We start from the raw sequence: 72,089 nt of genomic DNA, 5'->3' as shown, positions 1-72,089 counted from the left end.
GAGTAATACTCCATTGTGTATATGTACCACAGCTTTCTTATCCATTCATCTGCTGATGGACATCTAAGTTGCTTCCATGTCCTGGCTATTATAAACAGTGCTGCGATGAACATTGGGGTACACGTGTCTCTTTCCCTTCTGGTTTCCTCAGTGTGTATGCCCAGCAGTGGGATTGCTGGATCATAAGGCAGTTCTATTTCCAGTTTTTTAAGGAATCTCCACACTGTTCTCCATAGTGGCTGTACTAGTTTGCATTCCCACCAACAGTGTAAGAGGGTTCCTTTTTCTCTACACCCTCTCCAGCATTTATTATTTGTAGACTTTTGGATCGCAGCCATTCTGACTGGTGTGAAATGGTACCTCATAGTGGTTTTGATTTGCATTTCTCTGATAATGAGTGATGTTGAGCATCTTTTCATGTGTTTGTTAGCCATCTGTATGTCTTCTTTGGAGAAATGTCTATTTAGATCTTTGGCCCATTTTTTGATTGGGTCATTTATTTTTCTGGAGTTGAGCTGTAGGAGTTGCTTGTATATTTTTGAGATTAGTTGTTTGTCGGTTGCTTCATTTGCTATTATTTTCTCCCATTCTGAAGACTGTCTTTTCACCTTGCTAATAGTTTCCTTTGATGTGCAGAAGCTTTTAAGTTTAATTAGGTCCCATTTGTTTATTTTTACTTTTATTTCCAATATTCTGGGAGGTGGATCATAGAGGATCCTGCTGTGATGTATGTCAGAGAGTGTTTTGCCTATGTTCTCCTCGAGGAGTTTTATAGTTTCTGGTCTTACGTTGAGATCTTTAATCCATTTTGAGTTTATTTTTGTATATGGTGTTAGAAAGTGTTCTAGTTTCATTCTTTTACAAGTGGTTGACCAGATTTCCCAGCACCACTTGTTAAAGAGATTGTCTTTAATCCATTGTATATTCTTGCCTCCTTTGTCAAAGATAAGTGCGTGGATTTATCTCTGGGCTTTCTATTTTGTTCCATTGATCTATATTTCTGTCTTTGTGCCAGTACCATACTGTCTTGATAACTGTGGCTTTGTAGTAGAGCCTGAAGTCAGGCAGGTTGATTCCTCCAGTTCCATTTTTCTTTCTCAAGATCACTTTGGCTATTCGAGGTTTTTTTGTATTTCCATACAAATTGTGAAATTATTTGTTCTAGCTCTGTGAAGAATACTGTTGGTAGCTTGATAGGGATTGCATTGAATCTATAAATTGCTTTGGGTAGTATACTCATTTTCACTATATTGATTCTTCCAATCCATGAACATGGTATATTTCTCCATCTATTAGTGTCCTCTTTGATTTCTTTCACCAGTGTTTTATAGTTTTCTATATATAGGTCTTTAGTTTCTTTAGGTAGATATATTCCTAAATATTTTATTCTTTTCGTTGCAATGGTGAATGGAATTGTTTCCTTAATTTCTCTTTCTGTTTTCTCATTATTAGTGTATAGGAATGCAAGGAATTTCTGTGTGTTGATTTTATATCCTGCAACTTTACTATAATCATTGATTAGTTCTAGTAATTTTCTGGTGGAGTCTTTAGGGTTTTCTATGTAGAGGATCATGTCATCTGCAAATAGTGAGAGTTTTACTTCTTCTTTTCCAATTTGGATTCCTTTTATTTCTTTTTCTGCTCTGATTGCTGTGGCCAAGACTTCCAAAACTATGTTGAATAGTAATGGTGAAAGTGGGCACCCTTGTCTTGTTCCTGACTTTAGAGGAAATGCTTTCAATTTTTCACCATTGAGGATAATGTTTGCTGTGGGTTTGTCATATATAGCTTTTATTATGTTGAGGTATGTTCCTTCTATTCCTGCTTTCTGGAGAGTTTTTATCATAAATGGGTGTTGAATTTTGTCAAAGGCTTTCTCTGCATCTATTGAGATAATCATATGGTTTTTGTTTTTCAATTTGTTAATGTGGTGTATTACATTGATTGATTTGTGGATATTGAAGAATCCTTGCATCCCTGGGATAAAGCCCACTTGGTCATGGTGTATGATCTTTTTAATGTGTTGTTGGGTTCTGATTGCTAGAATTTTGTTAAGGATTTTTGCATCTATGTTCATCAGTGATATTGGCCTGTAGTTTTCTTTTTTTGTGGCATCTTTGTCAGGTTTTGGTATTAAGGTGATGGTGGCCTCATAGAATGAGTTTGGAAGTTTACCTTCCTCTGCAATTTTCTGGAAGAGTTTGAGCAGGATAGGTGTTAGCTCTTCTCTAAATTTTTGGTAGAATTCAGCTGTGAAGCCGTCTGGACCTGGGCTTTTGTTTGCTGGAAGATTTTTGATTACAGTTTCAATTTCCGTGCTTGTGATGGGTCTGTTAAGGTTTTCTATTTCTTCCTGGTCGAGTTTTGGAAAGTTGTACTTTTCTAAGAATTTGTCCATTTCTTCCTCGTTGTCCATTTTATTGGCATATAATTGTTGATAATAGTCTCTTATGATCCTTTGTATTTCTGTGTTGTCTGTTGTGATCTCTCCATTTTCGTTTCTAATTTTATTGATTTGATTTTTCTCCCTTTGTTTCTTGATGAGTCTGGCTAATGGTTTGTCAATTTGATTTATCCTTTCAAAGAACCAGCTTTTGGCTTTGTTGATTTTTGCTATGGTCTCTTTTGTTTCTTTTGCATTTATTTCTGCTCTAATTTTTAAGATTTCTTTCCTTCTACTAACCCTGGGGTTCTTCATTTCTTCCTTTTCTAGTTGCTTTAGGTGTAGAGTTAGGTTATTTATTTGACTTTTTTCTTGTTTCTTGAGGTGTGCCTGTATTGCTATGAACTTTCCCCTTAGGACTGCTTTTACCTTGTCCCACAGGTTTTGGGTTGTTGTGTTTTCATTTTCATTCGTTTCTATGCAAATTTTGATTTCTTTTTTGATTTCTTCTGTGATTTGTTGGTTATTCAGCAGCGTGTTGTTCAGCCTCCATATGTTGGAATTTTTAATAGTTTTTCTCCTGTAATTGAGATCTAATCTTACTGCATTGTGGTCAGAAAAGATGCTTGGAATAATTTCTATTTTTTTGAATTTACCAAGGCTAGCTTTATGGCCCAGGATGTGATCTATCCTGGAGAAGGTTCCATGTGCGCTTGAGAAAAAGGTGAAATTCATTGTTTTGGGATGACATGTCCTATAGATACCAATTAGGTCTAACTGGTCTATTGTATCGTTTAAAGTTTGTGTTTCCTTGTTAATTTTCTGTTTAGTTGATCTATCCATAGGTGTGAGTGGGGTATTAAAGTCTCCCACTATTATTGTGTTATTGTTAATTTCTCTTTTCATACTTGTTAGCATTTGTCTTACATACTGCGGTGCTCCTGTGTTGGGTGCATATATATTTATAATTGTTATATCTTCTTCTTGGATTGATCCTTTGATCATTATGTAGTGACCTTCTTTGTCTCTTTTCACAGCCTTTGTTTTAAAGTCTATTTTATCTGATATGAGTATTGCTACTCCTGCTTTCTTTTGGCCCCTATTTTCATGGAAAATCTTTTTCCAGCCCTTCACTTTCAGTCTGTATGTGTCCCCTGTTTTGAGGTGGGTCTCCTGTAGACAACATATGTAGGGGTCTTGTTTTTGTATCCATTCAGCCAGTCTTTGTCTTTTGGTTGGGGCATTCAACCCATTTACGTTTAAGGTAATTACTGATAAGTATGATCCCGTTGCCATTTACTTTATTGTTTGGGGTTCGAATTTATACACCATTTTTGTGTTTCCTGTCTAGAGAATATCCTTTAGTATTTGTTGGAGAGCTGATTTGGTGGTGCAGAATTCTCTCAGCTTTTGCTTGTCTGAGAAGCTTTTGATTTCTCCTTCATACTTGGATGAAATCCTTGCTGGGTACAATAATCTGGGCTGTAGGTTATTTTCTTTCATCATTTTAAGTATGTCTTGCCATTCCCTCCTGGCTTGAAGAGTTTCTATTGAAAGATCAGCTGTTATCCTTATGGGAATTCCCTTGTGTGTTATTTGTTGTTTTTCCCTTGCTGCTTTTAATATTTGTTCTTTGTGTTTGATCTTTGTTAATTTGATTAATATGTGTCTTGGGGTGTTTCGCCTTGGGTTTATCCTGTTTGGGATTCTCTGGGTTTCTTGGACTTGGGTGATTATTTCCTTCCCCAGTTTAGGGAAGTTTTCAACTATTATCTCCTCAAGTATTTTCTCATGGTCTTTCTTTTTGTCTTCTTCTTCTGGAACCCCTATGATTCGAATGTTGTAGCGTTTAATATTGTCCTGGAGGTCTCTGAGATTGTCCTCATTTCTTTTAATTCGTTTTTCTTTTATCCTCTCTGATTCATTTATTTCTACCATTCTATCTTCTAATTCACTAATCCTATCTTCTGCCTCTGTTATTCTACTATTTGTTGCCTCCAGAGTGTTTTTAATTTCATTTATTGCATTATTCATTACATATTGACTCTTTTTTATTTCTTCTAGATCCTTGTTAAACCTTTCTTGCATCTTCTCAATCCTTGTCTCCAAGCTATTTATCTGTGATTCCATTTTAATTTCAAGATTTTGGATCAATTTCACTATCATTATTCAGAATTCTTTATCAGGTAGATTCCCTATCTCTTCCTCTTTTGTTTGATTTGGTGGGCATTTATCCTGTTCCTTTATCTGCTGGCTATTCCTCTGTCTCTTCATCTTGTTTAAATTGAGTTTGGGGTGTCCTTTCTGTATTCTGGCAGTTTGTGGAGTTCTCTTTATTGTGGCTTTTCCTCGTTGTGTGTGGGTTTGTACAGGTGGCTTGTCAAGATTTCCTGGTTAGGGAAGCTTGTGTCGGTGTTCTGATGGGTGGAGCTGTATTTCTTCTCTTTGTTTAGTCGCGCTGTGGGGAGGGAGGGAAGGATGCTGCAAACAAATAACACTGGCGTGCGCTCGCAGTGCCTCAGCCACACTGGGTCTGCCCCCGCTCACGGCGCGTGTAGCCTCCCTGCCCACACTGCTCGGGCTCTAGGTTGTTCTGCCGGGAACAATCCGAGGCTGGCCCTGGGTTGCATGTACCTCCCAGGTCCAAGCCGCTCAGGTTCAGGCACTCGGGTAGTCCTCAGAGGCGCAGACTCATTTGGGCCTGAGTTTTGTGCTCTTCCCAGGTCCGAGCAGCTCAAGTGATGAGGTGTTTGGCGAGCGCCAATGCTGCGACTTATCGCCTCCCCGCCACTCGGTTATCTGGGTGTAAAACCGGCGCACCTTCTCAGGCAGATGTTAACCGTCCAGACCCCCAAGAAGTTTTAGTTAGCAAAGAAGCCTGCTTACAGTTTTATAGATAATGTCTCTCTGAGGCTGCGATTGCCCCCTTCCGGCTCTGGCTGCCTGTCACCAGAGGGGGAAGGTCTGTAGCCAGCTATCTCTGTTCAGTCCTTTGTTCCATGCGTGGGCCTGGCGGTCTTAGGTTAGGGCTGGCTTTTCGCGTGGTAGATATCCCACAGTCTGGTTTGCTAGCCCAAATTATTTCGCTCAGATAGTGCTCAGGGTATTCAGGCCAGATTCTTACTCTAAGCGATGCAGCCTGCGCTGCGCCTCCCTGCCCAGCCCCCGCTTGCTAATGGCGCGTGCAGGCGTCTGCGCTGCTTCTCCGCTGGGGGAGTTACCGTAGGACTCGCAATCTTCGAGTTTTAATTGTTTATTTATTTTTTCTTCCTGTTATGTTGCCCTCTGTGCTTCCAAAGCTCGGCACAGATTCGGCAGTGAGAAGGTTTCCTAGTGTTTGGAAACTTCTCTCTTTTTAAGACTCCCTTCCCAGGACGGAACTCCATCCCTCCCTCTTTTTGTCTCTTTTTTTGTCTTTTATATTTTTTCCCTACCTCCTTTTGAAGAGTTGGATTGCTTTTCTGGGTGCCTGATGTCCTCTGCCGGCATTCAGAAGTTGTTTTGTGGAACTTACTCGACGTTTAAATGCTCTTTTGATGAATTTGTGGGAGAGAAAGTGTTCTCCCCGTCCTACTCCTCCGCCATCTTCGAGTCTTACTTTTTGAATCTATTTCCTTTTCTCATTGTGTCATTGCTCAGTTTGCTGCCACAGGCAGTGCTGATGCTAATTCTTTCTCCTCCATTTAATAACACAGAGCAATCTCTATTAACCCTAACCAGCTACTCTGCTGCTGGCAGGCTGTACACTGTTGTGTCAGAGTGATACAGGCAGCATCCTTTTACACCACCTCCAAATCTGTGCCAATCTCTCCTTCTGGGAATCTCCATAAGAAACAGTTTAAAGATCTTATTTCTCCCTTGTAGGAGAAAGAGGTCCAAAATAAAGTGCTTGTTCCATAATCTTGGGAAAGAGGATTCTTTGTAACCAAGTCAGAAATCCAGAAGCTCTTCTAACTCAGAAGGTTCGGTGGGCTGGGTGGATGGATGGGTAGGTAGAAGGAAGAGAAGAAGGAAAGAAGAGAGACCTCAGGAAGCAAGTCTGCTCATCACGGGGCTTCAATCATTGAAGCACAGCCCTATATATATTTTTTCAGTGCTTCTCTAATGGGCTCACTGACTATCACACCTAAAGCAGTCTGCACTGCTAAGGTACATGTTCACAATATAATTCAACAAAGATCACACTCTCTTTTTGTGTGATATCTTTTTGATATGTTCTCTTATTAGACAGATTTTTTTTTAATTTATTTTAGTAATATCTTGGTAAGGCTGGGAGTGTGGAGTAATTTGAATCCTCTCAGAAATGAGGTCCATGGACCATTACTACACACTTTGCAATGTACAATTTACTTTCCTCTGGCTCAGATGGTAAAGAATCTGCCTGCAAAGTGGAAGACCTGGGTTTGATTGCTGGGTTGGGAAAATCCCCTGGAGAAGGAAATGGCAACCAACTCCAGAATTTATGCCTGGAGAATCCCATGGACAGAGAAGCCTGGTGGGCTACAGTCCATGGGGTCGCAAAGAATCAGACACGACTGAGCGACTAAGCGCGGCACAACCAACAGTGCATCGTTTTATACATATAACAGGCTCAGTAATTAAACATGTCATATGCTCTTCCACATTCTCTTTTCCAAGTAAGATGATCATTTTTTCTGAATCCAAATTTATAAAACATCATGAAAAAACAATTAAGATGTTGTCTGTCTTGTAAAATCAGGCTCATTTTTCTATGTTTACTGAAGAGCTTTACTTCACATGATGTGTGTACCATCTGAAATCATACATAGGATTTATCGCCACTCCTAATTCAATTTAGATAGTTTCTAAAATAATTTCCATATCTTTAATGAGTTTTGTAAATCACCTCTGAGAACACACAGACTAACACTCTTTGTGATGCTACTAGAAGAGAGATACTCATAAAAAGAAGCTATGCTAATGAGGGAATTGTACTGGAATTTTTCACTGTATGTGTTCCATTATTTTAATCAAGTGACAGAGTCTCCATACTTGTTGGACAATACAACAGCAACACCTGAAGAAAAATGAAGACTGTGACAGTTAACAAATTACAAAATATTATGTATGTTAACACGAGCAATATTTTCAGGGCTGAAAATAAATCCTCAACGCTGTAAGAGAAAAGGTTTGTATTGTTATTCACAGCAGTGAAGCATATAATTATAACAGACCCAGAAATCCAGTCAACATAATCACTGTCTCTTAGTTGTCTAGGGTTAAAAAAATAAGAGAAAAAAAAAAAACTACAACGACATTAGAAAACATTTTTGTTCAGAGAGTTATTAATCAGAAAAAATGTCCTCCAAGGAAAGAAAGAAAAAAAAGTTCCTACTAAAAGTGGAATAATTTTTCTATTAATTATCCCCATTGAGACTTCCTCAGTGACACAGAAAAATGTACATCTTCATATGCCAGATAATTATAATGTCCCCAAGAATGAGACATTAGGAGCTTTAGTCTATATGTGTTCTGGTTTCTAGGCATCAGAACTATTTTGCAAAGAGTTTTCACTTTGTCTTTAAGAAATGATAAAAGATACAGATGTTAAAGAAGTAAGTGTAATGATATCAGAAAAATAACTTCCAAAGTGTGAATAGTCCTTAATAATTCTGATATAAGAAAGGTACTTGAGTTTAGATTTGTCCATACTACTTACTATGTGACATCACATCAAACTGTAGCAAATTACTGAGCATATTTTATGCTACCTTTCTTAAGATACTGAATTCTTTTTCTAACCTTCTTCAAATAGGTAAATTTAAGTTTAGAATATGAAAAGTTCTTAAATGTATTCAAAACATAAACACTATCAAAAAACCTTAAGATTAATGAGAACTGGAAAATTCGACTCCTATAACTTATAAACTCCAAATTAAAATTTTGATACAAAGAATCAGTGAGGGGGTTATATTGAAACATTAAACCTGTGAATATGCAAACAAACGTTTACCTTCTATCTTCTTGGTAAACTCATCTTAGATGTACCACAAGAAGAGTCAATATTCTATGTGTGCACAAACAGAAATTAGGATGAATCAAGTATCAAAAAGTTCTTTAGGGCTGTTTTGAAACAGACACCTCAGTAGATTTATTATTTTTATTAATCTACATTATTAATATATTTTGGTGGTAGTTTAGTCAGGCTTCTCTGGTAGCTCAGTCGGTAAAGAATCTGCCTGCAATCCAGGAGACCCTGGTTCAATCCCTGGGTCAGGAAAATCCCCTGGAGAAGGAAATGGCAACACACTACAATTTTCTCGCCTGGAAAATCCTATGGACAGAGGAGCCTGGCAGGCTACTGTTTATGGGGTCGCAAGAGTTGGACATGACTTAGTGACTAAACTACCACCATCTAGTATCAAAGAAGCTCTTTAAGACTCTTTTGAAACAAAGATACCTCAGTAAATTTTTTATTAAACTTCAGTGTTCACCTTTTGCTGCTGCTGCTGCTAAAGTCGCTTCAGTCGTGTCCAACTCTGTGCGACCCCATAGACGGCAGCCCACCAGGCTCCCTTGTCCCTGGGATTCTCCAGGCAAAACACTGGAGAGGGTTGTCATTTCCTTCGCCAATGCATGAAAGTGAAAAGTGAAAGTGAAGTCACTCAGTCATGTCTGACTCTTAGCGACCCCATGGACTGCAGCCTACCAGGCTCCTCCATCCATGGGATTTTCCAGGCAAGAGTACTGGAGTGGGGTGCCATTGCCTTCTCCAAAACTTCAATGTTAATATATTTTAAATAACTTCCTAAATGTATATTTTAGTTGTAGTTCCTGGGAAAGTATATATTCATGAATAGAGAGATGTGGTATATGAAAGGGAAAAATAGAATTTGTATATACAAAAATGTTTTGGGGAATCAGAAGAAAAGCAGCTCTCTGAATTAGCAGAGCTTCCCTTGTAGCTCAGCTGGTAAAGAATCTGCCTGCAATGCAGGAGACCCTGGTTCAAATCCTGGGTCAGGAAGATCCCCTGGAGAAGGGATAGGCTACCCCTCTAGTATTCTTCAGCTTCCCTGCTGGCTCAGATGGTAAAGAATCCACCTGCAATGTGGGAGGCCTGGGTTCAATTCCTGGGTTGGGAAGATCCCCTAGAGGAGGGCATGGCAACTCACTTCAGTATTCTTATCTGGAGAATGCCCTTGGACAAGGAACCTGGAAGGCCATAGTTCATGTGGTCACAAAGAGTTGGACATGACTGAGCAGTTAAGCACACAACACACAGGGAAAGCTCCTACGAATCTATTAGCCACCCTCTTCTCTCATCTACAGGTTTCCAATCTATTTATTTTTAAAAAACTTTGACTGATTTGACTATATCAAGTCTTTTCCTAACCCTGGGTTTATGGGACAAGTACATTACAAAATTTCTGACAGAGAGATGTTCTAGAACAAATTAAACCCATCAGTATCTTCATGTGTTAAAAGACAATTATATATCTTATCAGGTACTTTCTAGCAACTTAGTTACTATTTACACAATGGAGAATTAACTAGAATTAAGTAAACAGTAAGAGAAGATACAAAGTTATCAGTTAATTCTGGTGATATAGGTTCATCCCCTACTAGAGAACAGGGTGTTCTGTATAGAAATATTCAGGATATTGAATATTAAATATCCCATTCTAGTCAGTATTTTATTGAATATTAAACATACCTTCTATTCAATTGTTATCAGTGTTTATAGTAGACACATTCATAAAAATTAGATTGATTTGCTAGGTATGTGCCAATGATTTATCCCTCTGAAACCTGTACACTTTTAATCTCCTGATTTTATGCATATTTTATTTATCTTTTTCATTACCTGAGCTATGCCTATGCAGTCTGACACAGGACCTGGTCTTGAAATCTAGTCTCTATCATGGTCCCAAGTGGTCACTGCCTCTTGATATTGACATGCTTGTGCAATTTCCCCCTGCAGGATGAGTAGTAGGATTAGTTTGTGTGGTCAATAGCATACAGCTGAAGTGAAGTTATGCTACTTTCAAGACCAGAGCATTTGTCGTTAGCATGTTCTTCTTCACACATAATTTGCAACATTGTGCAGCTATACAGAGAGGTTCACGTGGTGAGGAACAGAAGTCTCTAGCCAACAGTCATCAAGAAAACAAGCTTGGCAACAACAATGCCAATAGCCTTGTAAGTGAACTTGGGAATTTTTTCTCTATCTTCAATAGATCCAACAACTTAATTACAAACTTATGGAAGACCCTGAATCTATATTGCAAATGATCATCACCATAGCATTAGCTTACACCTCCATCGTGTCCAATAATTAGCATTTCATTTTTGTGGTGAGAATGCTTAAGATTGATTCTCTTACCATCTTTTATATATATATAAACCCTGATGGCTCAGCTGGTAAAGAAATCTGCCTGCAATGTGGAAGACCTGGGTTCGATCCCTCGGTTGGGAAGATCCCCTGGAGAAGGGAACGGTTACCCACTGCAGTATTCTGGCCTGGAGAATTCCATGGACTGTAGAGTCGGACACCACACACATAGACACACACGCACACACAGTATTTCCCTGTGGCTTTTCCAGTGGCTCAGTGGTAAAGAATCTACCTGCAACGCAGGAGTTGCAGGAAATGTGGGTTTGATCCCTGGGTGGGAAAGATCCCCTGAAGGAAGGTATGGCAACCCACTCCAGTTTTCTTGCCTGGAGAATTCTATGGACAGAGGAGCCTGATAGGCTACAGTCCACAGGGTCTCAAAGAGTTGGACGTGACTGAAGTGACTTAGCATGCATGCACGCACATTATTGTTAACTAGAGTCCTCATGATCTATATTAGATCTCCAGAACTTATTCATCCTATAACTGAAAGTTTATGCTCTTTGACAATATCTCACCATTTCCCCTATGCTTCAGGCCCTGGTAAATATCATTCTACTTTCTGTTTCTATGACTTTTGTTTTTTTTAGATTTACATATAAATGATATCATACATTATTTGTCACTCTCTGCTTGACTTATTTTACTTAGCATAATGCCCTCAAGATGCCCTTCTTTCTCATGGCCAAACAATATGCCATTGTATATTGATAGCACATCTTCTTTATCAATTCATCCATTGATGGGCATCCATATCTTGGCTATTGTAAATAATAGCAAGGAACATAAGGGTAAATATATATATTTGGTATCCTGTTTTCATGTCCTTTATATATACAACCAGAGGTCAAATTGCTGGATATTATGGTACCTCTGTACTGTTTTTAAGGAACCTCCATACTGTTTTCCACAGCGGCCATACAAACTTACATTTCCACCAACAGTCTACAAAGGTTCCCTTTTCTCCATGTCTTTGCCGACAATTGGTATCTCTTGTCATTTTGACGGTAGCCGTTCTAACAGATGTGAAGTCATATATCATGGTGGTTTTGATTTTCATTTCCCTGGTGACTGCCTGAGAAAGAATGGCATTAACTCTTCTTTAAATGTTTAAGAGAATTCACCAGTGAAACCATCTTGTCCTGGTATTTTCTTTGTTGGGAGATCTCTGATTACTGATTACTCTGATTGTTGATTACTGATTCAACACTCTTATTATTGGTCTAGATTTTGGTCTATATATTGGTCTTATTATTGTTTAGATTTTTCTATTTCTTCATGATTCAGTCTTCACAGTTTCTAAGATTGTATCCATTTCTTCCAGGTTAGTTGATGGTTGGCACTGAGACTGGGTTCTGTTATATCATTGTGTCTATATATTGGATTGGCCAAAAAGTTCATTTGGGTTTTCCTGTAAGATGTTATGGGAAAACCTGAACAAACTTTTTGGCAAGCCCAATATTTCTGACCGAATATGAAACACTATCCTGGAAATGTGTCTGAGCCTGTCTTTAGAAGTTTAGTTTCTTCATGAAATCAAAAGAAATCATCTTTCCTGGATGTGGATGAAATTCGAGTCATGGTAGAAAAACTATTATCCTAGAACTTGACAACTGACGATTTCAGGTGCAGTAACCCTTAAATTACAAATCAAGTTTTTGTGACAGCTAGACATTGGTTCTACTATCCTGAAGCTAAATATCAGTTATTCCTTAAAAGGAAACTAATATCTGATTCCTCATATTTATTCAGAACATATGTGAGCATTCATATTAAATGATAATATGAACGACCCCATGGACTGCAGCCTCCCAGGCTCCTCTGTCCATGGGATTTTCCAGGCAAGAGTACTGGAGTGGGTTGCCATTTCCTTCTCCAGGAGATCTTCCCGACTCAGGGATTGAACCTGGGTCTCCTGCATTGCAGGTGGATGCTTTACCCTCTAAGCCACCAGGGAAACTTCCTATTAAATGATAAAAGTGCCATTTATCTTGGGTTTTCTCTGCACAGCTGAGGAGATAGGGCAACTAAATGCTCACTTGGTTCTTTAATTTAGCTTTAAAAGAAGTAAACTTTATTGCTTATAAATCCCTTAAACCATAAAGTATATTCTGTGCTATTCTTTCCCAAGGTTGAAATAATTATTTTTAAAAGAATAAAAATTCATTTTAAAAGGCCAAGTAATTAGGAAAAGAAAATTATATACAAGATGGCATTGGGGTGGGGTGGCAAAATGAAGTGTGTTGGAGAACGGAAAGCCAGGATTACAAGTAGAACTTCAGGACTGGTGGAGGCTGCAATGTGTTGAGACTGTAACTTTGGGAGTAAAACACAGAGGGAGTCTCCATGTACAGTTGATAATGTTGATTCCGAATGGTGGTTCAGAGCCTGAAGTATTATCAGCATTTTGCCCATCATACTAGTCTAAGGAAGGCTTGTGCTGGCAGTCATTATTGGCAGGTAAAGAGAGAAAGTGAAGTCGCTCAGTAGTGTCTGACTCTTTGCAACACCATGGACTATAGCATACAAGGCTCCTCCATCCATGGAATTTTCAGGGCAGGAGTACTGGAGTGGGTTGCCGTTTCCTTCTGCAGAGGAGTTTCCTGACCCAGGGACTGAACCCGGGTCTCCTGCATTGCAAGCAGATGCTTTTACCGTCTGAGCTCTATTGAGGGGTAGGTTCAACATTAAAAGACTGAGGAAGAAGTCACATTGATCTTAACACTTAAGTACAGCCACCATTCTTAACTTTATAGTGCAAAACAAATATGGTTGGTATTTTTATCTATGAAATAAATTTCATTAATGTATCCACTAATGTGCTCATTAGCTCTATCTCCACCAGGTTTCTCTTTAAGAAAGCACTATACCAATAAGTTTGAGAGTGACTTAGAGGTCTTACCTAAATGCCCATTGACAGATGTATGGATAAAGAAAATGAGGTACATATATACAATGGAATATGAGCCATAGAAAAGAATGAAATAGTTCCAATTATAGCAATGTGGATGGACCTAAGGATTATCACATTAAGTGAAGTAAACCTTACAGAGAAAGGCAAATACCATATGATACTGCTTATATGTGGAATCTTAAAAGAAAACAAAAAAGATACAGTGAATTTTTAATTTCTTTTTACAAAACAGAAATAGACCCACTGAAAACAAACTTATGTTTGCCAAAGGAGAAGGGCGGTGGTGGCAGATATAAATTAGGAGGTTGGGATTAGCATATATACACTATTATGTATAAAATAAACAACAAGGACCTACTGTATAGCACAGAGAACTATACTCAACATTCGGTAATAACCTATAAGGGAAAAGAATCTGAAAAAAGAAAAATATATATATACATATATGTATACATATACATACGGTGTGATTATACAGTGATAATCAGTGTATAATCAATTATACAGTGATACATACAGTGTTATGTATATGCATACATATGTGTATATTTATATATACATATAGCCGAATCACAGCTGTATACCTGAAACTAACAGGAGGTTGTAAATAAACCATACTTCAATAATACATAAATGAAATAAACAAAGTAAAAACAAAAAAAAATGCATGATATGGAGTAAAACTTTAAGATAAATAAAGTTGTTTAAAAATGTGAGAGTGTGATTTAGACATTTTACTTGCTTTTGTATTAATATATTAAAAAAAAAATCATCTTCTAACATTAGGATCATTACCACTAACCATCACATTTCTCAAGATCCACCTCACTAATAAACTGATACAAAAGTTGTAAATCTTTAACATACAAGACAGACAGTCCCGTTGGAAGAGCTACCAAAGAGGTGGCTCATTACCAAGGAGCAAAAGAAGACCCAAATAATTGATTGCTATGATAACAAAAGCAGAGGGACATCAGCAGGCAAATTAACATCTTGCAAAGTTAAAACAGAAATGTTTAAATGTTTCATCTTGAGTGCCCTGGTAGGATCACTGCAGTGTGTACAAATACTACTTTTTTCCAAATATTTTTGGTAGAAAGGGACTTTCTACATAGTTAGAAACAAAGGATTCAAACAAAGGAGGGAGCATTGAGCAGGTAGCTAAAGGATGAATTTACTAAGGACATTAGAATAAAACTGGTCATGATGCCCAGTGCCTGGGAGAAGGTCTGGAACATAGCAGGAACCAATAAACACATAAGAAGTCTCAGAATTTTAAAACTGGACAGGACTATTAGAATTCCTAATAGCAGTCAATTCATTTAAAATCTAGAGAAACTAAGCTTTAAGACTTTTTTTTCCTCAGAGACTTAGAAAGGTAATTATAACATAGTTCAAAACTTAGAATGTGGACTCAGTGAACATGAGTAAATTATTTAAATTCTATGAGCCTCATTTCTTCAACAGTAACAAACAGCTACTTTAAGTTCTACATGTAAATAAAGAGCTAACAACATGTCTGCATAGGGAGCATTCAATAAATGACAGTTGCAGTGTAGATACACAAAGTTGCTAACAGACCAGAGGATAGAATTTATGTCTCCCACATCCATCAGTATTAATCAATCTGTTTACAAATTCTAACTGAACTATTACTGATTGAGCTTTCATGCATGTTGAATGTCAATTTCATATATGTTATTCTTAATATAATATCATGCTTCTTTCAGAACTGGTGCATAATATTGAATGTTACTACAACCAGTTCATTTTTTCCAGCAATAGTCCTTCTATTACAATTTCAGAACACTCCAATTTATCAATGTTAAAGATAATTTCCTCCCCTCATAAAATATTAACATCCTTTTCTGTGTGACTAAGAATTGTCTTCAAGCAACTTCTTCCTGTCATTAATTAAAATAATGAGTAGTGTAATATTAAAAGTGTAATTCTCTGACAAACACTCAAGTGTTTGCTGAGAAGTCCCTTTCTACCAAAAAACATCTGGAAAATAATATGGTAAATTAAAAAGCTGATACTTTAATATACTGCAGGGTAATCCCCAAGCCCACATAGGCAAAGTGCCAAGTTGGCAAAGCTCTTATGCCTGGCATGGTGCCCTCGCTTCCTCATTTTTCTTTTTTTAATGTGTTACATGAGGATTTTACTCAGCCCTTCTCTATTTTCACTGTTTTACTTATCAGACAAGAAAATGACAACAAACACATGCCAACCCAGGTTACCTTTTCTGCTTGCAATGGACAGTGTCTCCCTCAGACACAGCTATCATAAATATTTTAGGTACTCCAATAGACTGGGGAACAGCCATAGTTAGTAAAAGCAGTTGCATGACTCCTGCCCTGGCAGTAAAAGTAAACTGCTCCTTCTCATTGGTTTTATGTCCTCTGCTAGATGCATTTTAATGGGCATTCAGGTCCCCTTCCACGAGGCTATAGCCCTTTCCTTAGTTTTTCTTCTGTCTCAATTTTATGTTTTCAGGGTGTTAAATAGTATATTAAGAGCCTGAAGCTTTAAAAATCAGTCATCCAACACTTTGTGAAATGTCTTATTTGATTTGTCCAGGACTTTACTGTTCTGATTCCCAACCATATGATGTTTTATACTTTGTAAAAGATGTTGGTATTCCTAACAACTTTGATTCTCAGATGTACACCATGAGGGATTACTTTCCCCACTTCTTTTATGAAAACTGGAGCTCAGAAAGCTAAGTGATTCTTCCCCAAACCAAGAAACAGTTCATACAAATGTACAGATTAAAATGTAAAACTTGCAATAAGATAATCATTCCACATATTAGTTACATATAAGTAGAGAAACAAATAACTGAATTCAGATCTTGGGATCCCACATCTAGAGATCTTTCTGTGGCAGTACCTTGTATCAGAAAATCGAGGTAGGTGAAAGGTACATAGTATATGAAAACAGCATATGGAAATATTTTCATATCATATTCAACTATTTCCCACTCACCAAGTCTCAGGTAAGTATCATTGAAGTAATTTTCAGGTAAGTATCATTTATCATTGAATGACAAAATTATTTTTATCTGATAGAAATAAAAAAAGTCTTCAATAGTATCTTACCCAAGACTTGATGGGTGAGAAATAGCCGGATATGAGTCTTCCATATGCCATTTTCATTGTCTTCTCCAAAACTCCCCACAGTGTTTATTTTTTCTTATGGTGGAACTTTTCCATTGCAGTTTGAGTCTCAGATAATTTTTGAAAGTTTGATGTCAGAAACCATAACCTCATTTCCCCCCCCCCACATACTGCAGTAAAATCTTTTCAAACTACTGGGTTGGCCAATAAATTTGTTCTGATTTTTTCATAAGATGTAACAGAAAAACCCAAACAACTTTTTGCCCAACTCAATGATTTTGTTAACAATAAGAGGCAAAATTCTGTACAGAAAACTCCAACAGTGGGAGAGGAAACAGAAGTTGGATCAATCACAGTCTGTGCTTCTGCCAATGGCTGGCCATCTGGTTGACTTTCTTCCCTCCTCCTGTCATGAATCACAACAAAACAAAACACTACAATTGTAATGATTTTCTAGGGTCCACAAGATCAGTTCGGAATGCCTCAGCAAGGCCATCAGGCTCTCTTCTGTCCTTTAGCCACATTTTCAGTCCTTTCCTCCAGTCCCACCAACTCATACATTAGACCTGCCCAACCATACTGTTGAACCTCCTTGGTACTTTGAACAAAGTATCCCAGTTCTCTATGTCTTCAGTAAAATTCTCCAGGGAACTTTATTTGTATTGCAGAAGGCTTATGAGAGTGTGTTTTCTGGAACAAAAGGAAGAGAGTAAAAGAAACAGAACCAGCTAGTGGAAGAAGCTGAACGCAAAGGCTACAGTGTTCGAAACAGACACCTTAGCTAATCTCAGTCAACACTTCCCTGAATTAAGGCAAAGTACCTCAGACTTTGTACCTCAACTGACTTGTCACTGAATGTAGTCTGACTCTGAGAAGGGGTGGAACCTTGAGCAAGGCATCTTTCTGTGGCTTAAAGTAAGCCAAAGAAAAAGGTTCAGGTGTGACCTATTAACAGTCAACATTCTAGGCAGGGGGAAGAATGAATATCTCAGTTCTAAAAAGGAGTCTGGGTGGAGCACCATGGTGTTCACATTGGCCTATGAGGCCATTCTATACTCTTTTTGGAGATGAATCCTAGTTATATTTTAGAATGAAGGCCAAGCAACCTTTCCACTGGGAATCATTCTGTAATCACTCATTAGAGTTATTCTCACCATCATTGTTCCATTATATCATGTTATGCCTCTAGATAATATGTTTCACAAGTCCCACTAATCTATGAGTTGTGTGAAGATTGACCTTATATCTTATTTATTACTCTCTCTCCAGCACCCAGCACAGCACCAGACTAGAACAATTAATAAATACTGAGTTAAAAACCCACATTGAGCCAACAGCATGCAGGGTACTCTCCTGAATGCCTTGTTCCTTTCAGTCTTGATGATGTAGAGGAAATTAAGTCATATACATGTATAACTAGAGAAGATTTGCTGATGTTCTGCCCTGAGGTTCTTACATGAAACATTTTATTGAGGAAGAATTTGTATCATTTATAGCCCAAGGAGGAAATGAAGTAAAGCCAGAGAGACAGTTGCGATAAAAATTGCACATTACTCAATATTAGAAAAGCTAAATTCCAGCCCAGATATTGCCAGGTACTAGTTGGGAGAACTTAGATGATACTGGCTTTCTGTTTACTATGATTTCCTAAAAAATAGTTGTGTGTGACTTCATCAGAGAATAACTGAGCTAAAAGGAAATTTGCAGAACTTTTCATCCTTATCCCTACAATACCAGTAAAGTGAAAAAAGGTTAAGGATGCTTTGCAAAGAAATACCTTTTTAGAAAACAAAATTTTAGTTATTTACAGATGAAGTAGAGGTGTGCATCTATTTAAAGCAAAAGTAAATGAGAAAAAGAGATAATAGCCAAAGATCAATGAGTCTCAAAAACTTTAGGCATATTTCCTAAGTAAGTTCAATATGTACATGGACATAAACAAATATTCTAATACTTTAAAATTCATCCTTTTTCTTCTAATACTATCTCCTGGAAACCTCATCATATTCTTACTTTATTTGTCTCTGCCAGACAAGGCAAAATCTATAGAAAGATGTACCAGCCCATATTAGATTTGATCTCAAGAGATTTTGCTGTCAACCAAAGCTGTTTTTCCAGTAATCATGTGTGGATGTGAGAGCTGGACCATAAAAAAGACTGAGCACTGAAGAATTGATGCTTTTGAATTATGGTGCTAGAAGATTCTTGAGAGTTCCTTGGACAGCAAGGAGATCAAGTCAGTCAATTCTAAAGGCAATCAACCCTGAATATTCATTGGAAGGACTTATGCTGAAGCTGAGATTCCAATCCTTTGGCCACCTGATGCAAAGAGCTGACTTACTGGAAAAGACTCTGATGGTGCAAAAAAGCAGAGGGCAGCAGAGGATGAGATAGTTAGACAGAATCACCGACTCACTGGATGCGAACTAGAGCAAATTCCAGGAGATAGTGGAAGACAGGGAGGCCTGGCATCCTGCAGTCCATGGGGTCACAAAGAGTCAGACACGACTTAGTGAGTGAACAACAGCAACAAAAGTCTTTTAAATAATGATTAAAATATTATATTTTAATCACCAATTACTATTCTTGAATATGTTTTTTTCTTGAAGAGATACATGTCCATGGCTCTAGAATTTTACCCATGGAAACTGTGAAGCTTTTATTTCTCTTTTGACTTATTTTGTGACTTTTTTGTTTACCTAAATCTATGTCATTGCATTTTGTTTAAAAAATAAAAAAAAATCAAAGGGAATTTACCTGTGAAAAAGAATGCTATTCAAGCTTAAAAACAAAGGAATTTATTCTAGGTTACTATTGGGAAAGTCGTTTGAAATTGATGTATGGGGTGTGGAAATCCAGGAGGGGGAATCACAAACCTACAAAAATAAGTTGCATCAGGATTACTGACTAATTCTTCAACTGTGCATAGCAAGGGAAAGATTTCAAAAGTATAAATGTATAAATTAAAAAGCTGAAAAACAACTAAATAGGTGTATTTAATATTGGGGTTTGATTTCAAACAATTTAACTGATTAACCAATTAACAATTTAACCAATTAAATAGGCTTCCCAGGTGGCTCAATGGTAAAGAGTCTGCCTGCCAGTGCAGGAGATGTGGGTTCAATCCCTGGGTCAGGGAGATCCTCTTGAAGGAAATGACAACCCATTCTAGTATTCTTGCCTGGGAAATCCCATAAACAGAGGACATTGGTGGGCTATACAGTCCATGGGGTTGCAAAGAGCTGGACACAACTTAGTGACTAAACAACAATTAACTAAATGGTGATGGAGGTAAAGTCTGATGCGGTAAAGAACAATATAGCATAGGCATCTGAAATGTCAGGTCCACAGATCAAGGTGAAATGAAAGTGGTCAAGCATGAGTCGGCAAGAGTAAACATCAACATTTTAGGAATCAGTGAACTGAAAAAACCAGACTGGGAAAATTTAATTCAGATGACTATTATATCTACTAATGTGGTCAAGAATCAATTAGAAGAAAAGAAGTAGCCTTCATAGTCAAAGAGTCTGAAATGCAGGACTTGGGTGCAATCTCAAAAATGAGAGAATGATCTCTGTTTGTTTCCAAGGAAAAACATTCAATATCACGGTAATCCAAATCTATGCCCCAAACACTAATGCCAAAGAAGCTGAAGTTGAATGGTTCTATGATGACCTACAAGACCTTATAGAACTAATACCAAAATAGATGTCCTTTTCATCATAGTGGACTGGAATGCAAATGTAGGAAATCAAGAGATACCTGGAGTACCAGCAGGTTTGGCCTGGAGTACAAAATGAAGCAGGGCAAAGGCTAACAGAGTTTTACAAAGAGAACGCACTGATCATAGCAAACATCCTCTTCCAACAACACAAGAGATGATTCTACACATGGACATCACCAGAAGGTCAGTACCGAAATCAGATTGATTATATTCTTTGCAGTCAAAGATGGAGAAGCTCTATACAGTCAGCAAAAACAAGACCAGGAAATGACTGTGGCTCAGATCATGAACTCCTTATTGCCAAATTCAGACTTAAACTGAAGAAAGTAGGGAAAACCACAAGACCATTCAGGTATGACCTAAATAAAACCCCTTATGATTATATAGTGGAAGTGACAAATAGATTCAAGGGATTGGATCTGATAGACAGCCTGCCTGAAGAACTACAGACTGAAGTTTGTGACAATATACAGGAGGTGGTGATCAAAACCATCCCCAAGAAAAAGAAATGAAAAAAGACAAAATGGTGTCTAAGGAGGCCTTACAAATAGCTGAGAAAAGAAGAGAAGCTAAAGGCAAAGGAGAAAAGGAAAGATATGTCCCTCTGAATGAAGAGTTCCAAAGAATAGCAAAGAGAGATAAGAAAGTCTTCCTCAGTGATCAGTGCAAAGAAATAGAGGAAAACAGCAGAATGGGAAAGACTAGAGATCTCTTCAAGAAAATTAGACACACCAAGGGAAAAGTTCAGGCTAAGATGGGCACAGTAAAGGACAGAAATGGCATGGACCTAACAGAAGCAGAAGATACTAAGAAGAGGTGGCAAGAATACACAGAAGAACTGTTCAAAAAAGATCTTAATGACCCAAATAACTGTGACAGTGTGATGACTCACTTAGAGCTAGACATCTTGGAATGCAAAGTCAAGTGGGCCTTAGGAAGCATCACTATGAACAAAGCTAGTGGAGGTGATGGAGTTCCAATTGAGCTATTTCAAATTCTGAAAGATGATGCTGTGAAAGTGCTGCACTCAATATGTCAGCAAATTTGGAAAACTCAGCAGTGGCCACAGGACTGGAAAAGGTCAGTTTTCATTCCCATCCTAAGGAAAGGTAATGCCAAAGAATGTTCAAACTACCACAATTGCACTCATCTCACACACTACCAAAGTAATGCTCAAAATTCTCCAAGCTAGGCTTCAACAGTACACAACCTGAGAACTTACAGATGTTCAAAGTGGATTTAGAAAAGGCAGAGGAACCAGAGATCAAATTGCCAACATCTGTTGGATCATAGAAAAAGCAAGAGAATTCCAGAAAAACATCTACCTTTGCTTTATTGACTACACCAAAGCCTTTGACTGTGTGGATCACAACAAACTGCGGAAAATTCTTCCAGAGACTGGAATATCAAACCTCCTGTCCTGCCTCTTAAGAAATGTGTATGCAGGTCAAGAAGCAGCAGTTACGACCAGACATGGAACAAAGGACTGGTTCCTAAATGGGAAAGGAGTAGGTCAAGGCTGCATATTGACAGCCTGCTTACTTAACTTAATATGGAGAGTATATCATGCAAAATGCTGGGTTGGATGAAGCACAAACTGGAATCAAGATTGCTGGGAGAAATGTCAATAACCTCAGATATGCAGATAATACCACCCTTACGCAGAAAGCAAAGAGGAACTAAAGAGTCTCTTGATGAAAGTGAAAGAGGAAAATGAAAAAGCTGGTTTAAAACTCAACATTCAAAAAACAAAGATCATGGCATCCAGTCCATCACTTCATGGCAAATAGACAGAGAAACAATGGAAACAGTGACAGAGTTCATTTTCTTGGGCTTCAAAATCACTGCAGATGGTGAATGAAGCCATGAAATTAAAAGATGTTTGCTCCTTGGAAGAAAAGCTATGACCAACCTAGACAGCATATTAAAACAGAGACATTACTCTGCCAACAAAGGTATGTCTAGTCAAAGCTACGGTTTTTCCGGCAGTCATGTATAGATGTGAGTGTTGGACCATAAAGAAAGCTGAACACCAAAGAATCGATGCTTTTGAACTGTGGTTTTGGAGAAGACTCTTGAGAGTCCCTTGGACTGCAAGGAGATTCAACCAGTCCATCCTAAAGGAAATCAGTCCTAAATATTCATTGGAAGGACTGATGTTGAAGCTGAAACTCCAATACTTTGGTCACCTGATGTGAAAAGCTGACTCACTGGAGAAAACCCTGATGCTGGGAAAGATTGAAGGCAGGAGGAGAAGGAGATGACAGAGGATGAGATGGTTGCATGGTATCACTGACTTGATGGACTTGAGTTTTAGTAGGCTCTGGGAGCTGGTGATGCGCAGGGAAGCCTGGTGTGCTGCAGTCCATGGGGTCGCAAAGAGTCAGTCAAGACTGAGTGACTGAACTACTACTAAATACTCTTTAGAGTATGTGGACACAATTCAGTGCCTCTAAAATTTTTATTCACAATGTTCAGTATGCAATTAAAACATACTAAATATACAGAGAATAAGAACTATTTTAATCTATAATCAAGAGAGAAAACACTAAATAGAAGCTGACTCCGAAATGGCACAGACATTACAAATTGCACACAAGGACTTCGAAGCAGCTATTATAAATACGTTAAGAGACTTTTAGCAAAGATGGTCATAATGAATGAACATATGAATATTAGCATGAAAATAATAAAATATAATTGAAAAGCACAATATTTGAAGTGAATAGTTCATTTGCACAGCTAAATTGCAAAGTGGAAGCAGTAGAGGAAAAGAACAACGAATCTGAAGAGAAATCAAGACATTTTTTTTCATTACAAACAGAGAAAGAATGAAGATAAATGAGCAATTCCCAGTGGTCTGTGGGATAATATCAAACCATTCAGCTGCAACTAAGAGAGAGGGGAAGACAGCAAGAGAAAAGACAGTAGAGAGGAAGAATGGAATAGAAACATATGTTAACAGTGGGAAAGACATACATATAGAACATCCAAACACACACACACACCCTCCCACACACATTCCCTTTTGCTCCCACAGACAAGGACACACAAAGCATTCAGATGGTTTTTAAAATGAAACATATACACAATGGAGTATTACTCAGCCATTAAAAAGAATACATTTGAATCAGTTCTAATGAGGTAGATGAAACTGGAGCCTATTATACGGAGTGAAGTAAGCCAGAAAGAAAAACACCAATACAGTATACTAATGCATATATATGGAATTTAGAAAGATGATAACAATAACCCTGTATACGAGACAGCAAAAGAGACACTGATATATAGAACAGTCTTTTGGACTCTGTGGGAGAGGGAGAGGGTGGGATGATTTGGGAGAATGGCATTGAAACATGTATAATATCATATATGAAACGAGTCGCCAGTCTAGGTTCCATGCACAATACTGGATGCTTGGGGCTGGTGCACTGGGACGGCCCAGAGGGATGGTACGGGGAGGGAGGAGGGAGGAGGGTTCAGGATGGGGAACACATGTATACCTGTGGCAGATTCATTTTGATATATGGCAAAACCAATACAATATTGTAAAGTTAAATAAAATAAAATTTTAAAAAAATGAAATTTTCTCTCAAATGAGTCAGAATCCAGTTTGAATCCAGGGTTGAGTCAGGGAAAGTTAACAATAAACTTGCTACCCTTGATGTGCCATAAAATAATGAATTATATAAAGAAAGATAAGCGTATGTCCAAATGATACAGCAGCCAGCTGAGGAGACCTCCACTGCCCCAAATTAAAACTTTATGCATCAAAAAATAAAAGGAATGGATTATTACTCATTGTAGCAAAAGATTCCATGATTACACAACCATACAGGTAAACAGATGAATAAATAAACAGATGAGGGAGATAAGAAAGTGTCTCCTTACAGATGAATGTCAGGTTATAATATAAAGGGCATGGTTTATTTGGAAAATCATCAATGGATGTTAAAAATACTGACAGTTTCATAAGAAAGGAAATAGTTTAAAAATATCTCCCCCACAAATGACTTATTAATTACAAGGGAAAAGTAGTAACTTAAAGTAGAGAAAACTTACTCACACACCATGTAATCAAAATTAACATCACCAATATTGTGACTAATTGGCATAATGTGCTTTATGATATGATACACTGAGCAGGATACAGCACTATTTCTGTAGTATTTCATTAAGTAATGCAAATGTATGAGTCTAATAATTAAAAGAGATCAGACAAATCCAAATTTAGGACACAGCTTAAAATAAATATCCACTTCTCTTCAAAATCTTCACAGTCAAGAAAGGCAAAGAAGAGCTGAAAAGCTTTTCCAGATTAAAGATATGAAAGATACGTGAAAACTAAGTATTATGTGCAACCCCAAGTTTGATACAAACCATTACTGGGGAAATTCACAACATGTACATACAGACAATGGACCATATAACATTACTGTGTCAATGCAAATTTTCCAAACTTTGACCACTGAATTGTACACTTATAAGAGAATATCTTTTTCTTAGGAATTACACAAGGAAGTACTTAAACAAAACAGTGCATAGATATCTCTAACTTAGACTTCCCTGATGGCTTAGTGGTAAAAAAGCCACTTGCCAGTGCAGGAGATGCAGGTTCAATCCCTGGGTTGGGAAGATCCCTTGGAGAAGAAAATGACAACCCATTCTGGTACTCTTGCCTGGGAAATCCCATGGACAGAGGAGCCTGGTGGGCTATAGTCCATGGGGTCGCAAAGAGTTGGACACGACTTAGCAACTAAAGAACAACAATCTATAACTTCCTCCAAATATCTTTTTAAAACTATGTGTTTGTGTTTGGGTGTATAAAAGTAGATAATGCAACTTAGTTTTATTTATGTAACATATATTTTACATGTACAGTCACACAGAGAGCAAAACAAGGAACTGGAAAGCAGGGTACAGGGCTGACAACTTTCTATAGGCTTGAAGTTTTATCAAAGTTAAAAGTTACAAAAAAAAAAAAAGTGACAACATGTAAAAACAATCTATGTATTACTACGTATTCCATGTTTGACCATAGCTCTATTCTGTGTACAGACATGGATGAGTTAACAGGTATAGATAAATACACCAATACATCACTTAGTTTGAAAATTAAAAACAATAAAACAATAATGGTTATGGTATTTTATTTCCATGTTCTTTTATTCAAAAGAAAGTATATAATTAATTTTAAAATACTTTCTATTGGCAATCTATATGTAAACCTGTATCAGTAAAGATTTAATTCAACAAGGATGACTAAATGATATATACATGGCTTTTAGCTTATCCTTGTTCATATCAGTATAAAGGACTTTTCTTCAATTCATTTCTAAGGGCATCTGTGGCACATTGATTGCATTTACAAATTGCATAAAACTGTTTAATCCACTAATCTTTAACTATTTAACTGGCAGGCATCATGGGTTAGATTTAATCAAATTAACATTAAGGTCAAATTAAACAAAAATAGATGTACACATATGAGGTTAAAATTACTGCTTAGATAAATATGTCATGGGAATTTTGATTGAATTCAGTTCAAAGTGGCTTAAAAGTGTTGCCCTTTATTTGATTTCATTCCTCCAGGCCTTAGATCAATCAGCTTAGGTTTATAGAATACCCTGGACATCACACATATCAAATTTCCCCTACTAGTTGTCCTGATAGTATGCATTGTCTTTCAAGGTTGGACACAAACTTCTTTTTTCAAAGATACCTCATTAAATTCTATAAGTTAGCATTAACCATTCTCATTCCTGAGGACCCACAAATCCCCCTATAGGTGAACTTCTGTATAGTATTTAATAGGAAATCCACATGTCAAACTCTAGCAACTGGATTTGTGCACAACTCCTTTACTGGATGTAAACCTAATAGCAGAAAAAGGCATATTTTTCATTATTTTTATATCATGGTCTTTGCCACACATGCCAAATAAGCTAAAGTCATCTTATGCATAATGTCTATAAAAGTGAAAATGTTAGTCGCTAAGTCATATCCAACTCTTGTGACCTCATGGACTGTAGTCTGCTAGGCTCCTCTGACCATGGGATGCTCCAGGAAAAAATACTAGAATGGGTAGCCATTCCCTTCTCCAGGGGACCTTCTCAATCCAGGGATTGAACCCAGGTCTCCTGCATTGCAGGCAGATTCTTTACCATCTGAGCCACCAGGGAAATACAATGTCTATAAGCATCTTAGCATAATGTCTGTGTGCTAGCAGGCCCACTGGGAATAAGCTGGTAAAAAGACAACAAAGATGTTTGGTTCAGCCTGGTAGCCCAACATAGAGATTAAGAGCATAGTGTTACTAATCAAAAGTACTGTGTTGGCCAATATTTGAAACTGAATTCTAACTCTACTGCTTAATGCCTAGACAGCATATTAAAAACCTAGACAGCATATTAAAAAGGAGAGGTCCATATAGAGGTCCATATAGTCAAAGCTATGGTTTTTCCAGTACTCAAGTATGGATGTGAGAGTTGGACCATAAAGAAGACTGAGCACCAAAGAATTGATGCTTTTGAACTGTGGTGTTGGAGAAGATTTCTGAGAGTCCTGTGGACAGCAAAGAGATCAAACCAGGGAATCAAATCAGAATATTCATTGGAAGGCCTGACGCTGAAGCTCCAATAATTTGGCCACCTGATTCGAGGAGCTGATTTATTATGAAAAGCCTCTGATTCTGAGAAAGATTGAAGGCAAGAGGAGAAGGGGATAACAGAGGATGAGATGATTGAATGGCATCACCAACTCCATGGACATGAGTTTGAGCAATCTCTGGGAGTCCATGGGGTTCCAAAGAGTCAGACACAACTTAGCAACTGAACAACAACACCACTCAGAAGGCCTAGTGCTAGTTATTTAATTTTTTTGTGGCTTTGTTTCCTCATTTATAAATTTGGAACCAAGAAATATGTCATTCTTAGAGTTGTGTGGGAATAAAATATATTAACAGACAGAAGAGGGTTTAGAAAAATATCTGACACATGAGTGCTTCCTATTACTATACCATGCATCTGCAAAAAAATTGACCGTATTTAGGTGTTCTGCAGAGAAGACGTGGTTATTTTGAACAATGCCACATGATCAACTGTTGTAAACAGAGTAATGCTTATTCTAAACTCAGCCAACAGACCGCAATGTGGAACTTAGCTCCATACTTTTTGTTAGCCAGGTGATCTTGTGTAAATCTCCTAACTTCTCTGAGTTTCACATCTACTTCATAGACCAAAAACAACAATGAGAGAAGAGAGATGATGGGGGAGGACAGAAAACCATGGAGGAGGAGGAGGGCAAAGTGAAAATCTGCCTGCAATTCCAGTGGGGAAGGGAAAGAGAGAATATAATGGAGTGAGAAAACAATGAGGAAAAAAGAGGCTAAAAAGACATGGAATAAAGGTTGTGAAAAATACCTTGGGATAGTTCAAAGACAATATGAAAATAGGAAGTTAAGTGTTCAGTTTGAAATAGATGCATTTGGGGAAAATAAACCTCTCTTATAGACCAGGGGCTTCCTTGATGGCCCAGACAGTAAAGAATCTGCCTGCAGTGCAGCAGACCTGAGTTTGATCCTTGAGTCGGGAAGATCTCCCAGAGAAGGGATTAGTTACCAACTCCAGTATTCTTGCCTGCAAAATTCCATAGACAGGGGAGCCTGATGGGCTACAGTCCATGGAGTCACAAAGAGTCAGGCATAGCTAAGTGACTTTCACATTCACACTCACATAGACCACTACATTCACAGAATCTCTAATCTTCAGCAGAATAGTTAGGTTAAATGCAGTCAAGGAATTGAGGAAAGTGCTTAATTCCTTATATTGCTTAATGTGGTTTGGATAAGAATGACTGTATACAGAAGCACAAGCCCAAAGGCATAGGTATCCCCTGAGAATGCTAATGACCCATAAAATCCAAGAAATACTGGTGGTTGATGTAGACTTCTATAGAACAAGTGATGGGGGTTGACACACACATATGAAAATCTCAAGGGATCAGGAAACCTTACCTCTCATCTAGACACATTGCATTCTTTAAATACTGGAACTCAGTAATGCTGGCAAGAGAATCATTTTGTTTTTCTCTTAATGTCTCAGAAAGGATAGTGGAGAACAATATTTACAAAGGTTACAAATTGGCCAGCTTCAGTTCATTAAAATGAAGACAATTTTGACAATTAATTCTATACAAAATTATCAGGAGACTGGAAACCAAATGTTTCATAGCGTGTTTCAATCAAGCAAAATGACCACTGGTTGGCATTACTACAGACGGGATTTTAAGCCTGGGAGAGGAAAATGAAGCAGCTGATCTTTAGGGCATGTCCTAAGAGTCAAAAGAAAAACATAGAGAAGAGAATAAAACAAAGGAAAAAGCATTAGAAAAGGGGGTGGGGGCATAACAGTTAGTAATAACTGGTTCTGACTTGAATGTGATTTTTAAGAGAATAAATTATATCTAAATGACATGGGAGGAAGTCAAGGACCCTATTTTCAGAAAACTTAAAAAATAAAAAGCTGCAGATATGGTAGTAGAATAATAACATTTGAAGCAGAGAGATGCTTTCAGCTCAACAGTGCCCTAAGGGCAGATTTTGTGGTCTGCATATGAGGTTTGAAGCTAATAAAGCAGAAATGAACAACAGAAAGATGTTAAATGTAAAAGTAGGAGCTGTCATATGGCTCTATTACATGTGGGCAATTTCTACATATCTTGGAAGACATGCAACATTTTACATATTCACTGTCACACAACAATTATTTTTTGGACACTAGCTAAGTTTTGGGTCTTGTAGTTGAAATGGTGAATTAAATGTAAATAAATTTTCAGAGTCTACTGCAGATAAACAATTAAGCACAGAGTCATATGGTTGTGTGGTAATAACAAACATACTTGCCTTTTTACTATAGACATTTTAGAAAGAAGCACTTCCTATTTTTTTCCTATTTTCTTACCACTTGACTATTATTTAGCATCCTTTTTAAATCCTCTTGCAGATTAGTCAGAATACAATAAAATAGTTTAAAAATCTTACTATTTGTTTCCATGTTTCTTGGGACTCTGAATTTAAATAGCTTTTCTACCTCCTTAAGAGACATTATTCCATAAAATTTCTATTCCAGGCTGTTTCTGTCTCTTGCATTTTTATCTCTCACTCTTTCAGAAAATAACCATAAACAACTTTCCACCTTCTCAGATTTCAACATTCTCTTTATTCTTCAGAGTGAGTAGCTTATTTCAACACTCTTGTTGTGCCTCCTGCTACTTCTTAGACTGATGAATATTACTTAATCTTTCAAACTTCAAAATATAGATCCTTTCTTTAAGGAGGATTTGTATGACTTCTAATATGTCATTGTATGTCTATCTCATTTTCCTAAATTTCCAACTACACACAACACTCACTGCACATTTTGTTACAACTACTTTGTTATAAAGTTTGGATATCATATATAACAGCCTTGTGTTTATCTGAGAGATGTTGAATAAGTGATTTAATAAATGAATGGAGAGACAGATAGACAAAAAGATGACTTAGTAAATGTAAATCTACCATGTACAAGTAGTACTCTACATTATATGGAAGTAGAATATAGAAATGAATGCCCCTTACTTTAAGATGCTAAAAATTCAGATTGAGAGATACATACGCAAAGGACTAAAACTAAGGCAGGAGAAAAAAGAGTATTTCAAAAAGGGTAAGTAAAGTGCTGCTGGGGGGTGTAATGGAAAAAGTGAGCCTAATTGGGAGCATAAGGCCAGGCATTATAAAGGGGATGGAATGATCCCCTAATTAAAGTCTTGTTAAAGAGTAGGAAAGAGCCGGACTATGAAGAAGGCTGAGTGTCAAAGAATTGATCCCTTTGAATTGTGTTGCTGGAGAAAACTCTTGGGAGTCCCTTGGACAGCAAGATCAAACCAGTCAATTCTAAAGGAAATTAACACTGAATATTTGTTGGAAGGACTGAAACCGAAGATCCAATACCTTGGGCACCTGACACAAAGAAAAGACCCTGATGCTGATGAAAAGACCCTGATGCTGGGAAAGATTGAAGACAAAAGGAGATGGGGGTCGCAGAGGATGAGATGGTTAGATAGCATCACCAACTCAATGGACATGAATTTGAGCAAACTCTGGGAGATGGTGAAGGACAGGGAAGCCTGGCATGCTGCAGTCCATGGAGTCACAAAGAATCAGACATGACTTAGGGACGGAACAACAACAAAAATCAATTAGGCTAATGAGTTTAGAATTTAGTCTGAAGGAAACAGGAACTCACAAAACATTTTTGAGAAAATAATCAGTTTTTTTAAAAAACAGTAACTAGAAATAATATGGAGAGTTCCCTGTAGGTATTTGAAAGCATTCAAGTGAAAAATAAAGCTATTTAGATAACAATGGCAAGGGATGATAATAATTGTAATACCATGTCAAATGGCTCTATTAATATAACATTTAAATGCCCTATTATACTTGAATGACCATCCTCAATGTATCTGTAATAGGCACATCTACTTAGATGTAAGATTGATAAGTCTGCAGAGAAAGCATCAAAGGGATCTTCCTAAAATTTATAGCTGAAAATCAAACTTGAATGGAAAAATGTATGGAAACACAGATTGAGGCTACTGAGCTACTGGAATACTTATCTGTTAATTAGACCAATGTTAGGTTTATATATCGGAGAAGGCAATGGCAACCCTCTCCAGTACTCTTGCCTGGAAAATCCCATGGACGGAGGAGCCTGGTAGGCTGTCGTCCATGGGGTCGCTAAGAGTCGGACACGATTGAGCGACTTCACTTTCACGCACTGGAGAAGGAAATGGCAACCCACTCCAGTGTTCTTGCCTGGAGAATCCCAGGGACGGGGGAGGCTGGTGGGCTGCCACCTATGGGGCAGTCACCTATGACTGAAGTGACTTAGCAGCAGCAGCAGCAGCAGATTTATATATATACCTACAATTTATATATAAGGAGGTTCCATTTTATCAAAATTTGTCTTTAATACTATCATAACTTGTTTTGCAAACAATGGCCCATAAACTGAAATGACATTTATATTTGCAGCTTGAAAATTTTAGTGACATATATATTGATTTAGGAACTTATTTATTTAGTTTTCCAGGTTTGCTGAGAAAAAGAAACTAAGGAGAATATGATGGAAATGGCTGTATTTATTTTGAGGTCTTGGATGTGTTTATCTGTTTGTCTCATCCTGATTAAGCTGCAGCTTGTGTTAACCTTGGTGAATGCATATCTTTTCCTGATTTAATTGCAATTGCCTGGAGCTTCAATCTGCATCAAGTGCCTTGACAGCTTATAAAACAACAAGAAAACAAACCAAAACCAAAGTCAGCTAGGGAGGAGGAGAAGAAAAGGAAAATAAGAAGTAGGAGATTTTCATCGCACTGAATTTCATTGAGTAAACATTTATGTCCTCTTCAAATTTGTATGTGGAAGTTTTAATTCTCAGTGTGAATGCATATGGGGGTGAACCCCCTGGGGATAATTAGGTTTAGATGAAGTAATGAAGGTGGGAGTCACAAGACGGGATAAGTACCTTTACTAGGTAAGAGGGAGAGAGGAGAGAGAGATTGAGAGATCTCTTGAGAGAGAGATCAGAGAGGGAGCGAGCGAGAGAGAAAGAGGTCTCCTTTGAGGCCAAGCCCTAAGAAAATACCATGGAGGCCATAACAAGAAGAGAACCACTTGCAAGCCAGAAAGGGGGCCCTCCCCCAGAATTCAAATCCATTGGCACTTTGATCTTGTATTTCCCAACCTCCAGGACTGTGAGAATTAAATGTTTATTGTTTAAGCCACCCAGTCCAGCGTATTTTATTAGAGCAAGCAGAGCAGAGACAGTGGGCATATTGTATAATTTGAATCTGTTATCCCTTTCCAAAAGCTGTCTCTTTCTCCTTTCTTTAAGCATTATAGTTTTTACCTACAGAACAAGGTAAGAATGTGACGTTCAAGGGGGACAGGTTTTCTAAGTTTTACCAGCTATAAAAGGGAAGGATAGCTTAATTAACATATAAAAACTTAAAATAGCAAGAATATTTCCTTTTGGCTTAGAGGCTTAAAAGTCAGATTAACAAAAACCATAAAATAATTATTGAGGGTTTTCCCAGTTGCTTGTATGTACCCCTAATATGGCCTGATTTGTGTCCAGGCTACATGTGTGCCGTGTGGAATCTTGTCCCTGAGGATAGCACAGGACAGGCAGGTGAACATTAACTGGGTGACATTCTTATATGAGGCTGGAGCAAGACTAGTTAGGGTGAAGACTAACCAGGAAAAGTATGGGAGAAAAGTTAAAAGTGGAAATTGAGGGACTTCCCTGGTGGTCCAGCAGCTAAGACTCCACACTCCCAGTGCAGGGGGCCTGGGTTCAATCCCTGGTCAGGAAACTAGATCTCACATGCTGCAACTAAGACCCAGCATGGCCAAATAAATAAATATTAAAAAAAAAAAAAAAGTGGAAATGGAGACAGAGGCCACTAACGGCGATTTAAAAGCGTGGGGAAAGAAGGCTATAAAGGTAAAAGATAAGCATCTAGGTTAGAAAGCAGAGGGTTTAGGTGCAGCACAGGTTGCGTTCAATGCCCTGTCCTCAGAGTGGTTGAGAAACAAAGTGAGACCAGAATTGCCCACCAGTGTGGTGATCCAGCAGGGTGGGGCACCACCAAAATTTCCACATAAATGAATCACTGATATTATGCTATGTGTTTTTACAGAGAACAATTTGGCAGTCCTGACGTGCATACACACACACACACACACACGCCCGCACCCATCCCATCCTTTCTGAAATATTTTCCTCCTTGGTTTCTGTGATATTGCATTAGCCTGGGTTGTCTTCTCCCTTCTACTGGCTAATCTCCTCCTTAGCCTGCCAATATGCAACTATCTTCTGAGGCATCAGGTCCATCTGAATTTTTCCTTTGGATCGTAAGAACAGAACAACCAACTTTCTACCGAATAGTGCCTTCTAGATGTACTGCTGGCACCCCAGAATTAACATGCCAGTAATGAGCTTCTTTGTCCCCGAATCAATTCCTTTTCTTGATCCCTGAAGCTTTCTAATAGCATCTTCAGGGCTTAGGACAATATTCTTATCTTGACTTTTTGGCCCCTTCGTCTTTCTAGCTCATCACATCCTGGCCCTCTTCCACTAATGAATTTGAATTTCAGTAGGAACTAGCAAAGACAGAGCTGAGCTATACACAAGGATTCTTCCCCCCACAAAATCCGAATCTCACAAAGATTTATGCTGTTTTGGATGCAAATTTCATGTGCCTACAGAATTTCCTGCAAGTGTGGGACCTGAGCTTCTTTATTTAAAAATATTTGGTTTATTTACCTGTATAATAGATACACTCAGGATTTCCTTCCAAACAGTCCTTTATTGTGTTGTTTTTTTTTTTTTTCCTTCCTGTGTGAATGCCACATTATTAATTCTCTTGAAATGCTTGGATTCTAGTACTGTGTTAATTCATGTTCTTTTCTGATTTTCTGGCAACTTCATGATTTCTCAAGAAGAAATTAAAAAAAAAAAGAATCTAACATCTTCTTTTACAGAGGATTTCAGCACAGTTAATCCTGCTTTTCTAGTGGTCACATTGAAAGGTTGTTGTTGAATCACACGAATACACCAGGATTCTTGGCCCCCGGAGGAGAAGAATTCAATCCGGGGCCAGAGACGAGGCTTGATCGCTCAGAGCTTTTGTGTAATAAAGTTTTATTGAAGTATAAAGGAGATAGAGAAAGCTTCTGACATAGGCATCAGAAGGGGGCAGAAAGAGTACCCCCCTGCTAGTCTTTAGCTGGATGTTATATAGTCACTAGCAGTCTGTTAATGAAAGAAAGGAATGTCTTAAAATTCAGATGGGCCATAAAATGATTAACTTGAATCTTGAAGAAGGGCAGACCACCATACAAATAGTTTCATTTACATAGATTAGGGGAACAATATCCATACTGGTTTGTCAAGTAGGTTCTGGGCCAAGAGGCGGAACCGACTTGGAGACAGAGTTTGGGGTAAAGGCATAGTACATTAGCATAGCTTAAGACAAACATTTCCATAAGAAAAAGGCATTGGTTATCTCTAGACTCGAGAATAGCTAACTTCAGGCGAATAGCTAACTTCAGGCGAAACCAGGTGTCATTATGGCAACACAGTATTTTAAGAGAAACCTCCCTTTAAATTTGTATAGAGAAGGAAAAAATATTGCTAGTTTGTTTCCTCCTGCCGCTTAAGAGAGATAAAAATGTCTGACACTTGCAGGCTATTTCCTCTATTTGGAGACCCCTGGCCTTCCTGCCTGTTACCCTCTCAACATCTCCAGTACCATCAACCCCATAGTCACCATGACAGCCATGAAGTCAAATCTCTGCTCTACTTTGCTCAAAAGTGTTGATTCTTAGGACCTACTCCTCTGAAAGCAGTCAAAGAGGAGCTTGTGTTTACTAACAATTTCCACTCCTAGTAATCACAAACAAATCAGCTCTGTGATCTTAAATAATTCCTCACCTGAGTTAATAATAGCTACCTCATAAGCAATTGTGAAGGAAAATGAAACACTAGATATAAAGTCTCTAATGGAGTTCCAGGGATACATTAGGCACTGGATAATTTCTGTGGGTGGTGATTATCAACACCGCTGTTGCTATAGTAGGTATGTTTTAAGAAAACTTTGGGAAATTATACTAGATGCAGAAACATTGATATTAGCAAGCAAAACTTCTGGAAAGCAATTTGACCTCTAATATAGTAGGAGGTTTTATTATCATTATTTTTATTGTCATTAAAAAAAGTCAAGAGTTCATAAGACACAGACATATACTACCACTTAGCCCCAAGCAACACCCTCTTTTGCATTATTAATACTCACTGATTAAGACTCATTTTATCATGGCTTAACTATTGATAAATTAAGATCTGGGCAATTTAGAAAATAAATGTAAAATTATCTTAACTTGGTTTAAGAAGACAGTGAAGCATGCATGCCATTTGGAACAGTTTCTGTATAAAATTGTTAATATTTAAGATTTAAAGTATGTAATAATGTACAAAACTAAGGGGAGAAATCCATAGATAAACATCTTTGCTTTGAAAAGAGGAGAAAATAATCTTAAGTTGGCAGTGTATGTTTCTACCTGTTTTGCACGACTGTTTGGTATGCAGGTATCAGGTCACAGGTAGAAGACACTGAGGACCATTATACAACATAAATGTTTATCATTTACCATGATTACTGGCACACCTGTGATAAATAACTTTGTGAAGTTGTGCAGCAAAGATACTGAAAATGCTCAACAGAGAAAGCAAGAAATAAATTTCTTCTCCTCTCTTGTTTTTTAACCTACCATTGGATGGGACCCAACTTATATGTTTCATTGGTTGGAACAGCCACTCACAAGGCTGTGAAGCCAAAGTGTGTCTCTAATGTGCTCTACTTCTCTCCAGCCACCTTCCAAGCTCCCAATATTAGATACTCTGGATCCTCAGGGACCATATTTTCCTTCCTCGTGTTGTCTTCTATTCCAAGAAACACCTTGTGCTTAGAGAAAGTGAAAGTGAAGTCGCTCACTCGTGTTCGACTCTTAGCGACCTCATGGACTGCAGCCCACCAGGCTCCTCTGTCCATGGGACTCTCCAGGCAAAAGTACTGGAGTGGGGAGCCATTGCCTTCTTGTTTTAAAAAACAAATCAATTTGGTATTTCCCAAACAAGTCAAAAACCCATAATTAATAAGCAAAAAAAAATTTTAAATCACAAGTAATTATTGTTATATCCAAGTTAAAAATTCTGGTAAAATCTCCCAGCATTGAACTGAATCCAATTTGCCCTCCATGTTTGTGGATTCTGCATTCAGATTCAACACACTTTGAACCTTTTTTTCAGAAAGCATGGATACAGGAAGGTCAACCACAAGGGACTTGAGAGGCTATGGATTTTGGTGTCTATGGAGGTTCCTTGAACCAGTGCCCTGAAGATACTGAGGAATGAATGTGTTTATTATTACCATAACAACAAATTAGTGTATTAGCTATCTTAGCTGTAATTTTCCATCCAGTTTACCTTAGTGGTACCCCAGAAAGAAACTTCGTCCAAGATTAAGCATTCTAACATATCTAGGGTTGGCCCCAACCAGGTATGTGGAAAGATTCTCTAGACATCAACATCTGAGTTGAGGAGTATCTGCTTAAAAGTGTATTCTTATATAAGTTGATTAGAAAACTACAGCCTTACTGGCTTCTTCCTTCTGCCACCCAACCTCATAGCATTTATGTTATCGAAATGCTTCAGTCTTGCACTAATGGGTAAAATTGAGTAAGATTCTCGGAAGTAGCAGTTATACCACAAAACATATTTTTAAAGGACTGCTTTCATTACAATCCATACTATTTCCCTTGGTACCACTGGATACTGGAGAAATTGGAACATGGATAGTGTGCCACTGAACACGTTTGTTCTTTGTTTTTCCCCTCCTTCCCTCAAGGAACACTAAAAAAGGCTCAAGATCTCTGGGATGGTTAAAAAATGGTTGGTGCCCAGTTGACGGCTCACCACTTCCAAGTGTGGAGATTTTTAAACAAATATCGTGAGTACTCTTGTCACTCTCATTTATATCATCTCATTCTAAGTCTCATTTTTCCATTTGTTCTAAATTTGTTCATCCACCAACTTTAGTTTTTTAAATGTGTTCATGTATAGCAAGCTGCAGAAACATTACACATTTTCAACTTATTATGAAATGACCTAAACCTTTGCCTTGGCCTCTTCTATCTTTCCCATCAAACAAACATGCTGAATGATAAAAGTTACTGTAACCATAGAGCCAGCCCAAACTGGCCCTATGCCCTGTTTCTAACAAATATTAATACTGGGTTTTTTTTTTTTTTTTTTCAGAGATAACAAAGCAGTAAGTCATGCAGATGGATGAAGTTGACACAGATGAGAAAATTTTGACCTCAAGTAACAGCCAAAACCAAAGTTTCTCCCCTCAGTGGAACCAAAGGAACAGACATGACCAGAATCTGCAGGCAGGAAACTTTTCAGAAGCGAAGGGTCTGTCGTCTAGGACGATCTTAATGCCGAAGCCCCCTTTACCACACTCAACCATAAGTGACCAAGTTCCAAAGCCCTCCAATCGAAACCAGCCCTGCCAGCACTTCTGCAAGACAACTTATCCTCCCCTAACTCATCAAAGTTCAACGGAACCCCAGACCAGGGGTTAGACATAACCTCATAACCTCATATCAGACAGATATGAGCCTTGCCTCCTCTCTGTTTGCTGGTCAACACTGCCATAAAACTCATTGTTATCTCAAAAGCTATGATCAAAATATTAGCTTCTATGCACTTTGGGCAGCAAGCCCTCTGCTTGCTAACATTACCCTCAAAATAACCCTCTGGAGAAGTAAGATCAACAACATAACAAAGCAATTATGTCTCAGCCATGGAAAATCTGAAAAATAGATGTGCATGTCTCAGCCAGACTTGATCACATTCTTTTTTTCCTCAGCTCTTAAGTTAAAGTTTGAAACAGAACTCACTTTTGGGTCAGAGGTGCTCACAAAGGTATCTGCAAACACGTCACAGGGCAGCAAGGCCAAGTGTTGATACAGTTTTAAGAGAGAGAGGAGAAGTTTTATCCCATGAACTCAGTGAGGAGGAAACACAGCCTTAAGCTATATCAACAGGGGATTAATGAGCCACAGGGCATAAAGTCTAATAGAGAGCAAAGCATATTAATGAGCTCAAGGCTCACATTCACCCTGAACCATTTAGTCTGAGAAGACCTACCTTGTGTCCCTCTGATTCTTCTTCAGTGAATCTTTCATGCTGCCTCCAGAGGGTCACATTCCAGTTCCTCAGCATCTAGAAAATAAAATCCAGATGGTGTGCTATCCAAGAACACCCAAATTAAGTCCAATGCAACTTGCTGCTCATCAGACACCTTCTTACATTTCCCGGTCAGGCATTTTGCCATGATGTGCACAAATCATTCAATGACAAGCTCCTTTGAAATTTTTTGTACAGATCAGCCTATTATCCCCAAAATACCTTTCCAACATGTTACACTTCTGTTCAAATCCCACTCATTCTTTAAGACGCAGATCAGATATAAAATCCTCTCTGAAGCCTACCTATGTATTTTAGTCTGTGTCTTTATATATGCAAATACACTTTGTGGAAAATAATAACTAGGTTTTAGAGTGCCAGCACTTCTAAAGGTAAAGAAACTAAGGTGGAAGATTAAATGGGGATAATACTAGTGTTTACCTCAAAGGAGGGGTCCCCAACTTCCCGGTATCTAATGCCTGATAATCTGAAGTGGAGCTGACATAATAATAATAGAAATTAAGGATACAATAAATATAATGCTCTTGAATCATCCTGAAATCATCCCCCACCCAGTCTATGGAAAAATTGTCTTCCACAATACCAGTCTCTGTTGCCAAAAGCTTGGGGACCACTGCTTTAAAAGAATGTTTAGAGAATTTAATGTGACAATATATGCTAAGTCCTTAGTACTACATAAATATTAATTGCTTGGGAAATCAGGTGGATTCTTTACTGTCTGAGCTACCTGGGAAGCCCTTATGTTAGCTATTAAGTGAGAATCTTTAAACTCTAAATGTGTGCTATCTGACTCTGAGACTTATATTGTATAGGTGAGTATACCTGTATTGAGGTATTAAGACTATGCTACTCCACTGCTATGAACCATGGTTTCGAGTTGGTTTATTTACTGTCTTGGTCTCTTAGAGATTCACTCTTAACAAATGAACATTCTTGAGCTCTTGTGTTCTGTTTCACAGACAATTGTGAGACCCATCCAAGTTTGAAGATGGAGATACGGATGGCCATGGAATAGGAAAGAATTAAGTAACAAGAAGCTTGCAATGCTTTACCAAGCCACGGGGACTGGCTAGCACAAGATGGAATTTATCAGATTTGTTTGGAGTTTTGACTTTGCCATATGGGTTCAGACAAAACTGAAATGCAAAACAGAATTTTAAATCATTCAAAGCTGTGAATGGAAATTGCCAAGTTTTACAGTCTCAACAGTGAGGTGGTGAGATCACGGGAAGAAGATAGGTACTCTAAAAGAAACAAAATAATCTCATTCTCTAACTCCCATAGCACCTACTATGTAGAAGACATGCTAAAGATGATGGGGAAAACAAAGATGCTTTGGTAGATTTAGTGATCTGATACCTAGTATCCTAATGACAGCTGAAGTTTTGGAGGTCTCTAGAGGCCTTATCATGAGCCTTGCACGCAATCTATTAAAAGCATAGCCAGGCATACATATATATTTATATATACTTTCCTTATGAAATAACAACAGGATTCATACAATGGCAAACAAAATGATTTTTTCATTATCCAAACCATAAACTTTAAAAAATTTCAGTACATATTATATCTCACTCTTCTAAATACATATACTGGGTTGACCAAACTACTTGTTCCAGTCTTTCTATAACATCTTATGGAAAAATCCAAACATTTTGGCCAACTCAATATATAACAAACATATAATTTCTAATGTATAGATAAACATGATTTATTTCACAGATTTAAAAAAAATCACTATAATAAATGATGAAAATAACATTCTTTTTAAAACATTCTTTAAGTGACACAACTAAATAGACTTAGCTTCTCTATTCATTTAGCACTTAATGAAGTCTTTGAAAGTTTTAGAAAAATTTCTAGAACACCTTATATCCTACACACAATTTCCCTATTGTTAACATCTCTTATTAATGTGCACATGTATCACAATTAGCAAACCAGTACTGGTAAGTAATGATTCCCAAAAACTAAATTATCTTCAAAGATCTTCAGGTTTTTAAAATATATATATATATATTTTGAGGTAATTGCAGTTCTACATTCACATGCAGTTTTATAAAATAACAGGATTTGACATAACATTTACCCAGTTTCACTCAACAATAATACAAGCATATCTTAGAGACATTGCAGGTTTTGTTCCAGATCACAACAATAAAGCAAATATTGCAATAAAGTGAGCCAAATAATTTTTTTTGTTTCCTAGTGCATATAAAATTTCTGTTTAAACTAGTCTATTAAGTATGCAATAACATTTTGTCTAAAAAAAAAATCAGTTCAGTTCAGTCGCTCAGTCACGTCTCACTCTGCAACCCCATGGACTACAGTATGCCAGGATTCCCTGTCCATCACCAACTCCCAGAGTTTACTTAAACTCACGTCCATCAAGTCAGTGATGCCATGCAACCATCTCATCCTCTGTCATCCCCTTCTCCTCCCACTTTCAATCTTTCCCAGCATCAAGGTCTTTTCCAATGAGTCAGTTCTTCACATCAGGTGGTCAAAGTATTGGAGTTTCAGCTTCAACATCAGTCCTTCCAATGAATATTCAGGACTGATTTCCTTTAGAACGGACTGGTTGGATCTCCTTGCAGTCCAAGGGATTCTCAAGAGTTTTCTCCAACACCACAGTTCAAAAGCATCAATTCTTTGGCGCTCAGCTTTCTTTATAGTCCAACTCTCGCATCTATACATGACCACAGGAAAAACCATAGCCTTGACTAGATGGACCTTTGTTGGCAAAGTAATGTCTCTGCTTTTTAATATGCTGTCTAGGTTTGTCATAACTTTTCTTCCAAGGAGCAAGCATCTTTTAATTTCATGGCTGCAGTCACCATCTGCAGTGATTTTGGAGCCCCAAAAAATAAAGTCTGTCACTGTTTCCCCATTTATTTGCCACTAACTGACAGTCAAATTGACAGGAAATTCATGTTAACACCACAATGTAATCTCTCTCTAACCCTAACAAAATGCTTGAAATAGAAAATACTGCTAACAACAAATGCCAGTAAGGCTGCAGAGAAATTGGACCGTTAAAACACAACTGGTAAGTATGCAAAATGGTGTATCTATTCTGGGAAACAGTTTTCCAGTTACTTAAAAAACTAAGCATACAACCCACTACTCACACTCTTCAACATTTACCCCATACTGATGAGAAGTTACGTTCACACAAAACTGAACATTAATATTTGTTGTTGTTATTTAGTTGCTAAGTCATATGTGCCTCTTTGTGACACCCATGAATTGTTAGCCCTCCAGGCTCCTCTGTCCATGGGATTTCTCAGGCAAGAACACTGGGTTGGTTGCCATTTCTTTCTCCAGGGGATCTTCCTGAACCAGAGATCAAACCCATGTCACCTGCATTGACAGGCAGATTCTTTACCACTGAGCCACCAAGGACGCCACATTAACCTGGATGAAGGCATGTTGAAAAGCAGAGACATTGCTTTGCCAACAAAGGTCCATCTAGTCAAGGCTATGGTTTTTCCAGTGGTCATGTATGGATGTAAGAGTTGGACTGTGAAGAAGGCTGAGCGCCGAAGAATTGATGCTTTTGAACTGTGGTGTTGGAGAAGACTCCTGAGAGTCCCTTGGGCTGCAAGGAGATCCAACCAGTCCATTCTAAAGGAGATCAGTCCTGGGTGTTCTTTGGAAGGAATGATGCTAAAGCTGAAACTTCAGTACTTTGGCCACCTCATGCGAAGAGTTGACTCATTGGAAAAGACTCTGATGCCGGAAAGGATTGGGGGCAGGAGGAGAAGGGGACGACAGAGGATGAGATGGCTGGATGGCATCACTGACTCGATGGATGTGAGTCTGAGTGAACTCCGGGAGTTGGTGATGGACAGGGAGGCCTGGCATGCTGCAGTTCATGGGGTCGCAAAGAGTCAGACACGACTGAGCAAATGAACTGAACTGAACTGAATCCAATAGATTATCTAAATGATTCTGTTTATAGTACATTCTTGAAATGACAAAATTATAGAAATGGAGAACAAATTTTGATTGCTAGCGACTTAGCAGCAACAGCAGCAGTGATAATGAGGGGATGGAAGTGGAAGGATTCTGTTTATAGAAGAACATGAGGGATGCTTGTAGGGATGAAAATGTTCTATAACTGGAATATCAATGGAATGTAAATGTTAGAATAATTTTGCCTATGTCTAAAAACATAATCTTGCTGAGATTATGATAATAATTGCTGTAAACAAATAAATCTGTCTGGAGAGAATTAACATCTTTACCTTGTTGAATCTTTCGATCCATGAATATAATATATCCATTTATTTTGATCTCCATCTGATCTCAGTGTTTTAACATTTTTAGCATACAAATCTTGTATATTTTGTGTTAGATTTAAATCTAACGATTTCATTTTCTTTGAGCAGTTGTTGAGTCATACAGTATTTTTGATGTTCATGTTTCATGACTTGCATATAGAAATGCAATTGTGTTTTGTTTATCTTGTATCCTGGGAATTTTGTGAAATATTTTTTTTTTTAGTTTTAGGAGGATTTTAGTGTATTTCTTGAGATTTTATGTGTATTCAAGCGTGTCATTTGCAACTAAAAAACTAGTTTTACATCTTTCTTTGTGACCAGCATTTTTATTTCCTATTCTTGCCTTATTGCATTGGTTAGCACTTCCAGAACTGTGTTGCATATGAGTGGTGAGAGAGCATTTGTTTTTAATGTACAGGAAAAGATCTACTTAACTCTTCTTGTCTTAATCATTTCTGACCTTTGTGGGAAAAACGTTAGTGACCATCTATGATTAGAAACAACTGCCTTCACCATTAAGTATACTGTTAGCTGTAGAATTTTTGTAGGTGATTTTTATCAGCATGAGGATGTCTCCTCTATTTCCATTTTAAATACTTTATGTAATAAATGGATGCTTCTTGAGTTTTTTCGAACACTTATACTGCATTAATTGGTTTCACAAGGTGATATTTCTTCTTTAGCCTGTAATATGGTCAACTACATTATTTGATTTTCTAATATCAAACCAGTCTTTCATCACTGATGATGGCATATCATTCTTTTTATATATTGTTTCATTTTATTTGCTAATACTGTGTTAACAGTCTTTGCATCTGCATTCATGAGGTATACTGGTTTATAATAATTAGTCTTTTTGTTCTGTGTTTTGTATTGACAATTTTTGTATCCATGTAATACTAATTTTATAATATAAATTAGAAAGTGTTTTTGTCTTATTTTCAAGATGACATTGTGTAGAACTGCTGTTATTTTGTTCTTTATTTCTGCTGAGCTCTTGATATGGGAGCTTATTCATTTATGACTTTCCCCCTTTTATATGCATGTACTTAGTACTATAAATATTCCTCACAACACTGTTTTAATCTCATTACTATTCCCTTTCAGAGATATAATTGCTTTAAATAATTTTATTTTTTAGTGTAGTTTCTTTCTGCTGTTCAGATTGTGTGATTTCTGTTATTTATATTATAAAGTTCAGTGATTCTTACTTTGGTCTCCTCTATTTGGCTGTTAAATCAATTTATTGAGTATTTCATTTCAATTACTCAGTTTTTCAATCATTAATTTCCATTTTTATTTATATCGTCTATTCCTTTGCCGAGAATGTCTAGTTCTTCATGGCAGGATTCTAGCAAAAATTAAACAAAACTATGTATACGATATTTGACAGAGTGCCTCACACATAGTTACTCAAAAATGATAGCTGTTATTATTATACTTTATTTCTAATAGGTACAAAATCAGATTTTTTTTTCAATTAAAAATTATGTAATCTTAAACAAAATGCTACAATCTTTACCACAAGACTGTCATTAGTTAGGATAGAAATTCATGGAATTTATATCACTAACCTGGAGTCAGTAACCTGGCGAAAAGGCTTATTATCAGAATGCTTGAACGTATCTTAATTATAATTATATACATTTCAGAGTTCAACAAAACTTCCAGTCTGCTAATCAGAATGAAGGAAGCTTGTGCACTGAGCCTTATGATAAATGACTTCACCCTGATAGGATTCCACTACAGTACTGAAAGTACAATATATTACGACAAAAAGGAAAGTGTCAAATCTGTTTCCCGGATTTGAGGAGCTGTGCTTCATCATATGTCTTGATCAGCCTTTTTATTGAATCTCTGAATATTAACTAGCCTTGTGCTGCTGTAAAGTATTTCTTTCCAAGGCTGAGGGAATGTTCTTAGGACATAATCCTGACTATTTCTGAAATCTCAGGTGTTACCCTTTTTATGTTGAAAGTCTTATACTCAAATCCAGTTCTATCTACCAGGCTGAGAAACCAATACTGAGAAGCACAGACCTTAGGAAGGACCTGGCACCAGGTTGTAGGCTGCCAAGCCCTATATGCTCGCTGCCCAGTGCCAACCCAGGAGTAAGATTAAAGCATGTGCCTCTTCCCCACCCCACTCCCCCCACTCCACTTAGGGCTAAAGTTGTGAATCACTGTTTTGAGTAGATTAAACTATAAAATACCAATTAATTCAAATGGTTGTGAACCTGGTTGATACTTTGGTAACCTGGAAGCAAATACACTTTATTTACTACAACAATCTTTTGGGAATTCTAGGTCACAAATTTCAACGTTTTTCTGAGGAATAAGGACCAGGAAAAGTTTATCCAACAGGGCTCTGCAAAATGAAGAGCTTTCCAAAATAATTTTCTACCAGTTCACATATTTATTAGGTACTTCTGTTTATATTTCTATCCACCACCCCTTTCATCCTCCTAACTTTGAAGTGAAGTCTGTGACCCCCATTTTACAGATAGGCTTGTTGAGGTTTTAAGACTAGCTAGAATCTGGATTTTCATTCTCATCTTTCTGTCTCTAAGTCCTAGCTGTTTTCAGCTAAATCCACTCTCTTTCTGGGCTATTCTTGATCAGTGTAACTTCTGGCCCAAATGTCCCATCAGCCAAATTGATGTTTTCTAAGAGACTGTGAAAGAAGCGCAGTGCATCGCTGTGGCCAGCAGAGTAAACAACAGGAAACAAAGGGAAAACCTAGCAGCCTGTGAAAGGGGCAGCCTTGAGAACACTTGAAATATGTTGTTCCTAAACTAAGATTTTGGAAACTAATAAAAAGGCATCTTCTCTTTCAGGAGGTTTAGTTTTGTATTAAGTTTTTGGTTTTTCTGTTTGAGTTTATGTGTGTGTTTTGCAGTATTTTATTTTTTAATCATTTCCTATATAACAAACCATAGTACAAAAATTTTTTATACACATAATCTCATTTAATCCTCACAATGGCCCTATGATATCAGTGCTATTAATTATAACTCCTCTTTCTATAATGGAGGAAATCAAATTTCAGAGATGCCATGTGACATGACCAGTTAGGTTAATCATCATATGACCTTTGGGCTATTCACTTAAGTAGTTCAGAATTCAAACTCAGATTTTAACCCACGAGTAAGTGCATTCTGTTTTGTTGTAAAGTATCTTACAGATTTCCCATTTTAAAAAGTAGGCTTCAGCAAGCTGTTTCTTTTTTAGGCCCCTGCAGCTTATGAATTTATAAACAGATAAGAGAAACCACGGCAGTAGATGAGACTATTTCCATTTTCTTTGACCATTTCCATCTTATTAAAATTTTAAACATATTAATTACTAATTAGAGAAATCTAGATGGTAATCACAGAGATTTAATTTACCCAATATCATTTATGGGAAGGTGAGATTTGTCACTTGGAAATGATAATTAACTCATCAGAAATGTTTGGGACTGGAAGGAAAAAAATTAAAAGGAAGTACTTGGGAGTAAGGATTAAAAAAAAAAGCAACCAAACCTGTTACTGAATACATTGGTGCAAGGCAAAACAATATTCCCACTGGTCTGTAGTTCTAAAGCCAGAATACTTAGTAAAGAAGACCATACCAGAAAGATCTTTAAATATGTTAACACCTTAATGTAAGTTTAATGGTCTGTGAATGCTGCTTTCCTAATGCCTAATCAGAATTACAAATTGATTTTCAAAGGCCTTTTTTGTTGTTGTTGTTCTTGTTTTGCTGTCTTCTGTGGAAGAAATATACGACTTCCATAGTGTTTTTCCTTCTTGTCTCTTCGCCTCTATAACATAAAAATACCACAGATAGAGAATAATAAATTGTATTACCGATGTTACAGAGCAAAGAAATAGTAGCTTTTTTCCCCCCTCAATGTTTATTGAGAACTTAAGTGTCTGGAGTATAGATATTAATATTAACAAGAGTGCTGCATCAGAAAAGATATATTTTCAGTTTCCATCAGCCTTTATAAAATCACCTACATAGTACTAAGCAAACCATCACTTTGCAAGGGAACTAAGTCTCACTTGTTCATTGTTCAGTCATGTCCGACTCTGCGACCCCATGGACTGCACCATGCCAGGCTTCCCTGTCCTTCACTATCTCTGAGTTTGCTCAAACTCAGAGAAAGTCTCAAATATTTCATGGACTTGGCTTTAATTCTTTCCAAAATATTCTAGAGGAACCAGACATTTTTAAATGAAAAAAATAAAAGAAAAATTTTAAACATATGAAAAATGAATAAGAAATGTGTTTTTTAAAATCTCAGGTACAATAATTATTTTTAAAAATGATCCTGAATTGTTTTTTGTTTGTTTGTTTTTATTTTCTGAATTGTTATTAAAGATGTTTCTGCTCCACTTGTAGTGGTTTAATACCATAGGACCTCCCTCCAAAAACACTGGTTTCCCAGCAATGATGTTCAAAGAGCTCTTTAAATAGTGGCTTTTTCATTATAAATTTTGCATGCAAACACTTTGCATGCTTTGATTTAATGAGGCCATTCAAAGCTTTCTTAATACTACTGCAACTTTCTCCCTCAGGACTCATTTGATTGCTCAGAAATATCTTTGATTCATTTGCATTTACTAATTTAGGGAACCATGAGGATATTTTCTGAGCCCCTACTAAATTCCTGATAGTGAGCCCTGGGGATACAGCAATAAACAAGACAAATGTGGTCCTTACCTTCACTGAGCTTGTAATCCATTGGATAAAACAGATTTTTGAGGAAGTAATCACAGGAACAGTGAATTCAACAAGGAAATTCAGGCACAATGCAAATATTTTATACATTATAAAATTGAGCATATGTCAAAAATTTTTAAGATTGTGTTAATTAATGAGGGAACCAGAAATTGGTTCAAATGTGAATTTAATTTACAGAGATTCGTACTCTATATCAAATGAAATTTATTTCATTATTAGGAACAGGAACAATTTGCATTGCTCTGAACAAAAATCAGTAATATTACTATCGTAAATGCTAAGTTGCTTCCCTCGAGTCCAGCTCTTTGTGACTTTATGGACTACAGCCTGACAGGCTCCTCTGTCCATAGGATTCTCTAGGAAAGAATACTGGAGTAGGTTGCCATTTCCTACTCCAGAGGATCTTCCTGACCCAGGAATCAAAGAAATGTCTCTTACCTTCTTATTAGTCTTCTTCTATCTCTACACAGTTGTAAGATAACCTCCTCAAAGACAATTAAAGACACCTCTGTGAAACCAGGTCGTTCATAGAGGGCTCACTAGCTGTAGTGTCCCACACCCCTCCCAAGGTACACCCAGTAATCTTTGTGAGGTTTTTTTGCCTGTTTTCAAGTTTTTGACAGTTTGCCCTGGTAGCTTAAAAGAGATAACTAGAAAAAGGTTAGTAATAACAGGAAACAAATAGATAGTTACCACATTCCTGAAAACCTTTACTGGAAAGCATAATATGAACATAATATGAAGAAGGAGTAGTAAAATCTCAAAAGAGAAACCAGTTGAAATACAATTTTAGAACATATATCACTTTGCCTTGTTTCCAGGAAGAAAGATGGATTTTTGTCAGTACCTTTCCTCTTGAGTATCAGATAAAAGGTTGAAAATTCAGTTCCACCTCTACAAGAAGGCATTCAAATTTTTCTATGTATATCTACATATATATTCTAAATTTATATATTTTGTAAATTTGTATTGAATGGAAAAAAGTATACAACATCATGAATTTTAAATTTAATTTAAATAAGTAAATTAAATATATTAATAAATGAAATTTAAATAAAATCAAGAATTTTAAATTTCTTGATAATATGTTGAATGTATAACCATTAAAATAATGTGTGTAGCATAGTTAATTCAATCTTTCTTTAGTTGGATTTACTATAATTATTAATTATTAAAATAACAGTCTGACAATATCTCTATAAGGACATATTTGTTTATACATGTCAAAATATTTATTTTTGTTATTTTATTGATAATAAAACTAGACCAAAAAGATTAGGGACAAAGAATTGTATAATTTTTCCAATTAACATTTTGTTTGCAGCTTTCTTTTCTTATTTCTTTCATCATTCTTTTTTCACTTTTTCCAACACTAACTGAGGTAGATATTTATTAAAGAATAAAAAGCACACAAAATCTCTCTTCTTTCTACTAAAAACAAGTGGAGCTAATAACTGTATAGGAGTATAATTTATAAAAATATCAAATTACTATGTTGTACACCTGAAACTAATAAGAGGTTGTAGGTTACCTATACTCCAAAAAAAAAAGTAAATCAAATCCAAAAAGGAAAAAAGTGAATGTTCCTCAGCTTAGAGATTAACCCACTTCTCATCATGATTAGGGTCTAGTGGGGAAAAAGCTCTTTGAGAGAATATTTCTTCTCCTTATCTCTCTTGGTGGGTTAAAAGAAAAATCATGGAGAAGGTGAATGTTAATAATATAGAAGAATCCAGAGGGAGGAAAAATATGCTGGTTAATTTAAAATGAAGGAAGTGGTTGCATAACCACCAGATACCCTTTGCTTGCAACAGTAAGGTCATTTAAATCATTCATGCCTTAGAGGAAAATATATAGATCATTTTATTATACCCTCTTGAATGTTGTTTTACAACCTCAATCACTTGAGAACTAACTCTGGGAGGCATTGCTACAAAAAAGCAAGACAGTATGCAGTCTATCTTTAGAACACAACTTTTTAAATAATTTTGAGACAGCAAAACAAATTAATTGGAGAAGGCAATGGCACCCCACTCCAGTACTCTTGCCTGGAAAATCCCATGGACGGAGGAGCCTGGTAGGCTGTGCTCCGTGGAGTCACTAGGAGTTGGACAGGACTGAGCGACTTCACTTTCACTTTTCACTTTCATGCAATGGAGAAGGAAATGGCAACCCACTCCAGTGTTCTTGCCTGGAGAATCCCAGGGACGGCGGAGCCTGGTGGGCTGCCGTCTATGGGGTCGCACAGAGTCGGACACGACTGAAGCGACTTAGCAGCTATGTAATACTTGTCTGTGCTTCCTTTTATGAAATCACTGACATGGCGATGTTTCTCTTTAATAATTTAATATGTGACATCACTGTGATTATAGGCAGTCAGTAAGGTACACACTCTATTTGGTCATAAATTAAAATAATGGACTTCACAAATTTTCATTTTTTAGATGTTAAATTTGATACTTATTCTTAAAACTTACTTTATTCTAGCCATCCTATTCTTCCTCTTTTCATACTTTCTTAGTGTATGGACTCCATGAGTTGCATTATAGCAGCACATTTTCTTGGGCCCCATTAATACTTCATGATTTCTGTCTCTTTTTTTTAAACCAAAAATGATTAAACTTGACTTATAATATTGAAAAAGGGAATTGAGCCAAATAAGAAAAGAACAATTATCTAGCAGCCAGGAATATATTATATTAATTACCCAATACTATTAAATATAGTTCTTTACTTCCTAGAAACCAATATCAACCATTAAATTTGTTGAATTATATGAGTTTCATCCTCTAACAGGATGTGGTCTTATCTGGTATGTGTGTATGTTTGCTAACAGTGAAATCTGGAAAAACTTACTGAGCAACCCTTATTTAAGATACATTAGATAGTGCCATGGTCTAAACGTTTGGTCCTCCCCAAGATTAACATGTTAAAATTCTAACCCCCAAAATTGATGGTATTAGGAAGTAGGGACCTGGGAGGTGATTAAGTCCTGAGGTTGAAGCCCTCATGGTTGGAAGTAGTGATCTTACAAAAGAGATCATACAAAGATTCCCTGGTGGCTCAGATGGTAAACAATCTGCCTGCAAAGCCGGAGACCTGGGTTTGATCCCTGGGTTGGGAAGATGCCCTGGAGAAAAGAATGGCTACCCACTCCAGTTTTGCCTGGGAAATCCCATGGACAGAGGAGCCTGGCAGGCTATATTCCATGGGGTCACGAGTCTAATGTGACGGAACAACTAACACTTTCACACACTTTTACAGAGATTCTAGCCCCTTCCTCTCAAAGAGAGCACAGTGAGGAGATGCAGCAGAATCCAAAGGAGGGCCTTCGCTAGGACATGATGACACTGGCACCTTAATCTAGAACATTTAACTTCCAGAGCTTGAGAAATGAATTCCCGTTTTTTTCTAATCCACCCAGTTTACAGTATTTTCTTAGAGCAGCCTGAGTAGACTAGAAAATAAAGAGCAAAATGCAAAGCTATTCATGATTTCATACTGTTCTTATTCCACAGGAAGTTTATTTTTCTGTTTTATATTATGATAAAATTTGAAATTTTTGATTTGCAAAATTTTATTCCAGTTCTATACTATTTGAGATGTTCATAAAGGGAAATGGAAATTCAGATTTGGTGTTCAAAAGTATAGCAGAAATGAGCATGGAATATTTCTATTTCTGCTCATTTTAAAAATATTTTTCCCTGCCCCACTCCCCAAGTTGTTCTTTGGAAAACTTTATGATGTTTGCAAATTCCAAGACTCACTTAAAAGGGTAAGAAAGATACATTCAGAACAAGAAAAGAAAGGGATGCAGAATAGGAAACTGTAATTCTGAGCTGGGCTAAAAGGTCATAGGAAAGTTTTTACTTTCATGTCTTATACTTGTGTTTGCTTCTTATGCCACTTGGTAGAAAGAGGGCAAGATGAGGAAACAAGGTCACCAAGGAAAGTAAGGGATACAATAAAAATATATATCAAGTCAGTTCAGTTCAGTCGCTCAGTTGTGTCCGACTCTGCGACCCCATGGACTGCAGCATGCCAGGATTCCTTGCCCATCACCAACTCCCAAAGTTTACTTAAACTCATGTCCATTGAGTTGGTGATGCCATCCAACCATCTCATCCTCTGTTGTCCCCTTCTCTTCCCATCTTCAATCTTTCCCAGCATCAGGATCGTTTCAAATGAGTCGGTTCTTTGCATCACATGGCCAAAGTATTGGAGTTTCAGCTTCAGCATTAGTTCTTCCAATGAATATTCAGGACTGATTTCCTTTAGGATGGACTGGTTGGATCTCCTTGCAGTCCAAGGGACTCTCAAGAGTCTTCTCCAACACCACAGTTCAAAAGCATCAATTCATCGGTGCTCAGTTTTCATTATAGTCCAACGCTCACATCCATACATGACTACTGGGATACGTGGAAAAAGGGAAAGATATCCTTGTTATTTCAGCTACATTCTCTTTGCTTGCTTGTTTCTGTTTATGTGTTATGGCTTCATCTCTCATCTGTGCTCCTAGTACTTCATGCTGCAGACATGAAGAAACATATTATTTTCAGTTTCCTGAATATACTGTTAGTGGGAAAGAAAGTTTCCTTTACCCTTCTAGTTTTCTGGCCAGTCTAACAGTTAAATTGATATAAAGCATAACAACAGAAGAAAATCAAGCAAAAGTTTAATGTATATACGAGAGACCCAGGAAAACTAAGTAACTTGCCAAAATAGTCAAAACACCTTAAATATACCATCTTCAGCTAAAGACAAGCAAGGATGTTGGGGGGTGAGGGTGGGTGGGTGGTTTTTGACTTCAAAGCAGAGGAAGGCAATTTACAAGGAGATGGAAAAATACACGTTTGCCCTGCTGAGTTTCCCCCACCACACTTCTTTATATCTTTGGTGATAGCTCTATTGTGGGAACAGGTCTTTCTCTAAATTCTTTAGGCAACTAAGTGTGAGTATGTGTGTGTGTGTGTGTGTACACGCACGTGCTCAGTCGCTAAGTAGTGTCTGACTCTTTGTGACCCCACGGACTGTAGCCCACCAGACTCCTCTGTCCATGGGATTTTCCAGGTAAGAATACTGCAGTGGGTTGTCATTCCCTTCTCCAGGGATCTTCCTGACCCAGGGATTGAACCTGCATCTCCTGCCTTCATCTCCTGTTTTGGCAGGCTGGTTCTTTACCACTTGAGCCACCTGTGAAGGCCTAGGTAGCTAAGGGGAAACGCCAAGGGGTAAAGTCAAAGTTTACTCCATGGACCTTTATTGCTTACAGCTGGAAAAAAATTGCATATCAAAGAGACATAGTAGGGTGGCAAATCTTATGTTCTCTGGGATCTCTGAGATGAGCTACTTTAACTCAAATGCTTCAGTGTGCATTTCCTAAGAGATAACCCCTTATGTAATAACCACAGTAGTTATCAACTTCAGAAAATGTAGAGTTGATTTAATACTTTTAGCCAACTTGGTATTTGTTTTCCAATTTTGTCAATTGGAAAACAAATTAATCAATATGGATTTAATATTAAATCAATTTTAATCAATATTGATTGAATACTTTATATCAAGTTTAAATCAATATTAAACTCTCAATATAACAACCTGGTATAACTCTCCATTTATTTATGTTTTAATTGTTCTCAGCACTGTATGCATATCTTGACCATACTTTTAGAAATCTATTCCTGTGTATCATATTTATTTTATTTATTTCTAAATTGTTAAACACTAGTATATACGTACACTATTGATTAAATATGCTGACTTTGTGATGTTGCAAAATTATTATTTTCATAATTTGTTGGGAAATTTATTAGAATTTTCCATGTACATATTCAAGTTGAAAATAAAGACAGATTTATTTCTTTTTTTCCTATCTATATGCCTTTTATTTCTTTATCTTGTGCTTTTGCACTGGTTAGGTCTTCCAGTATAATGTTGAATAAAATTGGTAAAGGGGGAATATTCTTATCTCATTCTTGATCTTTGGTCAAAAGGAATTATTTTAACACTACTTAATATGACTTTAGGTGAGAAATGGAATATTTCTGGCCGTATCAGTAACCTAAGAATGTCACTGCTGCTGCTGCTGCTGCTAAGTTGCTTCATTCGTGTCCAACTCTGTGCGACTCCATAGACGGCAGCCCACCAGGCTTCCCCGTCCCTGGGATTCTCCAGGCAAGTACACTGGAGTGGGTTGCCATTTCCTTCTCCAATGCATGAAAGTGAAAGTGAAGTCACTCAGTTGTGTCCGACTCTAGCGACCCCATGGACTGCAGCCCACCAGGCTTCTCCGTCCACGGGATTTTCCAGGCAAAAGTACTGGAGTGGGGTGCCCACCAAGGGTTGTGAGCTAGTGAGCCCTGAGGAAACTCGGGATGTGAAAACACAGGACACTGGCCCCAGACTGGTGAAGTACATATCAAAGAAATGGTATCAGTGAGTCCAAACTCTTGTACTTGCCCATACATAAAAAGCACTAAATTCCTTAGTTTGGCATATCTGGTGTCTTTAATTAACGGTAATCTTTTGATGTTCCCAACTACCTGCCCTTTGTTGCAAAACTCCTATGTATCTTAGCCCCTTCCCTCACTTCCTCAAAACAGTTTCTCAGAGCTATCTGAAATGCTGTCTCTGGGGCCGCAGTCCTTTTTGTCTCAAATAAAACTTAACTTGCAAATTTCGCATTGTGCATTATTTTAAGTCAACATAGGCAGTAGGGTTTTTTTTTTTTTTTCTTAATATGTTCTTTATCAAGTTGAGAACATTCCTTCTATTCATAGTTTGCTGAGAGATTCATCATGAATATGTATTCAATTTTATTAAATTCTTTTTCTGCCTCTATTGAGATAAACATTCTTTTCTTAATTTTGTTAACACGATAAAAACCTTAATCGATTTCTAAATGTTGAATCAAACTTTCATGTCTTAAATGAACTTATCTTGGTCACGATGACTTCATTTCAGTTCAGTTCAGTCGCTCAGTCGTGTCTGACTCTTTGCGACCCCATGAATCGCAGCACGCCAGGCCTCCCTGTCCACCACCAACTCCCAGAGTTCACTCAGACTCATGTCCATCGAGTCAGTGATGCCATCCAGCCATCTCATCCTCTGTCGTCCCCTTCTCCTCCTGCCCCCAATCCCTCCCAGCATCAGAGTCTTTTCCAATGAGTCAACTCTTTGCATGAGGAGGCCAAAGTACGGGAGTTTCAGCTCTAGCATCATTCCTTCCAAAGAAATCCCAGGGCTGATCTCCTTCAGAATGGACTGGTTGGATCTCCTTTCATGATGACTTACCCATTTTAAATAATGCTGAATTTCAACTTTCTACTATTATATTAGTTTTTTGCATCTGTATTCATGACAGCTGCTGCTGCTGCTGCTGTGTCGCTTCAGTCGTGTCCGACTCTGTACGACCCCATAGACTGCAGCCCACCAGGCTCCCCCATCCCTGGGATTTTCCAGGCAAGAACACTGGAGTGGGTTGCTATTTCCTTCTCCAATGCATGAAAGTGAAAAGTGAAAGTGAAGTCGCTCAGTCGTGTCCGACTCTTAGCGACCAGGCAAGAGTACTGGAGTGGGTTGCCATTACCTTCTCCGAATCATGATGGAATATTAACCATTCCTTTCACCAGAAAATAGATGAAAAGGGAATGATTCCTCACTTATTTATGAGGCCACCATAACCATGATACCAAAAGCAAAGATGTTGCAACAAAGAAAAAATGTATTCATGACAGATATTGTTCTAATACATTCTTTTCTTGTTGCAACATCTTTGCTTTTGGTATCATGGTTATGGTGGCCTCATAAATAAGTGAGGAATCATCCCCTTTTCATCTATTTTCTGATGAAAAGAATGGTTAATATTCTTTTTCAAATGTTAGGGAGAACTCATTAGTGGAGCTATCTGAGCCTGACACTTTCTCTATGAAAAGGTTTTTATTTATGAATTAAATATTTTTCTTAGCTATAATACAATTCAAATTTTCTATCACTGTATATATTTTGGAAAAATCTTGTTTTCAAGGAATTTGTTATTTCATCTGGGTTGACAAATATATTGGCATAAAGTTGATAATATTACTGAATTATTCAATTTATATCTCTATGCTGTCGAGTGATAGCTCTTCTTCTACTTCTAGTACTAAGAGTTTGTGTCCTTTATCTTGATCAGTCCAACTAAAGGTTCATCAATTTTATGGACTTGCTCAATGAACAAACTTCTGTTTTTATTGATTATTCTTATTGTCTACTTTCTTCAAAACTATCAATCGTATTTCATATTTGTTTTCATTTATTTTCACTTTAATTTGAATTTTTCTAGCTTAACAACAAAGATTATATCATTGATTTTAGCTACTATTTCTGTTTATATTTAAGCATTTAAACCTCTTTTTCTATAAGTACTGTTCAGCTGCATCCCACAAATTTTTATGTTTGCATTTTTATTCAGTTTTAAAATATTTTCTAATTTCTCTTCTGATTTTTTCTGTGATCTATAGGTTATTTATAAGACTGTTGTTTGATTTTCAAATTTATAAAGATTTTCCAAAGATTTTCCTGTTACTCATTTCTGTTTTAATTATATGTGGTAAGAGAAAATGTTCTATATTACTTCAATCATTTCAATTTTGTTTGGATTAATTTTGTGATCAAAAATGTGCAGTGTCATGGTAAATTTAAGTGAGCATTTGAAAAAGATGTACATTTTTTATTGTTTTTTGGTATTTCTAAAGATCACACTTACTTCAAGTTAATAACATTCATAGGTCTTCAAAGTCTATAAATTGTAAATTATTTAATATTAGTTAACAGTAGTCACATCTTCTATATCTTTATTCTTTTTCCTGTCTACTTTGAGATCAATTTCAAAGAGAAATATATAAAATATCTATTAAGAGTATAGAATTGTCTATTTCTCCTTCCTCTTCTAACAGCATGCATGCCATTCATTTTGAAGCTCTATTGCTGGGCGCATAGAGTAATATAATACAGGGTTGGGGCAGGGGGAGAGGCAAGATACTGGAGGTGAAATGAAACTGATGTAGCTGCAAGTAAGCAAGCAAGCACGCAATAAATAGTTAAATGCCAGTTTGCAAATAAAGAGAGTAATTTTAGAAAAAAAATTGCAACAACCTATCAGCATCAGAGTATAAGTAGCTATGGGCTATGCGATTCCTCTGTATCTAAAGTTTCAGAGGACATTATGGATAATTCTAAAACAGAAAAGCTACTATATCTATCTGCCTACCTACCTATGTATCTATCTATCTATGAAAGGTTGACCTTTGAACAACTGTGGCTTAATTGTGGGTTCCTCCACATTTGCAGATTCAAGCAACCACAGATCTTGTAGAACTGTAGCATTTACTATTTAAAAATATCTGTGTTTAAGTAGACCCATGCAGTTCAAATTTGTTTAAGGGTCAACTGTATTTTTTAATAGTTATTATCTTGGGATGGATATTTTAATTTCATATTCTCATGTACCATCGCTTAAGATTTAATATTTGAGTTAAGCTGCTGGCTTTCTAGCTCACCTAGCCTACCACAATCAGGCAGTCTTGTACTCCTTGTGCAATGACAAAAGCCAAGAGGAGCAATCAGTGATCAGGGTATCACAAACAGGAGGATGAGCTCTACCAGCTCTAGAGCAGGAATTAAAATGGTAAGATGGAGGGTGGAAGGAAACATGGATTCTGGAAAACTACTGGAAAATGTATTTACTCTGGTCTCAATATCTACCAGTACAAAGACTAATATGTTCTTGGATTCATAGGGTTAATTCTCCCCAAATTTCTCATGACTCTAGCCTTTTTTCATAAGTGTGTTGGATATTCTTTTTGCAACCTCAGTCACTCACATTTTGAGCTTACATAAGTTGACACTTAAGCTCTGAATTACGGCACCCTTGGGCTCTGACTTCCTTCCTTGCCAGACCTTGGTTCTACAGTAGCTGCCCTCCTCTATCTATGTTACCAAACCTTGCCAGAGAGCTTTCTAAACTATGTCTTGTCAGATTCCAATGATGGCTTACCTTCTCCTCTGCTCCCTCTCACCATCTTTCTATATTAGGCTCGGATTTGGTAGTAGTTTTTTGCAGGGTGTGTTTCCAGTCTTTGTTGATTTCCTTAAAACCTTCTCACACTGTATATATGATCTTTATCAACTCTCCTGAACCATTCCACGTCCAAGGTCAGGAGCGGCGGCTGCACTTCACTGGATGTGCCGTGTGGAGATACCCCATGTCCAAGATCAGAAAAACCCCAGTAAGGTGGTAGGCACTGGAGCGGCTGTGAGGAGATACCCCACATCCAAGAGCAAAGGAGGAGCCCCAGCAAGATGGTAGCAGGGGCAAATTCACGTTTAGAATCAAACCCCATTCCCAGCAGAGATGCTCAGAGGGCTCAAACCTTGTGTGCACCAGGATGCAGGGACCCCAGAGACTGAAACAGAACTGTGTTTGAGTGCCTTCTGTGGCGGTTTGGGTTGGCAGTGGTCTGCCGCAGGGACACGGGCTCTGTGTGTGGGTGTGGCATAAGTCCTCTTGCAGGAGGTCGCCATTAACCCCACCATAGAGCTGCCAGAACTTACACAGGACTGGGAAATAGATTCTTGGAGGGCACAACAGACCCTTGGGCACCAGGACGCAGGAAAAAAGAATAGTGACCCCACGAGACTCGCCTGTGGGTGTCCAGGAGTCTCCAGTGAAAGTGTGGGTCAGTGATGGCCTGCTGCAGAGTTGGGGCATGGACTGTAGCAGTACAGGCATGGGATCTTTTGAGGGAGGTCACCATTATCTTCATTACATCCACCATACAGGAGACAGGGATCAAGACCATCCCCATGGAAAAGAAATGCAAAAAAGCAAAATGGCTGTCTGGGGAGGCCTTACGAATAGCTGTGAAAAGAAGAGAAGCAAAAAGCAAAGGAGAAAAGGAAAGATATAGCATCTGAATGCAGAGTTCCAAAGAATAGCAAGAAGAGATAAGAAAGCCTGCTTCAGTGATCAATGCAAAGAAATAGAGGAAAACAACATAATGGGAAAGACTAGAGATCTCTTCAAGAAAATTAGAGATACCAAGGGAATACTTCATGCAAAGATGGGCTCGATAAAGGACAGAAAAGATATGGACCTAACAGAAGCAGAAGATATCAAGAAGAGGTGGCAAGAATACACAGAAGAACTGTACAAAAACGAACTTCATGTCCCAGATAATTACGATGGTGTGATCAGTGACCTAGAGCTAGACATCCTGGAATGTGAAGTGGGCCTTAGGAAGCATCACTACAAACAAAGCTAGTGGAAGTGATGGAATTTCAGTTGAATTTCAAGTCCTGAAAGATGATGCTGTGAAAGTGCTGCACTCAATATGCCAGCAAATTTGGAAAACTCAGCAGTGGCCACAGGACTGGAAAAGGTCAGTTTTCATTCCGATCCCAAAGAAAGGCGATGCCAAAGAATGCTCAAACTACCACACAATTGCACTCATCTCACACGCTAGTAAAGTAATGCTCAAAATTCTCCAAGCCAGGCTTCAGCAATACGTGAACCGTGAACTTCCTGATGTTCAAGCTGGTTTTAGAAAAGGCAGAGGAACCAGAGATCGAATTGCCAACATCCGCTGGATCATGGAAAAAGCAAGAGCGTTCCAGAAAAAAATCTATTTCTGCTTTATTGACTATGCCAAAGCTTTTGACTGTGTGGATCACAATAAACTGTGGGAAATTCTGAAAGAGATGGGAATACCAGACCACCTGACCTGCCTCTTGAAAAATTTGTATGCAGGTCAGGAAGCAACAGTTAGAACTGGACATGGAACAACAGACTGGTTCCAAATAGGAAAAGGAGTATGACAAGGCTGTATATTGTCACCCTGCTTATTTAACTTCTCTGCAGAAGTACATCATGAGAAATGCTGGACTGGAAGAAACACAAGCTAGAATCAAGATTGCCGGGAAAAATATCAATAACCTCAGATATGCACATGCCACCACCCTTATGACAGAAAGTGAAGAGGAATTCAAAAGCCTCTTGATGAAAGTGAAAGAGGAGAGTGAAAAAGTTGGCTTAAAACTCAACATTCAGAAAACAAAGATCATGGCATCCGGTCCCATCACTTCATGGGAAATAGATGGGGAAACAGTGGAAATAGTGTCAGAATTTATTTTTGGGGGCTCCAAAATCACTGCAGATGGTGACTGCAGCCATGAAATTAAAAGACGCTTACTCTTTGGAAGGAAAGCTATGTCCAACCTAGATAGCATATTCAAAAGCAGAGACACTACTTTGCCAACAAAGGACCGTCTAGTCAAGGCTATGGTTTTTCCTGTGGTCATGTACGGATGTGAGAGTTGGACTGTGAAGAAGGCTGAGCACCAAAGAATTGATGCTTTTGAACTGTGGTGTTGGAGAAGACTCTTGAGAGTCCCTTGGACTGCAAGGAGATCCAACCAGTCCATTCTGAAGGAGATCAGCCCTGGGATTTCTTTGGAGGGAATGATGCTAAAGTTGGAACTTCAGTACTTTGGCCACCTCATGCGAAGAGTTGACTCATTGGAAAAGACTCTGATGCTGGGAGGGATTGGGGGCAAAAGGAGAAGGGGACGACAGAGGATGAGATGGCTGGATGGCATCACTGACTCGATGGACGTGAGTCTGAGTGAACTCCAGGAGTTGGTGATGGACAGGGAGGCCTGGCGTGCTGTGATTCATGGGATCACAAAGAGTCGGACACAACTGAGGGACTGAACTGAACTAAACTGATAGCAGGGAGGGAACACAGCTCTACCTATCAACAGAAAATTGGATTAAAGATTTACTGAGCATGGCCCTGCCCATCAGAACAAGACCCAGTATCCCCTCAGTCAGTCTATCCCATCAGGAACTTTCACAAGCCTCTTATCCATCTCCATCAAAGGGCAGACAGACTGAAAACCACCATCACAGAAAACTAACCAATGTGATATCATGTACCACAGCCTTGTCTAATTCAATGAAACTATAAGCCATGCTGTGTAGGGCCACCCAAGATGGATGGGTCATGGTGGAGAGTTCTGACTGAATGTGTCCACTGGACAAGGGAATGGCAAATCAATTCAGTATTCCTGCCTTTAGAACCCCATGAACAGTGTGAAAAGGCAAAAAGATAGGACACTGAAAGATGAACTCCCCAGGTCACTAGGTGTCCAATATGCTACTGGAGATCAGTGGAGAAATAACTCCAGAGGAATGAAGGTATGGAGCCAAAGCAAAATCAACAGCCAGTTGTAGATGGGACTGGTGATAGAAGCAAGGTCCAATGCTGTAAAGAGCAATATTGCATAGGAACCTGGAATGCTAGGTCCATGAATCAAAGCAAATTGGAAGTGATCAAACAGAAGATGACAAGAGTGAACGTTGACATTTTAGGAATCAGTGAACTAAAATGGACTGGAATGGGGGAATTTAACTCAGATGACCATTATATCTACTACTGTGGGCAAGAATCCTTTAGAAGAAATGCAGTGGACATCATTTACTGTCTGAGCCACCAGGGAAGACTATAGTCAACAAAAGAATCCTAAATACAGTATTTTGATGCAGTCTCAAAAACGACAGAATGATCTCTGTTAATCTCCAAGGCAAACCATTCAATATCATGGTAATCCAAGTCTGTGCCCTGACCAGTAACACTGAAGAAGCTGAAGTTTAATGGTTCTATGAAGACATACAAGACCTTCTAGAATTAACAGCCAAAAAAATGTCCTTTTCATTAGAGGGGACTGGAATGCAAAAGTAGGAAGTCAAGAAACACCTGGAGTAATAGGCAAATTTGGCCTTGGAATATGGAATGAAGCAGAGCAAAGACTAATAGCGTTCTGCCAAGAAAATGCACTGGTCATAGCAAACACCCTTTTCCAACAACACAAGAGAAGATTCTACACATGGACATCACCAATGGTCAACACCGACATGAGATCGATTATATTCTTTGCAGCCAAAAATGGAGAAGCTCTATACAATGAGCAAAAAGAAGACCAGAGCTGACTGTGGCTCAGATCATGAACTCCTTAATGCCAAAGTAAGACTTAAATCGAAGAAAGTGGGGAAAACCACTAGACCATTCAGGTATGACCTAAATCAAATCCCTTATGATTATTCAGTGGAAGTGAGAACTAGATTTAAGGGACTAGATCTGATAGAGGGCCTGATGAACTATGGACAGAGGTTTGTGACACTGTACAGGAGACAGGAATCAAGACCATGCCCAAGGAAAAGAAATGCAAAAAAGCAAAATGGCTCTCTTAAGAGGCCTTACAAATAGCTGTGAAAAGAAGAGAGCCAGAAGGCTAAGGAGAAAAGGAAAGATACACCCATTTGAATGCAGAGTTCCAAAGAATAGCAAGAAGAGATAAGAAAGCCTTCCTCAGTAATCAGTGCAAAGAAATAGAGGAAAACAATAGAATGGGAAAGACTAGAGATCTCTTCAAGAAAATTAGCGATACCAAGGGAACATTTCATGCAAAGATGGGCTCAATAAAGGACTGCAATGATATGGACTTAACAGATCAGATCAGATCAGATCAGTCGCTCAGTCCTGTCCGACTCTTTGCGACCCCATGAATCGCAGGACGCCAGGCCTCCCTGTCCATCACCAACTCCCGGAGTTCACTCAGACTCACGTCCATCGAGTCGGTGATGCCATTCAGCCATCTCATCCTCTGTCGTCCCCTTCTCCTCCTGCCCCCAATCCCTCCCAGCATCAGAGTCTTTTCCAATGAGTCAACTCTTCCCATGAGGTGGCCAAAGTACTGGAATTTCAGCTTTAGCATCATTCCTTCCAAAGAAATCCCAGGGCTGATCTCCTTCGAATGGACTAGTTGGATCTCCTTGCAGTCCAAGGGACTCTCGAGAGTCTTCTCCAACACCAAAGCTCAACATTCAGAAAACAAAGATCATGGCATCCGGTCACATCACTTCATGGGAAATGGATGAGGAAACAGTGGAAACAGTGTCAGACTTTGTTTTTCTGGGCTCCAAAATCACTACAGATGGTGACTGCAGCCATGAAATTAAAAGACGCTTACTCCTTAGAAGGAAAGTTATGACCAACCTAGATAGCATATTCAAAAGTAGAGACATTACTTTGCCAACAAAGGTTCATCTAGTCAAGGCTATGGTTTTTCCTGTGGTCGTGTATGGATGAGAGAATTGGACTGTGAAGAAGGCTGAGTGCCAAAGAATTGATGCTTTTGAACTGTGGTGTTGGAGAAGACTCTTGAGAGTCCCTTGGACTGCAAGAAGATCCAACCAGTCCATTCTGATGGACCTAACAGAAGCAGATATTAAGAAGAGGTCACAAGAATACACAGAAGAACTGTAAAAAAAGACCTTCACAACCCAGATAATCACAATGGTGTGATCACTCATCTAGAGCCAGACATCCTGGAATGGGAAGTCAAGTGGGCCTTAGGAAGAATCACTATGAACAAAGCTAGTGGTGGTGATGGAATTCCAGTTGAGCTATTTCAATCCTAAAAGATGATGCTGTGAAAATGCTGCACTCAAAATGCCAGAAAATTTGGAAAACTCAGCAGTGGCTACAGGACTGGAAAAGATGAGTTTTCATTCCAATCCTTAAGAAAGACAGAAACAAAGAATGCTCAAACTACTGCACAATTGCACTCATCTCACATGCTAGTAAAGTAATGCTCAAAATTCTCCAAGCCAGTCTTCAATAACATGTGAACAGTGAACTTCCAGATGTTCAAGCTGGTTTTAGAAAAGGCAGAGGAACCAGAGATCAAATTGCCAACATCTGCCGGACCATCAAAAAAGCACGAGAGTTCTAGAAAAACATCTATTTCTGCTTTATTGACTATGCCAAAGCCTTTGACTGTGTGGATCACAATACACTGTGGAAAATTCTGAAAGAGATGGGAATGCTGACAACTTCAGGAAGCAACAGTTAGAACTGGACATGGAACAACAGGCTGGTTCCAAATAGGAAAAGGAGTACATCAAGGCTGTATATTGTCACCATGCTTATTTAACGTATATGCAGAGTACATCATGAGAAACGCTGGGATGGATGAAGCCCAAGGTGGATTCAAGTTTCCTGGGAGAACTATCAATAACCTCAGATATGCAGATGAAACCACCCTTATGGCAGAAAGTGAAGAAGAGCTAAAGAGCCTCTTGATGAAAGTAAAAGAGGAGAGTGAAAAAATTGGCTTAAAGCTCAACATTCAGAAAACAAAGATCATGCATTTGGTCCCATCACTTCATGGGAAATAGATGGAGAAACAATGGAAACTGTGGCAGACTTTATTTTTTGTGGCTCCAATATACTGCAGATGGTGACTGCAGCCATGAAATTAAAAGATGGTTACTCCTTGGAAGAAAAGTTATGACCAACATAGACAGCATATTAAAAGGCAGAGACATTACTTTGCCAACAAAGGTTCATCTAGTCAAGGCTATGGTTTTTCCAGTAGTCATGCGTGGATGTGAGAGTTGAACTATAAAGAAAGCTGAGCACTGAAGAATTGATGTTTTTGAACTGTGGTGTTGGAGAAGACTCTTGAGAGTCCCTTGGACTGCAAGGAGATCCAACCAGTTTATCTAAAGGAGATTAGTCCTGGGTGTTCATTGGAAGGACTGATGCTGAAGCTTAAACTCCAATACTTTGGCCACCTGGTATGAAGAGCTGACTTATTTTAAAAGTCCCTGATGCTGGGAAAGATTGAAGGCAGGAGGAGAAGGGGATGACAGAGGATGAGATGGTTGGATGGCATCACAGACTCAATGGACATGAGTTTAAGTAAAGTCCGTGAGATAGTGATGGACAGCGTGGCCTGGTGTGCTGCAGTCCATGGGGCTGCAAAGAGTCATACACAACTAGCTACTAAACAGAATTGAACCATCCCTTTTGACCATACCATCATTTTTTCTTTTGCACCTGTACAGATACAGACATATTCTCATTTCTAATCTTGTCTATAAATTCACAAAATGTACCATTTCTTTCTGTCTTATGGCCCTAAGAACATTTTGACTATATATCTTCTTCCTTTCCTCCTCCCTGGATATTCAACTATCTTGCTGACCAAGACTGTTCTTGCCAACTAAGAAAATCTCATCGACTTTATGGATTTAAATTGTTTTATTTCCACTAGGAAGATAGGATATACATTTCACACATTAGCACATGAAAACCACCTTACAAAATATATTTCCTACATGTACATATTTCCTACATGTATATATTTCCTACATAAGTTTAAAATTTTATTTTAAAATATTACATTTTTCTTTTGATCTAAATCGTAAATCAAATTCAACTTTTGTTTGGATTTTTTTTTTTTTTGGTACTCTATATCTACAAATTAATTTTTTCTCTCTGCATACCCATATAAGTATGTTGGTAAATTTTATGGTTTCATAGCTTCAGTATTAAGTATTTCAAAGTATGATCAAATAGCACAAGTGTAGTTGTTGTATTACATCATACAATAGAGCCCTTGGTACAGACCTTGAGATGATTCCCTGGAGTATGAAATAATGATAACTTCTGATTGCATGATGTGATAGACATCAACAATGATTTATTTTATAGAGAAAAACAATATTACATTGGTTGTTACAAGTTCAGAGGTAAAAGGATGGCATTTTAAGTATGGCAATGTATTTACAGTTTATAGACATGAACTCTCTACTGACAGTCAATACCTAAACTGTCATCCACTCATCACTGAACTGCAGTGTGTGGGAGACTGAGAGTCAAGGATGAAACTCAAGTTAAAACAGAGTGAGCCATGCTCAGTGGCCACGGAGCTACTCTCTCTTCAGCACCCTTAAGTGTTTGTGAGGTGAGAACAACTTTAAAAGTTCTCTCTTGTTCTGGAGTTCAATTTCAAGTTGTTTGTGACTGAAGTGATATTATGCATGCCTTTCATCAGAGTTATTATCAAGCAATATAAAAAGTTTCTTTGCAGAGGTTTAATTTGTTGACTTGAATAAATTCTTTAAAATACTTCAAAAACTTAATTTGTAAGATAATGATACTTTGTATTTAACATGCCATTAATGATAAAAATTATTTTGCTCTCAAAAATTTACTAACACACTTATCACACGTGGCTTTGCACTCCATCATCCTTATATAGAAACTTTTAAACATTTTTGTAAAGTCTATATTAATTTATCGGGTTTTGCTCACTGTCACAACCTTCAGTCTAGTTCAGTGACCATTACATAGAAGTCATTCATTAAATAGTTGCTGAGTAACATTCTTTAACAAAAATTGTAGCAATGGTTTCTTAGGTAATTCTCCAAGGCAATAGAAATAAAAGCTGAAGTAAACAAATGGAATCTGTTAAAACTTATAAGCTTTTGCACAGCAACTACTACTACTACAAAGTCACTTTAGTCGTGTCCGACTCTGTGCAACCCCATAGATGGCAGCCCACCAGGCTCCCCCATCCCTGGGATTCTCCAGGCAAGAACACTGGAGTGGGTTGCCATTTCCTTTTCCAATGCATGAAAGTGAAAAGTGAAAGTGAAGTCGCTCAGTCGTGTCTGACTCTTTAGCGACCCCATGGACTGCAGCCTACCAGGCTCCTCCATCCATGGGATTTTCCAGGCAAGAGTACTGGAGTGGGGTGTAATTGCCTTCTCCATTGCACGGCAAAGGAAACCATAAGCAACGTGAAAAGACAATCCAAGAATGGGATTAAATATTTGCAGATAATGCAACCGAAAAAGTATTAATTTCCAAAAAAAAAAAAATAGCTCACATAACTCAATATCAAAAACAGGCAAATAGTCCAATCACAAAATGGTTTTAAGACTTAAATACACATTCCAAAGAAGACATACAGAGGGCCAATAGGCATATGAAAATGTATTCAAAATCATTATTAGGGAAATGCAAATCAAAACTACAATGAGGTATTATCACACACTAGCCAGAATGGGCATCATCAAAAAAGTCCACAAATAACAAAGGTTGGGGAGGGTGTGGAGAAAAGGGAATGATCCTATGATGTTGGTGGGAATGTAAACTGGCACAGTCATTATGGAAAATAGTATGGAGTTTCTTTAAAAAACTAAAAATAGAGTTGCCATATGATCCAGCAATCCCATTCCTGGGCAAATATCCAGAGAAAACTCTTATTCAAAAATATACATGCAACCAATATTCATAGCCGCACTGCTTACAGTGAAGTAATCTTAATGTTCACAGACCAAAAAATAGATAAAGAAGATGTGGTATATAGATATACACAGTGGAATATTACTCAGCCATTAAAAAGAATGAAGTATTACCATTTGCAGCTACATGGATGGACACAGATTATAATACAAAGTGAAGTATATTAGACCAAAAGATAAATGCCATATGACATCATTTGTATGTGGAATCTAAAAAAATGATACAAATAATCTTATTTGCAGAAACAGACTCACAGACATAGAAAGCAAACTTACCATTACCAAAGGGGAAAGCGACAGGGGGAGATAAATTAAGAGTTTGGGATTAACAGATACAAACAACTATATATAAAATAGATAAACAACAAGGTTCTGCTTATAGCACAGAAAACTATATTCACTATCTTACAATAAACTATAATGAAAAAGAATCTGAAAAAATATACATACATATATCATATATACATATAATCATTTTGCTGTACATTAGAAACTAACAAAACATTGTAAATCAACTATATTTTAATAAAAAAATGAATAAACAGTGAATGAAGCAATAAATTTTGAAAAATTGTAAAGATTCTTCTAACATCTCCTCCCTTTTCTCCCTCATTTCTCCCTTCCTTTCTTTAATACTATTAATGGGTTAGTTAGAAGTGGGGGGAGTTGGAGCAGAAAAGGGGAAAAAAAAGAAAACTAATCATTTTCAATAATTGTTATATACAAAATATTATTTTTATATTTTAATATGGGGGCTATTAACTCTGACAATAGTATGAGAACTCTATCTCCAAAATGTAGTAAATGTAAAAAAGTACATCCACACACTTGACAACAGAAGTATCAGTGAAACCCTGAAGCACAGGAGGCAGAACTGGCTTGTCAAACCAGAATAACAAATAAGGAGGAAGAACAATTCCTGTATAAAGGGAATAAAACATGAAGAAAATACACACACACACACACATTCATACACATTAATTCAAGGTTATTTGATGAATCAGAATATGTTTCTCTGATGAGATATTTAGATAAAGATGGATTTACTTGAACTAATATAAAAAATCTCATTAATTCAGAAATAAACAGAGACTGTAAAAAAAAAAATTTTTTTTTTTCATTCAGGGAGAAAAGGAAGCATGGTGTAAGGCAAAGATCTTTGGATTCTAGACTCAGAATCTGAGTTCAGCCCCAACTTTCTCATTTACAAACCACATGACATGGCTCAGCCTACCTTCCAAGGCTTAATATATAACAATACTACACAATTTTTTCCATATTGAAGGTTCGCTGTGGGAAAGTTTTCTTCCAGGAAATTCAGTTCTGTTTTGAATGTGTGTGTGTGAGAGAGAGAGACAGAGAGAGAGAGAAATATCTAATAAGTGGATATGGATTTCCCTTGGTGTTATTGCTGGTTACAATGGGAAGTAAAGAGGAAAAAACAGAGATAAAGAAAATGTTCAGCATCCACAGGATGCCTTGCTGGTAAATGCAAGTTTTAAGTGTACAGATGGAGCGCCTACTGACAAATGTGATCTTTCCAATATTTATTTTGAAACTCAACATTGCAGTACTTAAAAATCCTGAAAAATTTATTCCTTGAAAACATAAGCATTTAAAACAAATATGTCTCTTGCTTCACTGATGGCTCAATAGCCTCAATGTTATAATTGCTTTTAAGTGCCAAGGAAGTTGGAGAAATAAAAGATAAAATCACAGTGACTGCTTCCCTTGTGAAAAGACATTCTTTTTAGTAATTTGGTAAACAAAGACGCTTATATAATCCTGTTCATCTGCAAAAAATACTTTATGACAAAGATGTCTCTGTGACAAGAATTAATTAAGATCAACCATCTGGTTTGAGGAGTTTTTCTCTAAAATAAAAAGAAAAAAGTATTCTTTAATTGTTTTTTAAAAAGCAACATTCATTAAAGATAGAAAAGTAAATAATATTATTTTAATTTAGGCAGAAATGTGTGCGTATGTTTAGGAAAGATCTGGGATAAAACTAAATGACTATATCTAACTATCTGTCACATGTGGCTTATATTGTCATTGTTACAACTTTTAGTCTTTCAAATGGAATATTTGTGGCTTTGAAAAATTTGGCATTTAGGATTTATCTTTTATCCTTCTCCTCTCCAAACCCTACACAAAAGTAAGCTTACAGAGTCCTCTGTCTTTTCTATCATTTTGATATCTTTTCTGAATTCTACTGATAGTTTCAAAGAATCATTGAACAACCTGCATTGTCATGAAGTTCTTCTATGTCCTTAATTTTAAGTCTTCATTACACCACTACCTTGTTCTAATCCTACTAGTAAAGAAAAATATTTCTTTTAGAATGATGGTTGATGCTGGCCTGGTGTTGCGTATATGCTAATATTGAATATATTAATACTTTTGGACAATGTTTATTGTTACAAACAGGTAATAGTAAAGTAATAGGTTCCAAAACCCAAATTCTTTCTAATCCATCAAATAGACCTGGGCATTTTTCAGGTCTCTATGTGTCATTTACTAGTAACATGGCCTTGGATTATTTTATAGGACAGTTAAAAATTAATTCCTATATCATCTCTTATGGTAATCTTGGTGTTTATAAAATATTTAGCACAGGTAATAGCAAATAGGAAAAGGAGTATGTCAAGGCTGTATATTGTCACCCTGCTTATTTAACTTATATGCAGAGTACATCATGAGAAATGCTGGGCTGATGGAAGCACAAGCTGGAATCAAGATTGCCAGGAGAAATATCAATAACCTCAGATATGCAGATGACACCATCCTTATGGCAGAAAGTGAAGTAGAACTAAAGAGCCTCTTGATGAAAGTGAAAGAGGAGAGTGAAAAAAGTTGGCTTAAAGCTCAACATTCAGAAAACAAAGATCATGGCATCCAGTCCCATCACTTCATGGTAAATAGATGGGGAAATAGTGGGAACAGTGGCTTTATTTTTTTGGGCTCCAAAATCACTGCAGATGGTGGCTGCAGCAATGAAATTAAAAGACGCTGACTCCTTGGAAGGAAAGTTATGACCAACCTAGACAGTATTTTAAAAAGCAGAGACATTACTTTGTCAACAAAGGCCCGTCTAATCAACACTATGGTTTTTCCAGTGGTCATGTATGGATGTGAGAGTTGGACTATAAAGAGAGCTGAGCACCGAAGAATTGATGCCTTTGAACTGTGGTGTTGGAGAAGATTCTTGAGAGTCCCTTGGACTGGAAGGAGATCCAACCAGTCCATCCTAAAGGAGATCAATCCTGAGTGTTCATTGAAAGGACTGATGTTGAAGCTGAAACTCCAATACTTTGGCCACCTGATGTAATGAGCTCACTCATTTGAAAATACCCTGATGCTGGGAAAGTTTGAGGCCAGGAGGAGAAGGGGACGACAGAGGATGAGATGGTTGGATGGCATCACCAACTCAATGGACATGGATTTGGGTAGACTCCGGGAGTTGGTGATGGACAGGGAGGCCTGGTGTGCTGTGGTTCATGGGGTTGCAAAGAGTCGGACACAACTGAGCAACTGAACTGGAAAGCAAGAAACTACTCAATCAGTGGTATTCCTACAATAGAAACAGGTTTTTAGAGGTGTCTTTCTAAGAAAATTCACAGTCATGTTTCATGTCTAAGTTGATTTATTGTTCATAAAACATGACTATAAGGAAGGGCACATACACATTTATGCAAACATACACATCTTCTCCAATTGCAATGCAAGATACTCATAGCTTCATTCATACTACTTAAAAAATATATGTAAGATTTTAATGCTTATGATACTATGAAGAAAAAGGAAATTCAATATCTATTTCTACAAAGTCTAACCAAGATTTAAAGGTAAATGAGTTGGCTATTCTGGAGATGTTATTATTATCATTATTTGGTTTTTAAAGAGGATTACTTTTCCTCTGTTTATTGAGAAACAGGGATATGTGGTTTTATTCATAAATTTGTAATCCAGATAATGATTATCCAGAAACTTTTGCCATTCTCAGTGTCATTAATAGAATATATGACTTATTGAACAGATGTGTTCTGTGACTTTAGAGTTGTTCTCTAATCTTCTATAGAATTTTCTTTTTAAGAAGACTGAGCTGGTGAATGGAATCAGATCATGAGATTTCTGGCATTGTGCCCAATATACAGATATTCAAGGTACAATTGACAAGTTCATCGGAAGTGGTTGATGTGTGAGGGAAACTGAAAGCAATTGGAATGAATTATCATTGTATCAGGTATGGACCAATCAGGAAACAGATTATATCACTTATTTTCATAAAGAAGATCAATTTGACTATAAACTATTTTTAGCCGTCTGTTCACAAACTGAAAAGGAAGAAAAGAAACCTAAGGTATCACTTTAGGAAGCAGCTACCATCCCTAGGGATGAGGGATCCAACAGAAGAAGCTGGAACTATTAAAACTTAGAAGTTTAAGACTGTCATCCTGAGGAACTGAGACTCACACTTCTGCTAGGGCACACTGGCCGGGGGGTACTATGTCTCTACTCAGGAAGGTGCCTGTGCTTTGGATCCAGGTTTGTATCAACTGGTTGGGTCTCCTGCCTCTGAAGAAGGGATAAAGAGGCTGATTCTGCAAGTGTTAAATCTAAAGACTGGAAATTTGCTGGGTTGCCATTGACAGGCACAGACATCAAAAAAGGAAGAAAGAATCCTACTTCCTCCTCTTCCTTCAGCTTTCTAGACTCCCTCTGGCAAAGCTGAGTGGCAGAGCCTAATAGGCAGCCACCTGGCAAAGGGAGAGCATTACTTGGACCTGAGAGATTGTAGCTTAATGACAGAATCATCATCACCAATGAATTTTACTTTGAGGATAATTACAGTGTTCTTCTATTAAATATTCAGAGATGAAGGTAGTAAATTAAAAATAGGAAAAGAAGAAACGATGTGAAATAAAATAGAAAAACCTAACAGATAAGAGTAGCACTAAGGGTTGATTAGAGAATCGAGCGCATAAGTAAATGGATAATTTCTATAACTGAGCCCACATAGTAGATACTTTCTAATGTCTTTCCAGAGTAGCATCCTGCTTATCTTAAGTAGATCTCTTCGCTCTTCACTAGATTTGATGTAGTTTGGGGATCAGGGGTGGGACTGAGTGCTGCTATTTCTGTGCATATTATAAATTATTCTGAATAGAAATAGCTCAACCAGTCAGAATCATTTACTACCATAGGCCCAGTTGGTCAAGAGATCAGTGCTTTTTTGTTGCCATCATTATTATTTACATTTGGAATCAGAAAAAATATTGAGCTTTGGTTTTTCCCTGTTGGTAAGAAAAATGTGCACAGGGTGCTGCTAACAGCCATACATCCATGAATACAGAGGAAAGAGAACTCTTCCTACAGGATCCCTGACACCATCCTGTCTCCTTCTGGTTTCCAAGATTTGATGACTTACAAAAGAAATCCCACTTTCTGCAGAGTCTAATCTGACCTTGGGTTTTGTCTTGCAAGCCAGAAT

Source organism: Bos grunniens, chromosome 18 (genome assembly GCF_055505025.1).
Source record: "Bos grunniens cultivar Pamir isolate PY7600 chromosome 18, Bosgru_T2T1.0, whole genome shotgun sequence".
Lineage (NCBI taxonomy): Eukaryota > Metazoa > Chordata > Mammalia > Artiodactyla > Bovidae > Bos > Bos grunniens.
Note: the sequence above shows the minus strand (reverse complement) of the source record.